This window comes from Pinus tabuliformis, chromosome 6 (assembly GCF_031772625.1).
Source record: "Pinus tabuliformis cultivar Carrire ecotype Pingquan chromosome 6, CPIR1, whole genome shotgun sequence".
NCBI classification, from domain to species: domain Eukaryota; kingdom Viridiplantae; phylum Streptophyta; class Pinopsida; order Pinales; family Pinaceae; genus Pinus; species Pinus tabuliformis.
This window is the reverse complement of record NC_142292.1, coordinates 166,853,248-166,925,336: the sequence shown is the minus strand read 5'-3', so window position 1 is coordinate 166,925,336 and position 72,089 is coordinate 166,853,248.

The window sequence follows — 72,089 nt, the reverse complement described above, 5'->3', positions numbered from 1 at the left end:
AAAATATCCTTCTAGCATATTTAACCATTTATATACAATGTCTACATCTATCTGACCTTCAAATATGGGAATGTCAAAGTTAACTTGTACCTTAAAGGGTGTGGTGCTTCCAAAGTAGCTGCTGGAAGTAGATGCATTGCCCTTGGGTAGCCGCTGAAGGATCTGGGAAAAGCTATCCATCATCGCGTTCCTTTGTCGCTCGAGGGCTTCTTTGAGCAAGATTTTGATAGTATCTCCTGCCCCCTCATCTTTATTTTCATCCACCATGGGATATCGTCGGGATTTGCGAGGTTGGTCTTGCAAAGGTTCGACCAATTCAAGCCCTAACTCCTTATATCCCAACCTTGTTGGGGACATGCAAAGAAAAATAGAGAAAGAGTAGACCACTATGATACCACTAGTCTGGATTTAAATAGGAATGAAACAAATTATAGATATAACCATAAATACAAATATGTAGTATAAATAACACTTCATTTCATTAATATCAAATACTAAAATATGCTTACAAACAGAATGGAAATAGGACTAGCTCGAGCGATGGTAGCTTATCTCTGAGAAGAGATGTGGCAGCTACATGCCTATGAACTATGTTACAATGAGGCTTGAAGGCCTATTTATTGTTGAGAAACAATGGAAAACCCTAAACATCCAAAAACCTAACCCTAGGAGATGAAGTGCCAAACTATGGGCCCCGTTTGGGTAAATTGGTACATCAACTTCCCGGGGTCATAACTTTGGCATACGATGTTTGTTTGACGCGCACAATACCTCATTAGAAAGATCTATCTGAGGAATACAACTTTTGAGAGAGAAACATTGGTTTTTCCCAAAAAATGTCATTTAGGGCCTCAAAATGGCTCCAAGAGTTCAAGACCCGAAAATTTGCAAAAAATAGTAAATTGTGCTACAAATAAAGAAACTGAAAAACTGAAAGAAACAATGGTGGGGGTCCAAGTGGAATAGGTGGGTGGCCACCAATATCTACTTGGCTCATATGTATGGCCAAGAAAGCAAAAAAACCTTCTCAAAGAGTTGGGTGACCGTGTTGGACCAACTGGCAAGAGAAGGCAAAGCATGCAACTGGTCTGACATGTTGGCTCACTAGCTGAAGGAATAGGTAGCAAGGGCTTCACAACCGCCCAAAGGTATGCAAGGAAAAATCTACATGTCCGCCTCCATCTTGGATGAAATCTGTTCCCGGTAGGAGTTCCCAGGCTTGAAGTGTGCATGGACATCAATGGATACCTTTGTGAACACTTATTGTAAGATGTTGTTTGAATGCAACTTTAGAGGAGTTATCACACAACTATCTGATCATTTTGTCACCCCGGTTTACAAGATGATATTCGAACAAGATTCACCCTGCATGTCGAAGGTAGAAATGTAGGAATTGATCTACATAAACAATTGGTATGCCTCACCGTCCAACACATTCATTCGGATTTATAGTGCGGAGAAGCCTCCACATGTTCTAACGAAGTTTGTCATGGACAAATGCATCGTGTAGGAAGTATCATATCACATCTCAGTAGTATTGTCAGCTAGGCTGCACCAAAAGAAGAAGGCACCTTGGCACGCTCTTCCATTGCGGATCGGGTTACACGAGGTACATAATTTCAATCATGCAGATGTCGAAGTAGAGGAGATGAAGAAATATCCATTCGATGCCTGAAGTTACAATCTGTATGACCAACATTGTCTTGTGAAAGACCACTGCACGAGAGTACATTTTAGTTGGATCCACAGGGCATGTCATTGGGAGGAGGAATACCCATGGAGATATTGTTACAACTTCTCTAGACCCAATGAACCAGTCGGCCTCGCTGTGGAATGGGTAGTGAAGCAGCATCCCGGAGAGCACCAGAAGTAGCAGTAATAGAGGTAAACATTCCAATGCGCGACAAGGTCAAGAGGAAGATTGTCGACAACATGAAGGAAGAGCAAATATACAAGTTCCTAGCAGACTCACTTGCGCAAAATTCAGCTTTGGCAATAGAGGCAAAGAGGCAACAAGACGACAAGAGGAATGTGCAAAGATAGAGGGAAAAACAAAGAATGGAGGAAACAGAGAACGAGTTACATGAGTTGAAGGAGAAAATCTAGAAGGTACAGGATATACGAAGACAGGAGAAGGAAGCGCAACAGGAACATGTACAATAGGGGGCACAACTTGTACATATATGAAACCGTGCTTGTACAAGTAGTAGACTCATTAGAACAACTAGCATCAGGCAGATATGGTGAACCATCATAGGAGCAGGACTTCACTCAGGAGATAGAGAAAGCACTTGAATAGATGGATACAGATATGGATCAACAGGAGTTAGAGCAAGACATCGACCTCATGCATCATCACCAAGAGGTCGACCCACCAGCTTCACTGCATCCAGAAGAGGAGCAAGTCCCAAGCAACCAAGGAGAAATTGAGATCCTTGGAGACAATCCAGAGAAGGAGAGGCACAAAATCTCATTCGATAAGTCTCAACATCGAGTTGTGAAATCTCGCAGAGTGTCGAATCTAGATGATCATATATCTCCTGCGCAATTTGAGGAACGAGTGATCATGTCTGATGTGCACAAACATCTAGCAGCATTGCCCAATGCTACCAGAGCATATGCCGAAGCCACTAGCTCGAGTGTTCGCTTCTTGATAGTTGAGAACGAGAAAATGGCTAAGGCGCTACACATGGCCAAGTAAGGAGTGAATTTAATGAAGTATTGTCCCTTGACACAGTCATGTGGGCATTGTATTCCAATTTTGGTATCGTGCATAAGGCAGTTGTCCATCTCAACTGTTGGCAACAACAATGTGCTAGGAGATCACGTATCTTGTCGAACGTGCATACTGATGTTGATTACATGCAAACACGTACAATGAGATACAAGGGAGCCCTGCTACATTTTGCTAAGATGATGAAGCCCAGAGTGGTCGAGTTGAAGGCACACATCCGGAGTCAGATCCAAAACTATGAAAATCTTCCACAGCTCATCACTAGTCTACAGGCTTCTTGTGCATGGGTATTAAGGAGTATGGATGTTGTTGTGCACACACATGTGATCCCAGCTATTGGGACACTCTCCCTGGCGAAGACAAAGGCATAGGTCTGACTAGATCTTGACTCGTACTTTGACGAGTTGATGCGCATAGCCACTAGCGCAGAATTGGTGATCAGTGCAGTCACCATGAAGAAGTATGTTGCTGGTCCTGCTGCACTCAAGACAATGATGCACATATTATCAGATGAGTTGGAGAGAGGAGCTCGAGCAATGTATCCAGATGCTATGAAGGCAAGAGTTTGTTTCCAGAAAGATGTCACCTTAGAGTACACGGACACCATCGCAAACTACTGAGCTTGGCATCAGTTCAGTACTATTGACCACCATGAGGATGTCGAAGAGCTGGTATTCTCATAGTTTTCTGAGTCATAGTGATGTCTTGCATGGTTTTCTTAGGCCTATTTTGTCTCACATGGTTACATGTATAGATTATATGTAATGTCTTGTCAAGTGTAAGTTCAAGTGTTGATAGTTGGATGTAAGAGTCATAAAGTAGATGAAGAGTCATGAGGGTAGGTGAACTGTCACAAAGGGGAATGTCAAGGGTCACCCCAACCTTTGCTATATATAGTCCCTCATAACTCATTGTATAGGCTTTTGGTCAGCCAAGCTTCCGATAGGACTATCTTAGAGAGAGCTTGGACAATTTTGTAACAAGCCTTGGCTTCTCCACTAAACAAAGCTAGTATACCTCTTTGGAGGAGTAGGTGACAGTGGCTGTAATGTTCTGTTGTCAGAACTAGTGGTTGGACATGGATGTATTGTATGACTGGAACTTACACTTCTTAATATAATAGAGGCAACACATTTCATGCATATGTCATATTGTATTTCAGCGATCTTGTTTACTATAAATGATATATGTATATGTTTTCTTATGCATTCATGTGTAGCTATTTTCTTCATATGCATGTATGAATATTTCTGAAATGTCTATTGGTTTAACCATCACTTTGGATTGCTAGCTTACTTGTCTTCCATGTTGTGATGCATCTTTGCTCGTGTGTTCCCTTCTTAACTCTGCGTTGTCACATGTTTCCAAGGGGCGCACTCACTTCACCCTCCATGTGTTAGAACCTCTCATGCACCTTCCAATTGACTTACTGCAAATGTCACACTCTTGCTACCAACAAGGACATCTTACTTGCCTTTGTGCGAAACCGCGGTCAAGGTGATATCGTACGACCTACTGCTCGGACTCCTACACCAAATGGTCTGAGTTCTAACTGGGACTTCTTACCGAGGAGATCCCCTAACATGTTGGCGGGTCCATCATGTCAACAACTGCATAAGGGTCCTCCTATAGTTGTTGAATGATCTTTCACACCTTCTCATCTTTCTTTCATTCTATCGTTACTTCTTCTGTCCAATCAGATTTTGGAATGGAAATAACACATAATAAATGCTATGTGCCTTCCTTTTTCCTTGAGAGTGCATTTTCCACAATACTTTCCTATCACTTTTTGTAGATAATTTCAAATTCATAACCCAAAATATTTGTAACCCATTTTTATTTCTCTTTTAAAGATATTATTTGTTCCAAGAATTACTTCAAACTATCATGATCTATTTTCACTTTGAAGTATCTTCCTATTAGACATGGACTCCATTTATTAATTACACGTAACATGACCAACATTTATTTCATATAGGGGCTTTGAGTAAGTTCTTTCTTTTAAGTTTGCTACTTTCAAAGGCAACGAGCCTTCCTTCTTGCCTCAAAATTGCACCAATACCATGGCCTGAGACATCCATGTTGGAAGAATAATTTGTTATTGATGTAAAATGATGACTTGATGAAGATAATGATACCATATGCTCAAATATAACATTAATGCCTTTCCAATGAGCTATATCATACCTCCTTAATCCTCTCGAATGAGGATAAATGATTTCTTTTAAGTGGAGAAACTAGTTTTGGTCCCCCTCTTCAAGTTCGCCTATCTTCAGATCAAGTTGGCGCCCCTATAAACATGATGGTTCAGTGTGGGATTAAATGTTTTTAAATTAGAGCGATGCTACTCATTTCATCATCCAACTCGACTAAGGAGACAAGAAGAATTCGGATATATGGAGAAGAAGTATAAGGGTTCATATCTCATGAACATAGGAGTTGGTTGCAGGAACAAGATGTCGATTCTATCTTTGTTTTTGGTTAACGTTTCTTAGAGGTGTTTCTATTGGAATTTGTTGATGAAGAAGGCATCTTCTAGGTAGAATAGGAATTGTTTTTGGAGTATTACTTTGGCCTCCTTGTGCCACTAAATTTGGCCTAAAACTCAACCTATTTCAGACCTGTGGTAAAGACTAGATTCAACCTCTTGAAAATATGAGATTGGTCCTATAGCTAAGCCCTATTATAGACCTCACACCTATGACTCAACCTACGAATTTTGATCATATGGAGAAGCAAATCTTGGCCCTAAAGTAGAAGTATATCTCGGCCTTGTGGAAAGACCAGAAGCGACCCCTCTCTGCAGATTTTGGTCCTGTGATAGTTGAAAATTTGAAACTTGTTCTAAGTCTACCTTTTTGAAGCAATCCATAAGCCATTTTGAAGTATAATTTGAGAATATACTTTTAAGATGCCTTTGAAATGACCTTTTTGTATATTTTGGAGCAATCCTTAAAGACCTTATTTAGCATACTTATGGAGCAATTTTGGAACAAACCTAGGAGACTTTTTCTAGCAACCTTTAAAGTACCATTTGAGGTGATTTTTGAAGAATCCATAGAGTAGTATTTGAAGAGGTTTGGAGAATAATTTGGTGGATCCTTGATCAACATTTTGAAGTGAATTTGAAGCAATTTTGAAGACATGTTTGGAATTCATCCATGGAGTTGTTTTTTAAGACTTTTAAAGGAGATACCTTGAAACCTTTTTGATAAAAGTTCTAGAGTAAATTGAAAGTTTTTGTAAAACGTCATAGATTGATTAAGGATTGAATTCCTCATATAATGTTGGAGCCTACAAGGATTGGAGTCCTCATTTTAACCAAGTTGGTGCTTGGATTTGTTGAGAGGGTTGGAGTCCTCATTTTGACCAAGTTGGTGATTGGATCTATTGTGAGGATTGGAGTCCGAACCCTTAAAGGAGTCATCGATTTGTTTTACAAGTTAGAGCTTGATTTTTTGTAAAAGAGGATTGGAGTCCTCACTAAATTCATTAATAAAATTATTTTTTGTTCTATTTATTGTGTTCTAGTTTAACTTATGATAAAAAATCTTAATTGACATAATATAATAATTGAAAGAAATATTGATTCATTGTCCCCTGCCCCACCAATATTTCCAATAATTGGTATTAGATCCAACTTCTTCAAGATCAACCTAACAACTGGAAGAAGGATTTTTGAATCACAATGCACAGTAAAGATGCTAAGGTCCCCCAATTTCATGGTACAAATTTTGTCTTTTGGAAGGTGTTGAAGGCTCGAAAATCTCTACCTACAACATTATAAGGGAGACCACCCGGCCGGGAACTTAGAGCAACTCCTTTTCCATTGAAATGGTGGTTCTGACTCGTTAAACTAGGTCTAGTTACCTTCTCTCTATATCCACTAGCTTAAAATATGACTTTCACTTACCAATAGAGAAGATACATCAGATCAGCCCTCTTGCTGATCAGGCAAAAAAGTGATCCTTAAGCTGATTTGGGGCTCATCCAAGCCAAAACTAAATTTTGCCTCTTTGATAAGAGGAATTTTAGGAATGTATAATTAAATATAAATGCAAATTAATCCTAGAATGCAAGAAAAGAGTAAAACGATCCTAAGCCTATCTTGATTAGGAAGATGTAGATCTAACCCAATCGAGAGAAAAATATTTAAATGATTGAGATTTAAATATGTCTGGCTTATAATGAATATCAAGCTAACAAAGTAGTTCAATTAACTAATATTTTGGATACATAATGTTTTTTTGGTATTCAATGATATGCTTATGCATATGCTTATGGAATCTACTTTGAAAAATTGTAATCTTTCATTAATTTGAAAAATTACATGTAGTAGATTCCATAAGCATATGCATAACTGCTGGTCGAAACCAGGTTCATAGTTTAAAAAAAATATTATGTGCTGAAGCCATAAAACATAAGAGTGTTGTACATATTCACCACACAGGGTGATTCAGAGTTTCATGAAAAAGGATAGATTTTCAACATAAATATATACATATATAAAAACTGTGCCATTATGTCCATCAAAATTTTTGTGCCTGATCCCTCCGAGGATAAAATCTGTCAATGTAAGGCCGGTGGTAAAATTGATATTGTTCTGCTCCATGCTGTTCTGTTATCATCCACAGTCCTCTGGGTTGTGTCGTGGCCTCCTTGGATAGCTTGTCAGCAGCCTCGTTATATTCCCTGTAAATGTGTTGGCAGATGATAGAGTTAAATTGGGCCTTATAAACCATAATCTCATCCAGAATGTTTCTGAGGGAATGTGCATGACATGTATTTTTGTTGTTGAACCAGTTTATGATGATTTGTGAGTCCCCAAAGATTTGTATGTTATTGCATGAGTGTGCAAGTGCAAAATGCAATAAATGTCTGAGAGTAATCAGTTCCGCATAATTGTTTGTACCCTCCCCCAATCCCATTTTTATTTTGTAATAGTGTTGGTCAGACAGGTATAGAAGAGATCCTCCCCCACATCCATGAGATTGGGCTGCTCCATCGAAGTATGCCCATGGGGTAGTTCGATCAATAATTCCAGGGGCATGAGGGCGAGCTGTAGAGGGTTGTGTCTCTTCAGGTATTTCATGATAAGCAGCAATAACATTTGCAGTGATGAGAGGCCATCGAGCCGGAGAACCTTGGAAGATGATTTTGTTTCTAGTCAACCAGATCTTCCAGCATACGAGGAGGGGTATGCAACGGGTCTTGCTATCTATATGTATTCTATTCCAATTTTTCCAAGCCTCAGTGATCGACAGACCATGCCAGCTGCCTTGTTTTTGGAGGAGGTGAATTATTTGTTGCCATAGCTGCACAGTGAGAGGGCAGGTTAAAAAAAGGTGCTCATTTGTCTCTGTTGCCTGTGTACAGAGGACACACCTGTGCGGCCCAAAATGTGATCTGCGCATGAGGTTTTCTCCAGTTGGTGTCTTGTTGCGTAGCACATTCCACATGAAAAGTCTGGCTCGAGGGGGGGCTTTCAGTTTCCAGATTTTTGACCACCATTCAAGGAGAGTTGGTGGTTGACGATCCAATATCAGGTGTTGATATCCTATTTTTGGAGAGTATTTCCCATTCTCTGCTGGGGACTAGATTAGTTCGTCAGATCCCTCTATTATGTGGACATGTGCTTCATTGAGAGCATGTATATATCCCTCCCAGAAATGATGCCAGGGTTTGGGTATGCCCAAGTGTCATGCAGAGTACCAGACTTGTTCGAATATGGAGCTGCTTCCCCTGTCTGCGATCTGTCCGATCGATTTAATCTGCCTCTAATTTAGGAATAGTATAAGTTTAGTAGGTAAGCAATGCATATTTCCCCCATCGGACCATGGATCCAGACCTATGCGTGCCAAGTTGCCTTCTTTGATTTTCCAGGCAAGTCCCTCTCAGATGCTAGGCATGGTATGGAGAATGGATTTCTAGACAATTGATATCCCAGCTCGAGGCCAGGTTGGGTTACGGATCCAGTCCATGAGGTGTTGAGGCCAGATGTATTTATGATAAGTGACCTTGGTCCAGAGATTCTGAGTAGTGAGTAAGGACCATCCCATTTTAGCTGCAAGTGCATGTGCAAAGGCATGGAGGTCTTTTAATCCCCACCCACCCCATTTTTTTGGTAGGGTGATTTGATTCCATCCCACCCATGCATAGGGCTTGCCTTCTTTGTATCCATTCCAAAGGAATCTGCAACAGATCTTTTGGATGCGAGTGAGTATCCCTCTAGGAATCCATGCCAAAGTCATCCAGTACATGGGTGTGGCTTCCAAAATAGATTTTATGAGCACTAACCAGCCTGCTCTTGAAAGGAAGTGATGGTTCCAGTTTTTTAGCCTTTTCTCAACTTTTGTAACGAGCCAGATCCAATCTGCAATATGATAGCTGTGAGGTTTAAGCCTGAAGCCCAGGTATTTTAGCCCATCCTCCATAAGATGTTGCTGGAAAGGAAAAAGATGGGATACAGATCTGGCTTCCAAGGGAGAAGTGTAGGAGAGAGTGATGGTAGACTTTGAGTGGTTTGCTTCCATGCCAGTGGATTTTGCAAAGAGTTTGAGGATGTCATGGAAGGTTGATGAGTCCCTCTAACTGCCATCGAGGAAGATGAGGACATCATCGACAAAAAGAAGGTGGGTGAGGTGGCAGAGAGCATTCAAATGTAATCCATGTAGTCGACCTTCCCTTTTGGCTGCTGAGAGGAGCTTGCTCAGGGCCTCCATAACAATGAGAAAGAGGAGAGGGGAAAGTGGGCATTCTTGCCAAAGGCCTCTCTCGGCATGAAAGAAATGTGAAGCAGAGCCATTTATGAGGACACTGAAAGTGGTAGAGGTTATGCAACACATGATCCAGTTGATGAAAGGAGGGGGAAACCCAAGGTGGGTGAGGATCATTTTGATGTATAGCCAGCTAACCTTGTCGAAAGCTTTGGCTAGATCAATTTTAAGAATGACACCTTTGATATTTTTATGATTGATAGAGTGAAGTGCTACTTGTGCAGTGCTGATGGCTTCGTGAATTTGTCTATTTTGTAGGAAGGCAAATTGTTCAGAGGATATATGTCTAGACAACATAGGACGGAGCCAGTTTGCTATGATCTTGGCCATGATTTTATACAAGATATTGCAGAGAGAGATGGGTCGAAAGTCATTGAAAGAAGTTGGGGAGTCAGATTTTGGGATTAAGGAAATGAATGTAGTGTTGATGGCATCATACATACCCCCTATTGACCTACATTCTTCCACCACCTTAAGTAGGTCAGTGCTGATAAGGTCACAGAAAGCAGGGAAGAATTTTATGGGCCAACCATCCAGACCAGGGCTCTTATCTTTCTTGAACCATTTTAGCATTCCTTCCAGTTCCCCTAGAGTGATCGGGGAATTTAGTTCTTCATAAGAGTCCTCATCAACGAAGCTGGGAAATTTTCCAGCTATTTGGAAAATTTTGGCGATGGAAGCCTCACAGGGAGACTTGAAGAGATTCCTAAAATGTGTGACCCTAACTAAGAGAGTTGACTGAAAGTGGATGCCATGCTTCCATCTTCCCGAGGCATATGCCAGATGGTGTTAGAGATTTTCCTTCCTTTAGCATAGTTTGGAAGAACTTTGTGTTTTCATCCCCTGCTTGTAGCCAGATTGCTCGGCTTCAGAGTCGCCAAGTTTCTTCTCTCTCTTTTAGGATTTTGATCGTAGTCCAAATAGGTACCCAGGGTATTCCCGATATGGACGAAAACATCCTTAAACCCATATTTTAATGGGAGCCCTGGTAGTCTCACCCATAGTGGTCTGACCTCGATCTGCTCTCGTTCAGGGTCAAAAAGCAGACTCCATCGTTCGAGTAATACCGGGGCCATTTCAATGTGCTAATAGTGAGATAATACCAAAGAGGTTTATTCTTCCAGTGAAAAATGCAGGGCAAACCAGCCTCAGGGTAGAATATATAACTCAGGGAGATCTTTGAAAGTGTTTCACCATATTTCCTTTACCCAGTGATTCAGTCGCTCTGTAGAGTAAGCTCGGCCTCTGACCCTATCCACCAGGACCTTCGCAGCCATGTTGACCACTTCACCCATGGTGAGACCATCATTGAATGTGAGGGTGAAGTCCTTCTGTGAAGCCCTCACACACTTTGATTTCCTTTTTCCAGTTCTCGGGGTGGTGGGATGATCCAAAAGTGGGTCAGTAGAATCCAGAGTCGTGTGCTGTGGTCCTTAAACAGATGGACGAACTTTGAAAGCTGGGGTTTCAAAACACTTAGAAGGCAGGACATTATCTATGACCTCTGTAGTGGAGGATGGGATATCCAGTGGGGGGTGCTACATTGAATCTCCTGGGAGGGTAAGTCTAGATGAGGAGAGAATGTGGGGAGCGTGGAGGTGATCACTGGGAGGGGAGGGTTCGAAAGGTGGAGAGGAGGGTGAGAAAGCAACCAGGAGATGGAGGGTTGCCGAAGAGAGAGGCGGGCAGTCTAGATCCAGTGAGGCTATGGAGAGGCAGTCAAAATGAAGGCTAGAGGTAGATGTTCCAGGTAAGGTAACCATAGGTGGAGGGTCGTTGCGTAGAGAGGCGGAGGGGTTGCGGGGGACGGTTAGGGCCGGTAGAGGGTTAGGTCACCTGAGAATTTGTTGATTAGGGTTAGGGTTAGCTTTGTAATCGACTTCATCGAGGTCCATAGTATCCATGCTGCAGTGGGACCAAAGCTTCCATAATAGTCAGCGGGAGTAGTAGTGAAAGAGCTAGGGCAACAGCTAGCAGTCAGTGGTAGCATGCCCTAGGAAAGGACAATCAATGATGAAAAATTACAGGAGGTAAGAAAGACAGTTACCATATGATCCGAATTGGATCCATAAAAGACTTTCAAAGAACTGTGATTGTATCAGGTCGAGACAAATCTCTAAAGAATTCCAAAACAATGATAAAAAACACCCTGAACCAGTGGCAATGGCATCTAGTGTTGAACGACGAGGACCTTGGTCAAAGCGCATTGACCGAGGTCCATGGAGACTGCGCAGGAGGTCAAAGTAGCCCCTGGGAGCCCCGGATTGGGAAAAGGAGGTGATTTTTGATGCACGATTAGCAGTTAGCACTGGGCAAGCAGGCCCATAATGGAGGAAGCCTAAGCATACAGATGCATGGGGAGCCGGAGAACCATGGGTGAAAAGGCAAAAGCCCTAAAAGGACAAAGGCAGGACCTATGCTCTGGAAACCGACGGTATTGATTGGGGCGCCCTCAAACGGTAAGCGGTTTTGGATGGAAATGGAGCGATCCCACTCAATGATCGATGCGTGGAAAGCGAAGGTGAGAGAAAACCACCATTGATTGCACGCTAAAGGTCAAGCAAGTCAAGCGCACAAAACGTGCGTATGGCGGCAGATCTGGAGGCCCCAGATCGGATGACTGAGATCGTGCCCGATGAAGGAAGCGAAATCGACGAGGGATTTAGCCGCATTTTAGAAATATTTGGAATCCATTTGACTGCCACGGTGGAGGAAGACTTCATCCATGACATAAATGAAGAAACAAATCGACGAAGCAAGTTGGCACCATTTAGAGGAGGACATGTGGCCACTCCCTGAGCGCTGATGATGACGCCAAGTTAGGGAACTCCAAGCGCAGCTGCAGAAGGTGAATCGACAGAGGTGGAAGAGGAACCGAACAGTCTTGGAATGGATGGCCTAAAAGCCATGAACAGAGACAAAATACACAGTTGAGTTAATTAGTCAGAGAACCCCGAGAGGAGGACTGAACCCAGAGAGATAGAGAACAGAAGAAGACAGTAAAGCAAGGCAGAAGAAGACAGAGGTCCGAGCTGACCAAAAGAAACATTGAGCACCAGAGAGCTTGAAGATTCAAGCCATCCCATAGAGGATCTGTCCGGATTGAGCACCACATTTGGCTCTTTCCACTGTAGACCAAAAGGTCACAGAGCTGGTAGGAATAAGAAGTCTGTGTACTCAAGTGGCTTGGGGAATCCAAGAACCACCCTGCCAAGCAAACCTGCTTAAGGAGAACTCACATTGAGTCCCTGCATTCTAATTCTCTACTTAAAGACACAATAAAACAAGGCCACCACTGAAAGCTAGACCGGAGATGTAGCCCTGGAGAATAAGGTGAACTCCTTATTAAATTTCTTTTGTTCTTGTATTTTCATACTGTATTTCTCTGCTATCTTTCCATTTAATTGTCTGTGTATTAGTAATCTGATCGATTCGTTGCTTCAATAACACATAATACACACTACCACATGAGTCTGTAATACCTTTAAACAATAAATCTTTAACTGATGTCACTCTTAGGGTGAATATCAGATCAAGTGGTATCAGAGCTCTAGGCAGTAAGGTTAGACAAGCTTGTGTTGGTTTAGCTGTGAATGCTCACTAGATGAAAGCTCAAATTAGGAGAAGGAGAGTTGGTGGAAACTAATCCTGAAATTGGGAGAGTCTATCCTCAGAAGACAATGTTAGAGGAAGGTTCTAGAGGGCCAGACCCTCAATTCATAGAGAGTTTCCTAGTTATAAAGTCTATGGTAGAAGAAATGTACGAGGACTTTAGAAAGCATAGGAATGAAGACTCCTCAGGTTCTAAACAAGATAAATAAGAAGATGAGTCTCACTTCCATGACCACTCCAAAGGAAAGGGGAAAGCTTTCTCACACCTCCTAATAGCGCTGTGCATAATAAGAAAGCATCTTTTATTAAGCTAGATGTTAAGTTTGATTTGCCTATATATGATGGAGAGCTAAATGCTGAAAAGTTGGACAATTGGATTAGATAAATTGATGTGTATTGCAGGGTATAGAACATAGACTCAGACAAGAGTAAGATTTAGCTGGAAAGCATACACTTAGGAGGCACTGCCTTGGTTTGGTGGGAAGGCAAAACCCAAGCTTATATGAAAAGACATGGTAAGACCATATCTGTCTAGAGTGAATTTGTTGCTGCAATCAAAAAGTAGTTCTATCCATTGGCCTACATGCAACAAGCCATGATGAGTTGGCAAACTCTTCGACAGTTGAAAGGGCAAAGTGTGCAAGGGTATACTCAAGAATTTAGAAAGAGAGAATTGATGTTGGGTATCTCATTAGACTCACCAGAGACTCTTTTGAAGTAAATTGGTGGTCTACACAGTTATATGAGACATACCATCCTCATGTTTAATCCCACTAGTATAGATGAGGTATCTGTACAAGCTACTCATCTAGAAGCTAGAGGAAAGAATGGAAATCCAGAAGTTGGGAGACCATCCCAACCCACTCTAAGCAAGAGAAAGGAGAAAAGAAATCAGAAGTGGAAAGAAAGGAAGTCTAACACTGCACAAAAAGGCAAAGCTTCATGCACGCACTGTAAAAAGGATGGGCATGATGATGAGCATTGTTGGATTCTACATCCAAAGTTGAGACCTAAGAAGTCTGAGGGAAAGAAGAAGAAGACTGCAGCAGCTATTAAGAAAGATTTTGGATCAGACTCAGGAGATGAAACAACTATAGCATCCACAGGTATAAAAGGTAAGAATTCTAAAGCATCTACTAGTAATTCTTCTCAATCTGTTATTGATGAAGAAAATGAGAGAAAAATACATGAGCTTTTCCATATTCGAGTTATTTCAAAAAATAAAAAGATTGATACTTTGTTTGATAGTGGCTCACAAGTGAATCTAGTTTCTGAAGCAATTGTGAAGAAATTGGGATTATCAACTACACCTCACAAGAAACCATACCCATTAGGATGGCTGAATGATAAAGCACAACTACAAGTGACTAGACAGTGCAAACTCAAGTTTTCTTTTGGGTCAGCATTTGTCGATGAGGTTGAGTTAGACATAATTCCTTTGGATATATGTGGAATTGTTTTAGGAAGCCCTTGCTTGTATGATAGAAAGGCTATTTTCTATAGAGCTGAGAACAAGTATCTACTTGTTAAAGATGGAATCAAATACTTTGTAAGAGCTCATAAGCTCAAGAATACTTATACTCTCATAAACTCAGGGAAGATGAAAATAATGATAAATTCATGCAAACAATTCTTACTGATGGTTGTAAAGGAAAAGAAACCTGATAAAACCTATGTATTTGAGGGCTATAATGTTGAACAACAAGTTGATATAGAAAAGGTTGTTTCAGAGTATGATGTCTTATTTCAAGAACCTAAAGGTCTGCCACCCAAAAAGGGAATAGTACATGATATTAATTTTTAGCAAGATGTTCCATTGCCTAACATTGGGATGTATAGGTTGTCTGCTTTAGAGAATGCTGAAATCAAGAAGTAGGTGTAGGAGTTGCTCGAGAAAGGGTTCATCAAGCCTAGCACATCACCATGTGGGTCACCAATCATTTTGGTGAGAAAGAAAGATGGCTCATGGAGAATGTGCATTGACTATCGAGCACTGAATAAGATAACAATTAAAAATCGTTATCCCCTTCCTCGCGTAGATGATCTTCTAGATCAATTAAAAGAAGTTGTTTATTTCACCAAGCCATATTTGCACAGTGGATACCATCAGGTCAGAGTTGCAGAGCAAGATGCATGGAACACTGCTTTAAAAAAAAAGCAGGGATTGTATGAATGGTTGGTTATGCCTTTTGGCTTAACTAATGCTCCTGCTACTATCATGAGATTAATGAATGATGTACTTAGACCTTTTCTTGATGATTTTGTTATTGCGTACCTGGATGACATTTTGATTTTTAGCAAAACATGGCAATAAAATTTAAAGCATGTTAAGCAGACATTAGATGTTTTGAAAAGAGAAAAACTTTATGTTAAACTGTCAAAATGTGAATTTGGCAAAACATATCTAAACTACTTGGGTCATATAGTAGGGGGAGGTGAATTGAAAATAGATGCCTCTAAAGTGGCAGTCATTGTGAACTGGCCTAAACCTAGGTTTGCTACAAAAGTGAGAAGCTTCCTAGGAGCAGTACAGTATTGGAGGAAGTTCATTTCTAACTTTTCCTCAATTGCAACTCCCTTACATGCTTTAACAGGATTGAATAAGGTGTTTCAGTGGGGAGGCAAACATCAGAAAGCCTTCGACAACTTGAAAGAAAAGATTAGTACAACACTTGTACTAGCACTGCCAGATCTACAAAGACCATTTGAGATCCAAAATGATGCCAGTGACTATGCCATGGGAGCAGTGTTGACACAGCACGATAGACCCATATGTTATCATTCTGAGACTTTTAATCCTGCAGTAGTTAACTATCCTACCTATGATAAAGAATTGTATGCATTAGTTCAGAGTGTGAAAAAGTGGAAACATTACCTAATGGGCAAAGAGACAGTAATCCATACTGATCATCAAACACTTCAATATCTAGACCCATTATAAATGCATCTACCATACTTAAGAATAATTCTATGCTACATGAAAGATACATAGAACAATATGCTTAGGATATGGACTTTAAAGATGTATATGCAACTTTGAGTCAAGGCAAAAGAGTAGAAGAATTGGACTATCATGTAAAGTACCGACTCTTATATCATTGTGGGAAACTCTCCATTCCACAAACTGAAAGGATAAAGATAATTAGGGAAGCACACACTTCTCTTATATCAGGTCACTTTGGAGTAAGTAAAACAGTTGCACAGCTGCAAAGGTTCTGCCATTGGCCGAAAATGAATGAGACAATTTCTAGATATGTAAGAGGGTGTGATATGTGTGCTAAAATGAAGCCCAGTAACATAAAACTATGATTGTACACTCGATTGCTAGTTCCTTCTCACCCTTGGGAAAGTGTTTCCATGGATTTTGTTGGAGGACTGCCTAAATCTAGGAAAGGTCATGATTATCTATATGTTGTTGTGGATAGGTTCAGCAAAATGTGTATTTTGATACCTTGTAATAAACAGATTACAGCTGAACAGACTGCAAAATTGTTCTTTGAACATGTAGGGGTTCATTTTGGATTACCCACTTCCATTGTATCTGATCGAGACACCCGATCTATGGGGAAGTTTTGGTCGAGTTTGTGGGAACTGATGGACACCAAACTAAAGAAAAGCACAACTTTTCATCCACAAACAGATGGCCAGACAAAAGTGGTTAATAGGACAATGATCCAGTTATTGAGAGGTTATTGCAGCAAACATCCTAAGATTTGGGATGAACATTTGTGTTATGTGCAGCATGCTTACAACGGAGCAAAACACTCTTCTACACAGAGATCTCCTTTTGAGACCTGTTTTGGTTTCACACCAAGGTCTCCTTTGGATTTTGTCTTTGGTAAGGATACCATGGTTGATAGACACAATGATGTGGACAAGGCAAATAGGTTCATTGAACAGATCTAGGAGATCCACCAGGCAGTACAGGAACAACTGGAAAAGAGCCAGGCCATGTACAAGGCTAGGCATGACAAGCATTGGATAGAGCATAGTTTTCAAGTTGGAGACCAAGTCTGGCTGTATATTAGCAAGGACAGGATACAAGGTGAAGGTAAAAAGATAAAGCCTATCAGGTATGGACCCTTTAGGATATTTGAGAAGATTGGTGAAAATGCTTTTCACCTTGATCTACCAGCTTACATGCACATCTACTCAGTCGTAAATGCAGATTGTTTGAACCTTCAATGATTGAGGACCTTGAAGAGCAGAGTCAGTTGCCTTCTATTAATGACCTACTACTTGAATATCTTAATGAGTTGCAGGAAGACACAGTGTTGGACAGGAAGGTGAGGACGACGTGTAGGGGAGATGTTGAGTACCTCAGGATTGGGCTCAAAGGTTCAAAACCGAGCAGTGCAAAGTGGATTGAGATTGGACAAGTGAGAAAGAAATACCCTCACTTAGTCGATGCTTTAAAACCAACTTTTGGTGGTCCAAAAGCTTTTTCAATGGGAAGGCCATGATCCGAATTGGATCCATAAAAGACTGTCAAAGAACCATGACTGTATCAGGTCAGGACAAATCTCTAAAGAATTCCAAAACAATGATCAAAAACACCCTGAACCAGTGGCAATGGTAGCCAGCATGGAACGACGAGGACCTCGGTCAAAGTGCGCTAACTGAGGCCCATGGAGACTGCGCAGGAGGTCAAAGTAGCCCCTGGGAGCCTCGGATCAGGAAAAGGAGGTGATTTTTGATGCGCGATTAGCACTAATCGCGCATCGCTAGGCGAACAGGGCCATAATGGAGGAAGCCCCAGCATACAGACGCATGGGGAGCAAGAGAACCGCGGGCGAAAAGGAAAAAGCACTAAAAGGACAAAGGCGGGACCTGCGCTCTGGAAATTGACGGTATTGTTCGGGGTGCCCTCAAATGGTAAGCGGTTTTGGATGGAAGTGGAGTAATCCCACTCAATGATCGATGTGTGGCAAGCATAGGTGAGAGAAAACTATCGTTGATCGTGCGCTAAATGTCGAGAAAGTCAACTGCGCAAAACATGCGTATGACATCAGATCTGGAGTCCCTAGATTGGACGGCTGAGATCGCACCCGATGGAGGAAGCAGAATCGACGAGGGATTTAGCCGCGTTTTAGAAATATTTGGAATCTGTTTGATCACCACGGTGGAGGAAGACTTCATCCACGATGTAACTGAAGAAACGAATTGACAAAGCAGGCTGGCACCATTTAGAGGAGGACATGTGGCAACTCCCTGAGCGCTGATGATGATGCCAAGTCAGGGAACTCCAAGCGCAGCTACAGAAGGCGAATCAACAAAGGCGAAATAGGAATCGAACAGTCTTGGAATGGATAGCCTAAAAGCCATGAACAGAGACAGAATACACAATTGAGTTAATCAGTCAGAGAACCTCGAGAGGAGGACTGAACCCAGAGAGACAGAGAACAGAAGAAGACAGTAAAGCAAGGTAGAAGAACACAGAGGGCCGTGCTGACCAAAGGTAGCATCGAGCACTAGAGATCTTGAAGATTCAAGCCATCCCATAAAGGATCTGTCCAGACTGAGCACCACATTTGGCTCTTTCCACTGTAGACCAGAAGGTCACAGAGCTGGTAGGAAGGAGAAGTCTATGTACTCAAGTGGCTTGGGGAATCCAAGAACCACCCTGCCAAGCAAACCTGCTTCAGGAGAAATCAAATTGAGTCCCTGCATTGTAATTCTCTGCTTAAAGACACAGTAAAACAAGGCCACCACTGAAAGCTAGACCAGAGATGTAGCCCTGGAGAATAGGGTGAACTCCTTATTAAATTTCTTGTGTTCTTGTATTTTCTTATTGTATTTCTTTGTTGTCTTTCCATTTAATTGTCTGTGTATTGGCAATCTAATTGATTCGTTGCTTCAATAACGCAGAACACACACCAACACATGAGTCTGTAATACCTTTAAACAATAAATCTTTAATTGATGTCACTCATAGGGTGAATATCAGATCACCATAGCCGCTAATGATGATAGACCTCCGTTTCCTCATAGCAGTGAGCCTCGTAACCTCATCGTCTGAGCATTGTTTATGTGACTTCCATGTTCCGTTGCAGAGCCATCCTTCCGTTTCAAATGCTGTCGAGGATTGTATGGTGCAGATCCCTCTATCCATCATCAAATGATGATGATAGTTAAATCAGTAACTCGAATGATTAAAAAATAATATAAATAGTTCACAAAATATTATTGTTTGTTAAACCAAAATTAAAAGACTGATTTTTTAGTAAATAGTTACTTAGAAATCATAGTTCAACACATAAGAGTAGAGATAAATAACACAAGATTATTGAGGCAAACTACTCACATTGACAATAGTGCACAAACATGAATGAAAATGACACATTTTTGTTATTATAAAATGAAACCAGTATTAAAACAATAGTATTTAAAATACCAATTTATTGAAATTGTTTCTCTGGCTCTGATCACCAACAGTCCTCTATAACTCGTAAACTTTGTTGTTAAAACAAGATCTACAATAGTAAAAGCTATGCTCTCCATACATAGTTCACAATGCAAAAGAAAAATCCCAATAATGCCCATATATGAGATTGATCATCTCTCTACCTACAGCCTGAAATCCCTATTACAATAGTGCTTTAAGCATTACAAAATTGCAGAAGAGAGAAGACTTTTTTTCATTCTACAAACCACTACTTATAATTTACAAAAAGAATTCCAAATAGGAGAGATGTTGAAGAGTAATTATGCTCCAACAATTTTCATTGGTCCAAATTCCTTTTCTTCTATTGCTGGAGCAATCCCATTGATTGAAATTTTCTTTCCCTCATCTCTTCAACTGTTTTCTTGTCAAAAATAAGAAAAATTTAATTAAAATACAAATTAAAGTCAAAATACCAAATCTCAAGTACAAAATATCTTCAATCAAAACATAATTAAATAAATAAATAAAAGGAAATCTGAGATTTTCATTGATCCCTGTAAAGATCTAATTGGTCAAGGAGAACATGTAGAAAATCTGCTATAGGTTAACCCGATAATGCAATATAAATCAAAGAATAATACTATAACTTACTTCTACTATCAATTTGCGGAAGCTTAAATATCGAGCTAAACAATATAACCAGAAGAAGAAAAATCAATGCACAATACACATGAAAATACTTTGGGGAAAGCATCATCTAAAAACCCCACACTATTGTATTATCATACAGGTGGAAATACATATGAATTATACAAAGCCTTAGCTCTCACAACTAGCCATCTCTCAGTACAATCCTCACAGATGCTCACAGGAAATCTTGGCTTCTCTACAACCTTCCTCTCTGCCCTCCAAGCTCCTATTTCCTTGCGATGTTCCTCTGGGATGATTCTCCTATCACCAAGTGGATGATCTCCTACCCAGTGGATGATAATCCCTTCCAAAATTGCGCAATCCTCAAGGCTTAAATCCTTGACTGCATGCATGAGTTTTCTATTTGAGAAAACACATGCAACTGATAGTATATTGTCCTTGACATTAATCTCAACTAGGTCTTTCTCAGAATAGACATGCACGAGTTTCTCATGAGGGAATCTTCAGTTAATTGGAGTAGCACTAGTTGGATGCATGTATGCATCAACTGAATCTTAACTCACCATTAGTTCCTCAAACAGTTTGGAACTAATTTAACTGGACTTAACTCGGTAAACCGAGTTAATTAATTACAACTCAAATATAAGTCAATCTTATCTCCTTAATTTAAGGGATGACTCTTGCATGACTTTAGAAATACTTCTAACTTGAATTTCTCCAACTAATTAATTAATTATTTCCAAGTAGCTGTTAAGACTAAATTCGATTTTAATTCACAATTTAATTCAAGGACAAATTAAATTGGAATATTCTTATTTCCATATTTCAACACTCCCTCTCAACAAGAAAGGGATTATCTTCCACCCTGATCCTGTCTCTATGGAACTCGAATTTACACTTTGACAATGCCTTTGTCAAAATGTCAGCATCTTGCTCCTCTATCAAAATATACTGCAACAACATGATCCTCCTTACTACCTGTGAAAAGCCACAAGCAACAAATCTTGCCTTATGCTTCTCCACACTACCATCAATAGCTTGCTTTACCTTGTAAAGCCAACAAAACTCACAATTGACTTGTTCTCCGGTCTCGGAACCACGTCCCAGACACTGTTACGAACTATGGAGTCATACTCCTCCACCATAGCATCGACCCAAATCGGCTGCTGCACTGCTTCCTCAAAGTAAGATGGCTTGGTCTCAACACATTCCCCAGTAAGGACCATGTATCTAGTGTACCTCTCAGGTGACCTCCTCTGTCTGCACTGAGAAGATGGTGCTCCCACATTCTCTCTCGCATCCTCCAACAATCTGTTAGCTTCTCTTGTGCGTTTTCTTCCATCTCTGGAAGACTCTGCTTGAGTAGATGTCTCCACTCTTGGAACCTCTGCATGCATCTACTCCACATCAGTCTGAGGCTCCTCCTCCTTAAGAACCAATAGTTCCTCCATAGCCTATAGTTGGAGCTCCCTCTAAAGGGAAACTTGCATGGCCTTCTGCTCATCAAACTTGAGATCTCTGCGAACCACTGTCCTTCGACTGGTAGGAAAGTACACCTGATAGTTGTGAGGTGTATCAGTGTAACCCACAAATATCCCCAACTCTGCTATCAGCTCAAGCTTCTTCCGTGCATCCTTTGTCATATGGAAATATACCGATGAGCCAAAGATCCTGAAGTGACCCACATCTGGTCTCTTACCAGAGAAAGCTTCCTCTGGTGTCTTCATCCCAAGTATGCGATGCAGGCTTCTATTCTACAAATAGACCATTGTGTTGCATGCCTCAGCCCACAAGTGAAGTGGTAGGCCTTGGTCATGCAGCATTGCCCGTGCTGCCCCTACAATAGTTCTGTTCTTCCTCTCAGCCACCCATTTTGTTGTGGGTTATGAGGTGTCGTCAACTCTCATTTAATTCCTTCCACTGCACAGAAGTCCTTAAACTCTTGAGAGACATATTCTCCACCGTTGTCACTTCTCAAGGTCTTGATTTTCTTCCCTGACTCTTTCTCGACCAAAGCTTTGAAATCACAAAACTTTGTGAAAGTTTGGTCCTCCTTCTGCATGAAATAAATCCAGCATTTACAAGAATAATCATCAATGAAAATCAAATAGTACCTTTGCATCGCTGTGGATGCCGTCGAGAATGGTCCACAAAAATCAGTATGAAATTGCTCTAAGATAGCCTCTGCTTGACTGTCTCGATCATGAAAGGAAGACTTGGTGTACTTTCCAAAGGTACATACTTTTCATGTGTCAACTTGCTCAAGTTTACTTTTGGGAAGTCCTGTAGATATCTGCTGCATTATCTTCAAAGCCCCATGATGCAAATGGCCTAACCTCCTGTGCCACAACTCGCCAATGTCTTGGCTTTACACCAATTCTGCTTTCGTACTCAATGTTGCCCAATAATCTACCTCTAGCTTATAGCGATTCTTCACCCCGAATCCCTATCCTCTTGGTATGACCCATGGCTATGTGTCTCAGGAATGCCTTTCCTTTACTAAAGACAACATCGTAGCCTTTGTCCTCCAACATCGTGACTGATACCATGTTCTTCTTCAGTCCAGGCACATACTTCACATCTATCAAGGTGATAGGAGCTCCATTCTCCCTCTAAAATCAACCGTGCCCACTCCTAAAACACTATACCTTCTGTCGTCACCCATCCCTATGTGCATATTGAGTTCTTTCTCCTCCAAGGCACTGAATAAACTTTTATCATAGGTCATGTGGAATGAGGCTCCACTATCAAGATACTAGACACAACCCATCATCGATGACACCATGCATGTGATGAGGGTAAAGTCCATTTCGAACTGAGAGGCTAATGCCTCACCTTCTGATCCTTCCGAGGATCCCTTCTTGGACTACTTCGATGGGAAATTAGTCGCATAATGTCCCATCTTGTGACAATTAAAGCATATTACTTTAGACATGTCACCCTTCTTCCCTCCATGAGAAGAATTCAATGGGAAGCCTTCCCCTTCCCTTTCCTTTCCTTACTTGCTAAGGCCATATTTTCTTCGTCATCATTCTTGGATGAAAAACCATCTCGTGTGCTCCTCCTGATCTCCTCCTGCATAAGATCCGACCACATTCATTCCCAATCCGGCACTTTCTCCCTTCCATTCACAGAGTCCTGGTAGCTATTCCAACTCTTTGGAAGGCCAAGGAGAGTGAGGCTCACCATATCATCATAGGAAGTAGTTATTCCCACACTGCTAAGCTCATCTCTGCAGGTGGTGAGCTTGTTCAGTTATGTGGAAATAGCATTGCCCTTCTCCATCTTGATTCTTCGAAGAATATCCTTGAGCACCAATTTCCTCTAGTCGCTACTATTCTGGTAGAGGTCCTTCAATTTTTTCCACATTGAAAATGGAGTATCCTTCCCATGGAAACTTGAGACAATATGGTTTTGAACTCCCTCAAGGATGATCCGTCTCGCCTTTGCCACACACTTCTTCCACTCATCCAACTCTTGTTCATTAGTTGAAGCTGAATTTCAGATTTCTTGATCAATGAATTCCTTCAAGCCATTGTCTTCTAATACAACCTCCATTCTATCTTTCCATGCTATGTAATTCGAGCTACCTTCCAAGGCATACTTGAGTCTCAAGCCATAGAATGTCATTGGCCAACCTTGAAGTATGATATGAATTCGATTTTCACCTGCAACCCCGAACTTCAAACTTCAAATTCTCTTCTCAGTATACTGTTTACAGCTTTGATACCATGTAGAAATTTTCTACAAATCCAGCTCTGATACCATGTAGAAAAGATATTGTAGGTTAAACCGATAATGCAATATAAATCAGTGCAGAATATTATAACCTACTTCTACTATCAATTTGCAGAAGCTTAAAGATCGAGCTGAACATTATAACCAGAAGAAGAAGAATCAATGCACAATACACATGAAAATACTTAGGGGAAAGCCTCCGCTAAAAACTCCACACTATTGTATTATCATACAGGTGGAAATATATAGGAATTATACAAAGCCTTAGCTCTCACAACTAGCCATCTCTCAGTACAATCTTCCTAGATGCTCACAGGTAATCTTGGCTTCTCTACAACCTTCCTCTCTGCCCTCCAAGCTCCTATTTCCTTGCGTTGTTCTTTGGGATGATTTTCCTGTCACCAGGTGGATGATTTCCTACCCAGTGGATGATAATCCCTTCCAAAACTGCGCAATCATCAAGGCTTAAATCCTTGACTGCATGCATGAGTTTTCTCTCTAAGAAAACACATGCAACTGATAGTACACTATCCTTGACATTAATCTCAATTAGGTCTTTCTCAGAATAGACATGCATGAGTTTCCGACGAGAGAATCTTCAATTAACTGGAGTGGCACTAGTTGGATGCATGCATGCATCAACTGACTCTTAACTCACCATTAGTTCCTCAAACAGTTTGGAACTAATTTAACTGGACTTAACTCAGTAAACTGAGTTAACTAATTAAAACTCAAATATAACTCAATTTTATTTCCTTAATTTAAGGGATAACTCTTGCATGACTTCAAAAATACTTCTAACTTGAATTTCTCCAACTAATTAATTTGAAATAATTAATTAATTATTTCCAAGTCGCTGTTAAGACTAAATTCGATTTTAATTCAAGGAAAAATTAAATTGGAATATTCTTGTTGCCATATTTCAACAGAACGTAGAAGAATGGATCTGTATTCCACAGAGGCTATGAGAAAATGAAAATGAAAAAAATTAAACTCAGAAAATTAATTTTGTTTAAATATTTAGAGCTTCATATTCTGCTAAATTTGATACCCATTAAATGATCAAATCAGATTATGAAACCACTTAAGAAGTATTCTCCATGATTTTATCTATCCAACGAGCCATCATGTCACTCATTTGTCCAAATAAAACTCAACTAATGAGCTTCCAAAGTTGAAGAATCAAAACTGCCAGAATTCTTGAAAATTTATGCTGAGCAAACAATAAAAATGTTTTCATTAAAATCTAATCCTAAATTAAATTATAATCATTTCTTAATTAATATAATTTAATTGTAATTATAAAATTAAATTAATTATACACCAAATCTAATTAATTAATTAAAAATTAAAAATTAAATTAAAAAATTAATTAAATATAATATAATTATATTAATATTATAATTTAATTATATTGAAATTGAAATTAAAATATAATATATTATAATATAAATATAATATATTAATAAAACCTTCAAATAAATAAACCAAAAACCAACCCATATACGTGAGTATGGGAGTTAATGGAGGAGGAAGGCGAGGTGGAGGGATAAGGAGGTGAGGGAGGATGATGGGGTTAGCGTGACACTGGGAGGATAGAGTGGGAGCCATAAGGAGAATGAAAAATTTCAGAATAAAATTTTTAATCACGACATAAAACTTCAAATTGAAGATTGGAGGTTTTTGAAATTGTAATTTTTAAAATGTGAGGAAAATAAAAGTTGATGTTCTGATATTGGAACATTAGAGCTTTTGAAAATTACAGATTTTAAATTGGAGTTTTTAAAAGTCGGAGATTTTAAATCGGAGTTTTTAAAAATCATAGATTTTAAATCGGAAGTTTTATTTCAGAGTTTTCAAAAATCAGAAGTTTTATTTCGGAAGGGAGGGGTGAGAATGGAGTGGAATTAATAATTCTACAAAATGAACTACAACCACTTTGCAATTTTGAGATTTTGGGTTTGATAATTTCTTTTAAAATATAGAAATTGGAATAAATTACCGAGATCCCAAAAACATATTTTTTAACTGTTCTACAATTTGGTTGTGCGATTTGTAGGACTGTTAGTGAAAAATAAAATTAGCAAAAATTAACTAGGAATTAATATTTACTATGAATTACTAATTTAATTACAAAAATTAAATTAATATACATTTTGTACATTTTTTAACCTAAGCGGTAAAAATTATCAAACTTCGGATAAGCACCATTTGTAAACCGTGTAATCAAATGAGACGAAACAAGTACTGATGGAAGGTAGTGAAAAGTCGAACTCAATGAAGCAACCAAAATAGAAATCTGACAAAAATGAAAAAATGGCAAAATTGTAAGACACTTAACCAAAAGATAATATTAAAAGGTGATTTATCCAAAAAAATTATGGAATGGGTCCCCATAATTTGAAGTAAATAAGTAAAAAATGAGCAGTGTTGGATTTTCCCTACAACATTGGTGACACACTGGGAAGAACCAGTTATCTCTGATTAAAAATAATGAGCTTTAATTTATCCAAAGGTAAACAATGGAGTTCACGAAATCGTCCAACAGTAAAACATGTCCATGGGTCCCATATAAATAGATTAAGCGATATGAGTTTGAAAAGATAAGTACTCAAAAGCATACTTGATTAAAAATCATGAATCCAAATTTGGGGAAAATTTTATTTTAATATTCCCTGGTATGAGAAATAGAAGAAGGTACAGATATGAGTTTTTTTGATAAAGCATATATTCATTGTTATGAATGGTCTCTGACATCGCTTCACTACTAGTGAGCCTGAATAGTACCCCGACGAAGTTGTCTTTTATGTCATACAACCCTAGCTCCTCTATCAAAGAGTGTCCATAGCTCTGATGGGTTTACTTGTATTTCCCATGCTTCCTCTTTTAATCACCCTTTTGATAAGAGCATTTTTTTAGATTTTTGTTTATGATGTAGCTTAGTGAAAAAGGTGGGATGGTAATAGAGACTTATGTTAATGGATACAATACTTTCATAATGTTGATTCCAAATTCTTTTCCCACGACTATCAATCAAAGGCTTTTATAAAGTGGATGTGTGGGAGGGATCCAATGAGTTAAACTCAAATCAATTATTTTCTTGAAAAGCTAAACCCTATCAATTAGAAAGGATATGTGTTCCTCCATGAAAAAGATTTAAAGCAAGAGGATTTCTATTCCACAGAGGCTATGAGCAAATGAAAATGCAGAAAATTAAACTCAGAAAATTAATTTTGTTAGAAAATTTGGATCTTAAGCTTATGCTAAATTTTGGACCCATTAAATGATCAAATCGGATTATGAAACCACCTCAGAAATATTCTCCATGATTTTATCTATCCAACAAGTCATTTCGGGGCTCATTTGTTCAAATAAAACTCAACTTATGAGATTCGAAAGTTGAAGAATTAAAACTACGAGAATTTTAGAAAATTTGTTGCCTAGGCAAAAAAATAAGAATGTTTTAATTAAAATCTAATCCGAAATTAAATTATAATCATTTCTTAATTAATACTAATTTAATTATAATTATAAAATTAAATTAATTATAAACAAAATCTAATTAATTAAAAATTAAAATTAAATTAAAAGTTTAATTAAAATATAATTATATTCAAATTCAAATTAAAATATAATATAAATATAATATATTAATTAAAAACCATATTAATGAAACCCTCAAACAAATAAACCAAAATCCAGCACATATATGTGAGTAGGAAAGTTAATGGAAGAGGAAGGAAAGGTATGTGAGGTGGAGGGACAAGGAGGTGAGGGAGGATGACAAAGGTCAGTGTGATGCAGGGAGGACGGAGCGGGAGTCATAAGGAGAATGAAAAACTTTAGAATAATTTTTTTAGTGATGACATAAAACTTAAAACCAGATCATAGATCAGAGGTTTTTGAAATCACAATTTTTAAAATGTGCGCCACATAAAAATGTCGATACGTCGATGTTATGATATTGGAACATCGGAGGTTTTGAAAATAAGAGATTTTAAATTGGAATTTTAAAAATCGGAGTTTTAAAAATCAAAGATTTTAAATCGGAGGTTTCAAATATCAGAAGTTTTATTTCAGAGTTTTCAAAAATCAAGAGTTTTATTTTAGAAGGGAGGAGGTGAGGTTGGAGCAAAGTCCACTTGGAGTGGAATTAACAATTCTACAAAATGGACTACAGTCACTTTGCAATTTTGAGATTTCGGGTTTGGTAATTTATTTTAAAATTATAAATTGGAATAAATTACCGAGATCCCAAAAATGCATTTTTTAACTGTTCTACAATTTGGCTGTGCGATTTTGTAGGACTAGTAGTGAAAAATGAAAAAAATAGTAAAAATTAACTAGGAATTAATATTTAGAATGAATTACTAATTTAATTATAAAAATTAAAATAATATACATTTTGTACATTTTTTAACCTAGGCGGTAAAAATTATCGAACTTTCGATAAGCACCATTTGTAAATCATGTAACCAAATGAGACAAAACAAGTATCGATGGAAGGTAGTGAAAAGTCGAACTCAATGAAGCAATCAAAATAGAAATTTGAAAAAAATGAAAAAATGGTAAAATTGTAGGACACTTAATCAAAAGATAATAGTAAAAGGTGATTTATCCAAAAATTTATGGAAAGAGTCAGCGTCATTTGAAGTAAATAAGTAAAAAATGAGGGGTGTTGGGTTTTCTCTGCCACACTGGTGACACACTGGGAAGAACTAGTTATCTCTGATTAAGATAATGAACTTTAATTTACCCAAAGGTTAAAAATAATGGAGTTCACGAAATCATCTAACAGTAAAACATGTCCATGGGTCCCATATAAATAGATTAAGCAATAGGAGTTTGAAAAGATAAGTATTCAAAAGCATACTTGGGTAAAAATCATGAATCCAAATTTGGGGAAAAATTATTTTAATATTACCTGATATGAGAAATAGAAGAAGGTATAGATAGGAGTTTTTTTATAAAGCGTATATCCATTGTTATGAATGGTCTCTGACATCGCTTCACTGACAGCGAGCTTGAATAGTACCCCAACGAAGTTGTCTTTTATGCCATACAAGCCTAGCCACGCTGCCAGTGAGCGTCCATAGCCCCGACAAGTTTACTTGTATTTCCCATGCTTCCTCTTTTAATCACCCTTTTGATAAGAGCATTTTTGAGCTTTTGGTTTATGATGTCGCTGAGTGAAAGAGGTGGGATGGTAATAAAGACTTATGTTAATGGATACAATACTTTCATAATGTTGACTGCAAATTATTTTCCCACGACTATCAATCAAAGACTTTTATTAAGTGGAGGGGTGGAAGGGATCCATTGAGTTAAACTCAAATCATTTATTTCATTGAAAAGCTAAATCCTATCACTTAGAAAGGATGTGTGTTTCTCCATGAAAAAGATTTAAAGAAAGAGGATCTGTATTCCACAGAGGCTATGAGCAATTGAAAATGTAGAAAATTAAACTTAGAAAATTAATTTTGTTTAAAAATTTGGAGCTCGATCTTATGCTAAAATTTAGGCCCATTAAATGATCAAATCGGATTATGAAACCACTTCAGAAATATTCTCCATGATTTTATCTATCCAACGAGCCGTCCTGTGCCTCATTTAGCCAAAAAAAACTCAACGTATGAGCTTTCAAAGTTGAAGGATCAAAATTGTCAGAATTCTGGAAAATTTATTGCGTGTCAAAAAATAAGAATGTTTTAATTAAAATCTAATCCGAAATTAAATTATAATCATTTATTAATTAACACTAATTTGATTGTAATTATAAAATTAAATTGATTATAAACAAAATCTAATTAATTAAAAATTAAAATTAAATTAAAAGTTTAATTAAAATATAATATAATTATATTAATATTATAATTTAATTATATTGAAATTGAAATTAAAATATAATATATTAATTAAAAACCATATTAATAAAACCTTCAAACAAATAAACCAAAAGCCAACCCATATACGTGAGTATGGGAGTTAATGGAGGAGGAAGGAGAGGTATGTGAGGTGGAGGAATAAAGAGGTGAGGGAGGATGATGGAGGTCAGCGTGACGCAGGGAGGATGGAGCAGAAGTCATAAGGATAATGAAAATTTTAGAATAAAATTTTTAGTGACGACATAAAACTTCAAATCGGAGATTGGAGGTTTTTGAAATCACAATTTTTAAAATGTGCACCACATAAAAATGTCGATATGCCAATGTTCCATTATCGGAACATCAGAGCTTTTGAAAACCAGGGATTTTAAATTAGAGTTATTAAAAATCAAAGATTTTAAATCGGAGGTTTAAAAAATTGAGAGTTTTATTTCAGAGTTTTAAAAAATCGGAAGTTTTATTTCGGAAGGGAGGAGGTGAAGATGGAAGAGTGGGGTCCACTTGGAGTGGAATTAACAATTCTACAAAATGAACTACAATCACTTTGAGATTTTGAGATTTCAGGTTTGGTAATTTCTTTTAAAATTAGAAACTGGAATAAATTATTGAGATCCCAAAAACACATTTTTAAACTTTTTTTACAATCTGACTATGCGATTTTGTAGGACCATTAGTGAAAAATGAAGAAATTAATAAAAATTAATTAGAAATTAATATTTACAATGAATTACTAATTTAATTACAAAAATTAAAATAATATACATTTTGTACATTTTTTAACCCAGGCGGTAAAAATTATCGAACTTTGGATAAGCACCATTTGTAAACCATAGGGCATCCCACCTGTGCCCATGCATCCACCACTCTGTTAGTACACCCACCACGAAGTGATCTACACCCCCTCATTTTCTCAAGTACACCTATGTGGCCCAACTCCTCACATGCAATCAGGCATAATGCTACCATGCCAAACCTCAGTAGCTCCAATGCCAAATATATCAATGGGAGAGCATTATTCCCATATGATGCCCTATCCAGTGGCTTACTGATGCCACTTCCTCCTACCAACACCTACTAGAGTAGGACAATCACTTTGTGATCCCACGCTCGATCAATATGACAATATGACTTGTGAAATTTGCCTTCTCTCCTCTCAAACCATCCTGTCACTAGTGCTGATGTAGATATGAAAATGGGGGTGTTTCCAATCATCGGATCCATCACGCAGCTACTACTATCATCCACCATCTCTATGATGTGATGGGAAACCCCACCTGGATCCCAACAATAGTCTGGCCCTCGAGCCCCTCTAATAATCCATAACCTTTGTTGAAATGAGGTCATGGATGTACCCAACCACCTAACCTGCTCCATCGGATACCATCTTAGCACCTCTCACAATCTAACCCCAAAGGAGGGATCGAATGTACACTCTCCTGTGTATGAGACAGGCCCTCCATGCAGAAGTTGTGCCCCACTCAACTCAAGTTGTTGACCCCTACTGACATGGTCATCCCTTATGATTTGTCTAGACAACTCCAACTCTCTGAGTTCAATGCATAAGGGTGAGATATAATGTTGTAGGCCTCGTCAGTGTGCCTCTCAAGCGAACTGTGCTGAAATACCAACATGTGCTCTCCACACTGCCCCTTGTCAATGTCTAGCCTAAAGGACGACTACACATCCTCCTCCATCACGACCTCAAATTGAGCATCTAACTACTCCTCTATCGACAACCCATCATATAAAACATCCTCACTAGTCTGTTGTAGGTGACTGTCTTCCGACAACTCTATCATAGATCTGGGCACCTCTGTACCTATTGGCTCCTTATCAACAGCGGTGATGTCTCCTGACAACTCATCAACTTGTTGTGCATTGCTATCACCTAAAAACTTAGGCATGACCCCAGATACCTCATCATTGGATACCTCAACAACAGATGGAATTTCCTCAACAGTGGACAACTCTGTGTCTCCTGGAACCTCATCAATGGATGGCCCTATGGGTGTATGCTCTAATTACTCCCCCAAGGTCTCAACTGGTGTTATTAAGGAGGTCTCCAACAATGGTGACTCTCATGCCACATTAGGTATATCAATGTGCTCCTCACCATCCAGTGTGTCCACATGCTCAACCTCCTCCTCAAGCTCCTAACATCTAAGGCCGGGTCTCCACTAGCAGAAACACCCCCTAGTCTCACCCTCTAACTGCCCTCCTCTACATGATGATCCAACCTCTGACCTATACTTCTCCTTCTTCAACTCATCCAGAAAATGAGGCATGGTAGGATGACCATACTGTTCATACGTATGGGTGTTGTATTGCTAGGTTATGCATTCACATGCTTGGCTTCTCTGTTAGTTATTTTTCATTTGTTGCATCGCATCTAAAATCTGTTGGTTCTACCTCATCAACTCCTCCATGATTCCCTGTACACTTTTCCTTTTTTGTGTAATTAGAGTGTCCATAAGTTCACCGACCACTGTGCATGTGGGTCTAGTACCTCCATGATCTTGCTAGATTCCCCCACAACTGGCCAAGATCATGCTCTTATACCAATGTAATGTTCCAAATTGAAATTTACAGCTAATAATAGACACATGAACTAGGCTATAGCAAATAAATTTTACTGCACATGCACTAGTCAATAAAACACAAGAAATAGGGTAAATAACTAATCCATTTTATTAATGTGGAGAAATGAGTAAATCAGATGATAAGAAAGATAAAACCTAGGCTTGCTACAACAAGAAATGCAAGATACCAGGTGAATATGATGGTACCCAAATGCTAGAAATGGATCTACTACCAAATCTGCGTCCACCCAAAAAAACTGATTCTGTCGCTGAGAAGAAACTGCCGATTTATCCCTCGAAACTGCTCCAAAATTCTGAGAAATTAGCCACAATAACTACTCCACCAGCTCAACCAATCCAAAAAATATCTCACTGATCCAAGTGGTGGAAATGGTCCAGGGATAAACTGTGCCCTCCTGCCAACAATTTATACTGTTGGCTATTGAATGGAACTAGGAATTATACCCTCAGGAATGCTCAAAAAATTCTATTAAAATAATCCTAGCCTCCTCTCACCAAACCCACAAAAACCGAGAAAGGGTTTGGGCTGCACCCACTAACCCCTGGTTACCCCCAACAAGTGAAAATTGCTTAATTTGGCCAAAAAATGCCCCACTATTAAGATACTATTGAATTAGGTGCAAATATCCCTCCAAGAAATCCTCCCTAACTCCTGCGAATTTATCCCCTCAATCGCCAAACATATCCCAACTCGAATGGTGCCCAAATTCTGAATCTCTTTAAGTGCATAGAAGGTTCCAGTAAGCCCCTAAACAGGCTCTAGAATAAGTAAAATTTCCCATCTAAAATGCAACACTCTCACCCCTACAAATCACTAAAGAAAAACTCATTTCCCGTAGGATAATTCTTTGTGAATTCTCTTGCTAATACTCCATTTATTGCTAGCTTCTCTTAGCCCCCACAAAATTATTCTATGCCCTTGGAGTAGCCAACACCAACTGAAATAAACTTAGAAATAACTCCTCAATTATTCATAATCAACTCCCCAAATACTCTCCTAGGGTGACATTTGACGTTCACTGAAGGAAGAGTTGGAATTTTTGCATGGAAATTCCTTGTGCTAAACAACATAGTTGTCTTGGCTAAATAGCTCGAGACTCAACTAAGGTTTGAATTGTAAAATGACCAAAGATGCCAAAAGTGAGGCCCTCCAGCTCTATTTATAATTTGCTGGTCTCTTCTCCTCTTGTGGTCCCTTATTTCTCTCTTTCCTAATTTTCACTTCCTTTTCTTTTCTCTCTCCTCCAAGAGTGCGAGTTCCCTTCTTGGGTCAAATTTCTCTTTCTTGTGCCCCCCACATTCCACTAGAGCTCATTTTTTCTCATAAGTCTCAAAACCAGAAATGTCCCCTCTTTCCAAAATTACCTGTAATGTGGAAAATGAAAATTGGGGACATCACAGTTTATGTTGTAGTGAAGAAATTCAATTGTTTGTGACAAAGTTGCAAAAGTTGTTGCAAAAGATATTCAATATGCATGGAGTAATTTGATTAGTGATTGATGGTAGGAAAGGAGAGCATAGTGCAACTCCTTAGTTATGTGACTAATATTTTTGTTTGCATGAGTTTGAGTATGCAGCTGATTGTGTTATGCAATATTTCTTTTTAGCAGTGAGGGTTTGATGTTATGATTGTGTGAGAGTTTTGTTTTGCTGTTGGATAGTTTTGTTGCTTGCAAATTTTATGCACTTATTGGAGCCACTATTTTTCTTTTGCAAAGAGCATATTTTTGTGGTGTTTTTGTTGGATTTATTGTTGGTCACTTGTTGTTGAATAATGGATTGCAAAGCTTAGTCTCATTGAGATAGTGTCTTGGATACAGTGTGAAAATGTATGAAATGAGGTCCACATAGTGTGGAGGAGTAGTGAATTCATGAGAGTGGTGCAGTGACTCTCTAGCATTGGAAAAAAGAATAGTTTCTCCATCCAATGGTAGTTGGATAGTCCAATCGGAGTTGGGCAAGGATCATTGATCGTGGTGGCTTTCAATGGATGGTTATCCATAGACCTGTGTGAGAACATAGCCTTATGATCTGATTAGTAGAATCAAGTCTCTTGGCTTATGGGTGTTGGCAAATAGTATATGAGGTCAGGTTTCCTGGCTAATGGGAGTTAACTATATATGTAAATGACCAATTTCTTGACGTAATAGTGTTGGGTTGTGTTATGTTCTTTCCATGACTAGCCCACGTAGTTAATAGGGGGGTTAGAGGGGGGGAAAAGCCCCCCCTTCGTTGCACTGATTGCATAGCGAGAGGGTCACCAGAGTTTGAGGGGTGCAGGTAACCCCTCTCTATGGGGTTCGGGGTAGCACCCTGGAAAATTTTGTTTTTTGGACCCTATATTAGGTTGAGCGGACCTACCTATGGTTTTGTGCATGATTTTCACACATGGTTTTGGACGTGATGGTTTTCAGTCCATGGTTTTGGACGCGATGGTTTTTTATCAATGGTATTGGATGCTTTGGCATGTATAAATATGTATTATGACATTGAAAGGAACATAATGGAAAATCAAGCTAGTAGTCCCGGTTTTGGGATCCAGGGGAAAATCTCTATGTATATGTGTTTTATGTGTTATGCTCTCACATTGTTTATTTTATGTGTTTTAAAATTCATATGCAGGTAATTTATATATGGGGTTAAAACCTACGTTTGGTATCAGAGGTGTTTTGGCTTCAAGGGGACGCCTTTGTTGCTGAGGGGTTTCGCTCGGGCCTTGTTTCTGGGAAAGCTAGTGTCTTTTCGAGCAAATAGCCCTCTAGGTTTGGCAGCTACCCTAGAAACAACAATTTAAAGCAATTCATGATTTCTTCTATGTATAATAGATAAGAGAAAGACAATGGAACCAACCTGGAACTTCTGCTTAATCCCTTGCTTGATCTCTCTCCCCCTTGACAGAGCTTGCAACTCCTCCTTGTACTTATCCCGCTTGGAGAGTACCTGTAGAAACACAGTAGCAAAGAACCATCAAAGCATCTTGATCTATTATATCATAAGCATTACAGAATCAGATATATAATAAACATACAATAACATTCACAAATGATAACATTCACAATTGCACAATCATATGGAAGAAAACTCGAAGAAATTTATTAAATAGAAGGGAGAATTACAACCCAGTTGTTTGATCCAGCATCATCCTCCTAGCCTCAAGACTTCTTCACCTCATGAAATAGCAAGATAACACCAACAATACAATGCTCTTTCTCAAGTACAAACTATCAGCACTTCCTTGCAATTCACAAAATTCCAGCATCCAGATCTCCTAGATGAGGGATCCATTTATAGATGTGTGCAAGGGTGTGAGTCATCTCTGGGTTTTGATTAGTGTCATTCCACTTGTTACATTTGGTTCCACAAGAGAAGAGATAACTGAAGTTTAGATCTCTTGCTCATGTTTGGGCGAATTCAGAGAGGCAAGTGTCATAGGAGAAGTTTCTAGAAGATTCCTTGAGCCTCCACTTAGCAAACTGTCTCGGACGTTTGTCCATCCTTTCCCATCACACTCTATAGAAGGCCTAATTAGTATGCATTGCACCTGAGCAGTGTACCACTCAATATGCATCGCACCTGGCTAGTGTACCACTCAGTATGGTTCAGTTTAGGCCATTTCTGGATGGCTTTTCAGGTGGAACTTTTGGGGAATGATGTAATCAGATGACCATGTTATTTTAGGGGCTTATGAGCCCTAGTTTATGGAAATATAAGATTGGGGTTGAAGTGCCAAAACATGTCTATAACAGTTTCCCCCTAAAGCATGAAGTCGTAAATCTTGATGTTGGGTGAAATGCTTTATCATGAGGATCTGAGGTTTCGAAATTGGAAGGTGACCTATATAAGATACAATACAATACATCATCATAATATAATTTTCATGATCTAGCTGAGTCGGGCATTCCCATGCTTAGCTTTATAAATTCATTTCATGTACATAGATTAGATAGTCGCCCGCAGGTGCAGACTGGTGATTCTTCAGATGTAGAGTCATCATCCTTGGTTTAGATGACCATCTTTGCAGCGTCTTTGTACATTTGATGTTTTTATATCCCTGAATATATGGCAGCCCAGATGGATGACACTAGATCCGGGGTCTTCAAACTCGTTCAATCTTCGCCCGATGTACAAGTCAATCCATGTGAAGAGATGTTTTGAAGTCAAACATGGAAAGACATTGCCTGATTACCAGCTAGTAATGTGAGTTGTTAATAGACGCAAGAGGAATCACCGATAATTATAATGACCCTCAAGGTACTACAGTACAATTTACGTGGTGTGAATATATGATCCGATGTCGAACACCACACAAAATCTTTCGATCGAAGGCCATTGATGTCAACCTGTCACTGGAAGTGAGAAACTTGCCATTGAGGCATGCAAGCTTCAAAGCACTGAAAGGGTTGTTTCTAAGTCAACTTCTTGGATAATGAGTTGACGTCGACAAGAAGTGACCCATCGTAGGAGGGACTTAATGTATCCCACATCTATGACATGAAATGAAGCAAATGATTTCTTGGCAGTGAAAACAATCGATGACACAAGGTTCAGGAATGGGGTCATGAAAATGGAGGTTGAAGGTATTGCAGTGGATGAGGCATTAATTGGATGGTGAATTCTCGACTGAATGACTTATCTTGAACATATCAACAACACTAAGATGAATTGGTAGCGTTAACCCCAAAAGATGGATGGTGTGAAAGACCAATGGTGAGACGACCGGTGAACGGAATAACCCAACCCAACTCAATCACGGAGATGAAGTGAAAGTGTCATGTTCAAGAGTGACCTGCTACCATAAAGTTTTCAAGTTTTCTTCCCTTTTTCCCCAGTCATTGCTGACCAGTACCTCTTTATTTTTGTCAAGCTTGAGGAGGATAACATATGCTTGTTCTATAATTTTCCCTTCGGGCAAACCTGTCGATATGTATTATTGAGTCTAGCGATAGTGAAACTTGTTTTTGTCTAGGTGGACAAGTTTGTCACTATTTTTTTAATGAGTTTAACGAAAAGGATAACTCGTTCCTTTTCATGTTTAGAGAGTTTGAAAAGGGATGAAAAGGAAACTCCAGAAGTTCTTTTTCGTAGCATAATCCCTTCGGCCCGAAAAAGATTAAAATAATACAAAAGGGATGACTTTTCGATCACTTTAACGAGCCGAGAAAGACAAGCGCTCGAACTTTTTCGTGAGATAATCCCTCAGGTCTAAAAAAGGGATTAAAATATACAGGAGGGATGACACTTTCAATCACTTTAAAAAACTGGAAATGACAATTTCTCGACAATATTTTCATATTTAACGAGTCTGAAAAGGGTTTAAAGAAGGCTCGTTTTTGGGGAACGAGTGGTGTCTAGGGTAGCAACTAGTTCCAGGTAATCTTGGAAATACTTAAAACGTGGTCATTTCTGGGAAGAGGTTGGCTAACAAGACCACTCATCACGACTGTTCCTCAAAATGGAAAACAACCAGGTGGAAGCATATGATTGGCCAAAAGAATGGAGGTGATGGGAGGTACACAACCAAGGCTCAAAAGGCTGATAGAACGGTAATCACAAAGGGTATTTACTCGAAGGTTCATTTTTTAATGAGCTTGAATCCTAGGGGAACTATGCTCGGTTTCAGTTTCATTATTTTTACAAGCTTAAAATAGAAAGATATGCTTGAATAAGGGGTCAAAGATGTTCAATTCACTGTTTAGCACATGAAATTCTTTTGACGGTCGTTTTAACCAGCTCAATCACTCCATCAAATTGACTAGAAATACACATATATGTAGGAAAAATGAACTAAAACTAACATTTTACTTGAAGTACGTGAATAGTAAATACAAAAAGTAGTTTCACCTTTCATTTTCATCATTTCATTTCAAATTTGGGATTTTGGAGCTCTGGAGTGGTTTTCCCCCTCAAATTTCATTAGTTGATTTCGGGAGATCCTGTGGACCATTCTATGCGCCATCAGGACCAGGTAGGAGCTAACCTTGAGCTCTTCATTTTCATTCCATATTTTCTTGATTTTGAGCTAGTTTTTCCACTTTTTTGGGCCCTTGGGGTTTGAAGATCTCATTCCCCAATCATCACACCTAGCCATTATCGAAAGGTGCGATTCATACTAAGCTGCCAACATGCTAGTCAGTATGCATCCCACCTTGCTCAAAGGCACGGTGTGATGGGCGCAAAAAAGCAACTTTACATAGTGATTTTTTATCAAATTTTTGCCTGTTTTTGCTCAAATTTGGTTCCTAACTTATTTTTTATCTTCATTTCAGACATTTGTTGGATCAAGATGGTCATCACATGGCGTGAACGAGAACATGAAGAGGAGGACGTGATTGCTCTACACGACTAGGGCACAGTTGCTGCATTACGAAACTGTGGCTTGTTGAAGTTCTTCCGCATATCCAGCATGAGGCAACAGATTAGTTTGTTGTAGTATTTTCTCGATGCTTGGGATCCGATTGACTAGGTATTCTAGATCAGAGGTAAATCTATTCCATTGATAGTCAAGGACATTTACTTTCTGACAGGTTTGTCAAGGCGTGGTGCCCCTCTTTCACTATTAGGATTCGCCCGTGGAGGTGAATCCGTGAAAGACTATATTCGTCAGTTCCATAGAGATGGATCACAGCCCAGTAGAGATGGAAAGATCAATATCCGGGATGTCATTGATCGGCCCTTGAGGACCATTTATTTACTTTTGCTAGATTGGCTGGCAGCGTGGCTTTATACTTGGAAAACAGATCTTACATGCAGTATGCCCTGGAATGCCTGGAACCGAAGGTGTTCAATTGGTGCGAGGTGGTACTTCCTATCATAAAAGAGCAACTCTCTAAAGTAAAGAATGGAAGAACCAAGAATTTTGTCTGCGGTTCCATATTGACTGCTTTTGCTTTGGAGAGGATTCCACCGATGCAACCTCAGAACATTTCACTGGGATTGCCAGCACCGAGGGAACCATGGATACAGAGATGGGTTGATCTTATGGCTAGACATGCCGGTCAGTCACATATTTCCTTCTCTGATGCCATTTTCTAGTGGTTCGACCGTCAAGAGATGGTATTTGCGGAGTATCCATACGTCGGGATGGATTTCCGAGGCAACCCAAATTTGGTGTTACCAGCTGGCGAGCAGTGGAGTGCTATAGGTAAAATGATTCAACCACATATTTGTTTACCAGTTTATAATGTTTTTTTGTTTTTAAATGTTAACAAGACTAATCAAACTTATATGTGTGTGCAGATATTGGACCAGTATGACCAATGGCATGCCCGCGGGCAGTAGATGATGCTCCAGCAGGAGAGGTTGTAGGGAGGGCCGTCCTTCGGGATCTGGACATATTAGAGACCTTGGTAGTGCTACAAGATCAGATCGAGGGCCTCACTCTCGGTATTCAGGATGTCAAGACTGATGAGTTACCTTTGAGGTTACAGTGCCATACTGCAAGTGTGCCGAGTCGATGGACCAGGCTCTTGTGCATGATCACACAGGCGGTGACATGTTATCACCAGCATCATTAGTCTAGGATGCTTTTCTGCATTCATTTTGAGTTTCTAGGTCAGATGACCGATTTTGTCTTGGACACAAAACATTTTGTAAAAACTATAAACAACTATATTTTTTATTTTCGAAGTTTTATTTTGGTTAAGTTATGCAATCCTAATGCAAATGTTGATGTAAAATTCTTTCTTTATAAATGCTGCAAATGTCTATCTAACACACAGTTTGCTAATGAATCAGTCAATGTGTTTAAGTTTATGGAAATGTGTTGATATTGAATGGAATCAAAATGTCTTTCCAAAATCCTGACTCTTAGGGACATGCGATAAATAGCTGGGTTCTGAATAGAATAAACACTAGTAAGCTGTAGAATGACGAGTTATGAATCTAGCCTGACAACGAGTCTGCGTATGCCATGTGAAATGGCATCATAAGAAGTTCAATCAACGCGCTATACTCAGCGATGTTGTTCATCAATCGGCCAATACATATCTCCCTGAAACTCACTAACTCGGTGCTTGGAGCAAAAATGGCCCAGGATGCAGAATATAGATTTTGCGTAATATGAGTAGCTCCATCAGTGTACCCAAAAAATGGTTCTAAAAAGTTTGACATCTGCAACAAATGCGAATTGGATTACCTAACCAAAATGACAACTCTAAAAGAAAGCACAAAAATGCAATAAAAGCATATGTACAATGAGTTTACTACACTTAATCAAACATAGTAACGTTTAAGATACAACCCGTTTCGAGGCTGCGATAGTGGAATCCCATCATAATCGACCAGCTCGTAGGCTCCTTTTGTCAATACTCATTTAACAATGTAGGGGCCCATCCATAATGTTTCGAATTTACTTGCTCCTAATTTGTCCGAGTCCTGATCATAAAGTAAGACTAGGTCACCTTCTGAGAAGACACGAGGCTTGACATTTTTTTCATATTGTGCCTTGACACGTTTCTTATGTGATTCGTTAGCCAGCGCGAAATCATGATAGGTTTCATCCAGGTGGATTAGTTCTATGAAACGAGCCTCTTCTTTAGAAGTTTCAGGAAGCAGATTAATTGCAAGCTTGAGGGACGAGATTTCGCACTGAATTGGTAAGACAACTTCTAGACCATACACCAAATGAAAAGGCGTAAATCCAGTCGCATTTCTCATCAAAGTCCTATATTCCCATAGAGTTGAGTACAGGATTAAATGCCAATTCCATTTGTGGACTCTAATCATTCTATGCAACATGCACTTAAGGACTTTGTTGATTTCCTCAACTTGTCTGTTAGCCTGCGGATAATATGGAGTAGAACTGTCATGGGACAGTCCTAATTTGGCAGTCAGTTCAATCATCATGTGATTGTGAAAATGCGACCCATGATCTATGACTATAGCCTGTGGAACACCAAATCTAGAAACTACATGATTAAAAAAGAAAAGAGCAGCCGTTTCACTGCTGTTGTTTAATGTAGGCATCGCCTCAGCCCATTTTGTAAAATAGTCGACAACGACTATAATATACCCATGCCCCCCGACCGAGGTGGGGTTACATCCAATTTTTTTCTGGGAAAACTAGTGTCTTTTCGAGCGACTAGCCCTCTAGGTTTGTTAGATACCCTAGAAACAACAGTGTAAAGCAATTCACGATTTCTTCTATGTAAAATAGATAAGAGAAAGACAATGGAACCAACCTGGCACTTCCACTTAATCCCTTGATTGATCCAATACTCTTTTGGCTTCATCCAAAAAAGGACAACGGTGAAGGGAATGATTACCTTCACATAACCTACATGGAACTTTGACCTTTCCTTTCTGTCCATTAACTTCACTATCACTAGTTGATGGTGTATTACCAACATGATCACCAGAGGTTGATGACACCAATTGGCGCGAATGGGGGGACCATTCTCTCAAGATCTGAGGAAAGCAAGGATAGTCTCGATGAAAATGGTCTCCTCTACAAATTATGCATGGAAATTTGGGTTTAGGAGCTTTAATGTGCGGATTTTCACCAGATGAAGCATGGTTTCCCCCTTGATTGCTTGCTTCTTCTTCTCCTTCCCTTTCTTCTTATTCTCAGCCACTTGGTTACTAGCATCACTACTTTCACCAAGTGAAGAGGAAGAAGGGGAGGGAGAAACAAATGAAGAAGAAGGTGAAGGGTCAACTTCAATATCAACTGGATGCTGATTTGATTGCTAAGGAATCATGGTAATTTGAACCACAGAGGTTGAGAACAACCATACTAGCAGGCCAATGGTAAGTCTCAGAAGGGACAATGTGGCCATATGAGGAGCACCAATATTTCCCCAAGAAGTAAAAGGACTAGGATTCCCCTTGGGAGGGATTCCTTGATTGGTGAACTCCATATATCTCAACCTAAGATCAACTAAGGAATAGGGATGTTATTCGGTATTTAATTAATTTTAATGACACTTTGACACAACTTTTCATTTTTAGTTTTTAAGAGTCGAGAAAAAGCTAAAGATGACTCTAGTCCCCTTTGATTTTTAATGAGCCTGAAGTGACAAGTGCTCATATGGACCTTTTCTTTTAAAGAGTCGAAAAGGAACGAAAGTGACTACTCTGGAAAATCTAGACAAAGGGATTACCAAACCAATTGCAAAACTGCAAAATACACCTTGGTGATAAATTAAAGAGAAATTACCAAGGACTTATGTACGGCAGTCAATCTTCCCGAATACTGTGTTCAATGTATTGCGATCAATAGGGCGGCAAACTCAACTTCCTATGGATAAAGGATATAAGCCTATTTTGGTCTCCCAATATATACGCGACGGTATGGGGAGCACAAGTCCATGCTATCACTTGTCATATCAAGGAGGAGGAATCGCCCAACCTTCAATGAAAATGATAGTTACTAGATTTTATGACGCCAGAACACATCTCTAGCCTAGACCGCTAGATATGTTGTGTTAATTTCCAAAGCATTGTTAAGTTCATTGAGATTTATTTTAAAGTCGATCTTGTTTAAAGTTTGCCTTTCAATGGTTCACCACGTGATGATGATTTTGAAATTCCTAAAATGCAATCTATAATGATAAATAATCTTTGTTTACTTTGATCAATGAAAATCTTAGCTACTAGGGAAAGAAGATTACAATTCTTTCAAACAAAGAGCAAAGAGCACATACTAGTGCATTTCCTAAATCATTTTTCACAAACAAACTAAATGGAAATCCAAATGCATGTATTTGTTTTTTTTTTCATTCCCCTTAATGTGAAAAATTCCAAAAAGGAAAACTGAGTGTAACAAAGATCTGAAATATTTTACTCAAAGTGACATTCGACAATTTCTTTTTCAAAATAGAAAGGAAGACTAAATGACACTTTTCAATTTCAAATAGAAAATGCTTTCGACACTTCAAATATCAACAAACCAAATCAAAGACATGACAAAAAGTTCAATCGACTATCCAGGGAAGGAAGACTCCACGGCACTTCTCTTTTTGACACAAAATGACAGTTACGATACTTTTTGTACCAAAACGACAGATCGATTTAAGAAAATTTTTGACAAAGGATTGTAAATGATGAACAAATACAAAAACATTCACTAATCCTAATCAATGGAGGCTGATCTATGTGATGCAAGCAGGTTTCAGTAATGAGGTATTGTTCATAAGCAGCAAAAAACAACTAAACAGAGTTGAAAACAAGGAAAAAAAACCCCAAATTTCAAGAATGGAAATAGGTTCAGTCAGTCATCGCACTTGGGCTTCACATAAATAGGGATGCATTGCACTTTTCAGACTCGTGAGGTGCGATGCATACTAGTTGACAGTGACAGACAGTGCGATGGGCCAGGGAGCGCAATTGAAGTGGGTTTTGGTTCAAATTTGCAGTTGTTTTCAATGAGTAAAGCTGAGCTATGATGGAAAATAAAGAGCAAAGTAGAGAGGAATGCCTTGAGAGGTTACTGAGCTACCAAAAGGGCATCTATAATGCTTGTAAGTCAAATGTTTAATTCATAAACTAAACCAGAGATTGACTTAAACAACATTCATCTACTATGCAATTGCAGAGCAAGAGTAGTTCGAAGGCTACGTGGCTGACTTCAGGCTCTATATATAGTTTATAAAACAAACAATAACAACAAACAAACATTTATTCGATCCCCAGTGGAGTCACCAATTTTTTTCTGGGAAAACTAGTGACTTTTCGAGTGACTAGCCCTCTAGGTTTGGCAGCTACCCTAGAAACAACAGTTTAAATCAATTCAAAAATTCTTCTATGTATAATAGATAAGAGAAAGACAACGGAACCAACCTGGAACTTCCGCTTAATCCCTTGCTTGATCTCTCTCCCCCTTGACAGAGCTTGCAAATCCTCCCCGTACTTATCCCACTTGGGGAGTACCTATAGAAACACAGTAGCAAAGAACCATCAAAGCATATTGATCTATTATATCATAAACATTACAGAATCATATATATAATGATCATACAATAGCATTCACAAATGATAACATTCACAATTGCACAATCATATGGAAGAAAACTCGAAGAACTTTATTAAATAGAAGGGAGAATTACAACCCAGTTGTCTGATCCAGGATCATCCTCCCAGCCTCAAGCCCTCTTCACCTCATGAAATAGCAAGATCACACCAAAAATACAATGCTCTTTCTCAAATACAAACTATCAGCACTTCCTTGCAATTCACATAATTCCAGCATCCAGATCTCCTAGATGAGGGATCCATTTATAGATGTGTACAAGGGTGTGAGTCATCTCTGGGTTTTGATTAGTGTCATTCCACTTGTTACATTTGGTTTCACAAGAGAAGAGATAACTGAAGTTTAGATCTCTTACTCATCTTTGGGCAAATTCAAAGAGGCAAGTGTCATAGGATAAGTTTCTAGAAGATTCCATGAGCCTCCACTTAGCAAACTGTTTCGGACATTTGTCCATCCTCGCCCATCGCACCCTATAGAGGGCCTAATCAATATGCATCACACCTGAGCAGTGTACCATTCAGTATGCATCACACCTGGCCAATGTACCACTCAGTACGGTTCAGTTTAGGCCAATTCTGGATGGTTTTTCAGGTGGAACTTTTGGGGAATGATGTAATTAGATGACCATGTTCTTTTAGGGTATGAAACAACTATTTTAGGGGCTTATGAGCCCTAGTTTATCGACATATAAGATTGGGGTTGAAGTGCCCAAATATGTCTATACAGGCCTATGGTAGACCCTGTTCAGTGGGATTCTGCGAGATCGTTTCTGGTGGTGAAAGAAGATGGCGAGCAGTGGAAAGATAGAGATTGAGAAATTTAATGATCAGAGTTTTGAGTTGTGGAAACTCAAGATGGAGGATCTATTGGTGGATAAAGATTAGTGGATCGTGGTAGATCCGGGTACTAAACCAACAAGAGTGTCCGATGAAGAATGGAAGAAGTTGTATCAGAATGCAAAGAGCACAATACAATTGTGTGTCTTAGATTCAGTATTATTGAATGTATAACGGGAAGCTACGATGAAGGATTTGTGGGACAAGTTAGGGACTTTCTACAATATAAGTCTCTGGTGAATAAACTATTCCTATGGAAAAAGCTGTATAACCTGAGGATGAAAGATGGAGACTCGGTGACAGAGAATTTGAACACATTTAATACTGTGGTAAGTCAATTATTATCTGTTGATATTAAAATTTCAGATGAAAATAAGTGCATCAGTTTGTTGTGTTCTCTACCAAATTCGTGGGATAGTTTGGTTATTGCAATAGGTAATTTCCTTGCAGTTTGATGAAATAGTCTCATCCTTGCTGACAGAGGAGATGAGACGAAAAAATATGGAGAGCTAGAATGGTGATGCCTTCTCTGTACGAGGACTGTCCCAGAAAAAAAACAAAAATAAGCCACTGAGTGGGAGATCTAAATCTCTAGGAAAACCTATAAAGGTGGTTTGCTGGAAATGCGGAAAGGAAGGGCACTACAAAAGGGACTATAGGTCTAAAGCTCCTAACAAAGGAAAGGGATTTGATGATGCTCCTTTTGCAGAGGCGAAAACCACCTCAGATGAAGGTGGGGATGTGTACTTGGATTCTTCAAGTACACATGTAGATCATGAGGCATGGTTGATTGACTCAGGCGCATCCTTTCACTTCACTACCCATAGAGAGTGGTTCTGCGAGTATGAGAAATATAATGGTGGTGATGTCTTCTTGGGGGATGACAGGAAGGCTATAATCATTGGTCGCAGAAAAGTAAAGTTGAAATTGCAAGGTGGAAGGGTTAGAACACTTCCGGGTGTTCTGCATATTCCTACATTGGCTAGAAATATTATTTGCATAAGCAAGCTGGATGATGCAGGTGGAAAAATAGTGTTCGAGAAGGATACTTGCAAGATGGTTCGGGGAGCACTGGTATTGATGCGGGGAGTTCGGATTAGAACTCTATACAAGCTGCAAGGTAGCACTGTTGTTATGGGTGCAATAGTTCTGTGGTTCCTAAAAGAGGAGCAGAAAATCTAGTGGTCTCTAGAGAGAAGACCATGCTATGGCATCAAAGGCTTGCACATATTGGAGAGAAGGGCCTTCAAATACTTCATGGTAAAGGTATGGTAGAAGGTATGAGTAATAGCTCTCTGGATTTTGATTACTATGAAAATTGTGTATATGGGAAGCAGAATTGAGTGAGTTCCCCCTCTGGTGGTAATAGAGTGAAATAGATATTAGAGCTTGTGCAGAATGATGTGTTTGGACCTATGAAGGTTCCATCACTAGGTAAGTCTGTGTACTATGTATCATTTACAGATGACTTCTCAAGGAATACATGGATATATTTCCTTAAGAAGAAATCTGAAGTCTTTGATAGGTTTAAAGAATTTAAGGCTCTGGTGGAAAACCAGATAGAGAAGAAGATAAAGGTGTTGAGGAAAGATAATGGTGGAGAGTTTTGCAGTAAGGAATTTGAAGAATTCTGTAAGAAGTGTGGTATAACATGACATAAGACTACTCCATACACACCTGAGCAAAATGGAGTTGCATAAAGAATGAACAAGACATTGATGGAAAGGGAAAGAAGAATGCTCAGTGGTGTCAGGTTAGGACATGAATTTTGGGTAGAGGCAGTGGAGACAACATGTTACTTGGTCAACAGATCACCTTCATTGGTGTTGGAGGATAAGACTCCACAAGAGGTATGGACTAGTAAGAAACCCTCTCTTTCACATCTGAGGGTATTTGGATGTGATGCATATGTACATGTTCCAAAGGAGAAAAGAACCAAGTTGGAAAGTAAATATGAAAAGTGAATATTTATTGGGTATAAGGATGGTTTAAAGGGTTATAAGCTTTGGAACCCAGTACCAAGGAAGGTTATGTACAGCCGAGATGTGGTGTTCAGAGAGGTGAAAGATGATATTAAACAGGAAGTCTAACCAAAGGAACCTGAGAAGATAGAGTTTGAGCTTAAGGAGGAAGAATCAGACTCTACAACACAGGAGGAATTAGAAGATAAAGAGCCACAAACTCCGGGTGTGAGAAGATCAGTTCGAGAAAGAAGGCAGCTAGAAAGGTATAGTCCATCTGCTTTCTGTTCAAATTCTACTTTATCCGTTACCGATGATGATCCTAGAACTGTGAAGGAAGCAGTAGATTCAGAGGATGGAAAACTCTGGAAAGAGGCCATGGTTGATGAAATGGCATCTTTGCACAAAAATGAGGCTTGGGGTCTAGTGGAGTTGTCGGCTGGAAGGAAACCCATTGGCAGCAAATGGGTGTTCAAGAAGAAGACAAATGTAGAAGGAAAGGTGGAGAAATAGAAAGCTCGGTTGGTAGCAAAATGTTATTCCCAGGTGCCAGAAATTGATTTTGGAGATATTTTTTCTCCTGTTGCCAGGGTAGCTTCTATTAGATTACTTTTATCTGTTGTTGTTACTTTTGATTTTGAGGTAGAACAGATGGATGTGAAGACAAAATTTCTTCACATGGAACTGGAAGAGGATATCTACGTGAAGCAACCTAAAGGTTTTGCAGTGAAGGGTAAGAAAGATATGGTATGCAAGTTAAAGAAGTCTCTGTATGGGTTAAAACAGTCACCAAGGATGTGGTATTAGAAATTTGATACATTTATACGGGGACTTGGCTTCACCAGAAGCAAAGGTGGTCACTGTGTGTATTTTAAATTAATTGGTGACTGTGTTATTTATTTGGTCTTGTATGTCGATGATAAGTTGCTGGTTGGAAATGACAAAGAAATTATCCAGGATTTGAAGACCCAATTGTCCTCCAAATTTGACATGAAAGATCTTGGTGCTGCAAACTATATTTTGGGCATGGAAATTAAAAGAGACTGGGAAAAGAGGAAACTTTGGTTAAACCAGAGGAAGTATGTCAAGACAATATAGTAGAGGTTTAATATGCAGGATAGTAAACCGGTGAAGGTTCCTATTCCTATAGGTGTGAGGTTATCTGTTGAACAGTGTCCCAAGACATAAGAAGAGGAAGAGGACATGTCCCATGTTCCATATGCAAGTGAAATTGGTAGATTGATGTATACAATGGTCTGTACTAGACCAGACATTGCACATGCATTGGGAGTATTGAGCAGGTTTATGTCAAAACCGGGGAAGGAGAACTAGACAACAGTGAAGCAGGTTTTCAGGTATTTGCGTGGCACTAGTGATTATGGTTTGTGCTACCAAGGAAGACCAGGATTGGACAAAGTGTTGGATATTCGTGGCTTTATTGATGCAGACTGGGCTAGAGATCTGGATCAGAGAATATCTACAAGTGGGTATGTGTTTAACCTATTTGGAGGTGCAGTCAGTTGGGTGAGTAAGAAACAATCTATAGTGGCTCTATCAATTATAGAGGCAGAATACATGGCAGCCACTCATACAAGCAAGGAAGTAGTTTGGTTGCAGAGATTTTGTTCAAGTATGGGGTTAGTACAGGGAGCTATAAGGGTAGACTTTGACAGCCAAAGTGCAATTTTCTTCACAAAGAACCCTGCATATCATTCAAAGAAAAAGTACATTGATGTTCAGTATCACTTTGTGAGGGATATGATAGAAGACAAAAAGGTGTTATTGGTAAAGGTGGAGACTTTGAAGAATACTGCAGATGCATTGACAAAATCTGTAAGCTCTGAGAAGTTCTCTTGGTGTAGAGAAACAATGGGTGTTGTAGGGCTGGATAAATGACTAAGCTCTCTTGTGGACCCCTATGGAAAGAAAACAACAAGTGGGATAATGTTGGGTTGTGTTATATTCTTTCCACGACTATCCCACATAGTTAATGGGGGGATTAGAGGGGAGGCGGAGACCCCCCTTCATTGCACCGGTTACATAGCGGTGGGTTCACATGGGGTTTGAGGGGTGCAAGTAACCCCCCTCTATGGGGTTCGGGGTAGCGCCCCAGATTTTTTTTTTTTGGACCCTATATTAGGTTGGGCAGACCTACCTATGGTTTTGTGCATGATTTTCACACATGGTTTAGGGTTTTCAGTCCATGGTTTTGGACATGATGGTTTTCGGTCCATGGTATTGGATCCTTTGGCATGTATAAATACATATTGTAACATTGAAAGGAACATAATGGAAAATCAAGTTGTTAGTCCTGGTTTTGGGATCCAAGGGAAAATATCTGTGTATATGTGTTTTATGTGTTATGCTCTTGCATTGTTTATTTTTTGTGTTTTAGAATTCGTATGTAGGTAATTTCTGTACAGGGTTAAAATCTACAAATAGATATTCAGACAACGCAACAACAACAAGGGTGGTTTTTCTCCCGGAAGGGTTTCCACTAGATATATTGTGTCTTGTGTGATGATGGTTTGTTTTAGCCCATGCTTCTTATATGGTTACATGTTTATCTTTTACATGCTTATGACCTATGTTAGGATGAAAAAAAGCGTGTGATTCCATTAAGTAAATAAAATGAAAAATTGAGGATAAGTCACACTAACGATTCAGCCCCCCTCTCAGTAGTGCTTAAGATTTCCAACAATTGGTATCATAGTGGGGCTCTCGGTTGTAGCTTAATTGCTAGAGAGTAGATCCAGGGTTTGGTTGCATAAATTTTCAATTATATATATATAGAATGATCTCTTAAGGAATACGTGTCCTTAATGCTGCAAGTTTCGAGGCATGGCAAGAAAGTGTGAAGTATAAATTATTTTCTTATGGTTCTAACTTGTGGAGATTTATTTGTGAAGTATATGATAACGATTCACCTTCATTTGAAGAAATGAAGCAAAATTCTCAAGCAAGACATATCATCTTAGAGAATCTCCATAGTGCAGACTTTGAAAAATTTGGAGATTTAAAATTTACCAATTGAGGTTTGGGATAGATTGCATATGTTATATGGATCAAGTTGCAACAAAAATGATTAAGAGTTTGAGAAGAGTATAAAAAATAAGAAGAAGAAGAGATCCATGAAGAAGGAAGTTTCAGTTAAACCAACTATGCAAGAGGACAACAAATTTGGAGGTATAAGCCACAATGATTTACTTATGAGTAATATTTTTGATAGTAGTGGTGATGATAATTCAAATTTGGTTAGTGAGGAAAATGATGATCATAGTTATATGCTCCTTTAGGCTGAATATGAATTTGGATTAGTTATTGTTGAAGAATTTTCTAGTGAAATTGGTAGACTAACTGATTCATATAATGAGCATGATAAGAAATTGCAGATTTGTGATGAAAAGGAGAAAAATCTCTAGGAAGAGATCACTACCTTGAGGACGTAGTTGGAAGAATCTAAAAGGATTGAATAAGTCAATTGCAACAAGAAAAAATATAGGAAGGATTATGTTGAAGCACTTGAAGATGTGATTTCCAAATTGAGAAAGCAGCTTGAGGAAAAAGACCAACAATTGGAGCAAGTGAGAGCACCATAGTAGTGAAAAATATGGTAGTAATCTTCAAAAGGGAGAGACGAGATTTCATGTAGAGAAGAATAATAAAGCATAACCAAAGAAACCCGCAGTAAGAATATGACCAACAATAACATCAAGAAAGGAGAGCGAAAAAAAATCCAACAATAGTAATGAAGACAACCAAAATGAGCTTGCACGTCTTGAAGATCATTTTCTCCTATGGTTGATGGTAGCAATTTTTAGAGGAGTCAAAACTCCCCTACCCCCTTGATGGATGAGATTGAGTGCTTCAATTGCCACAATTTTTGACATGTGGCAGCTGCTTGTAAAAGGAGAATGCACACATCTATGCAACAATATGATCAACCAAGTAGAGGATCCATTTTCAGGTATAAAAGTTAATTTAATGGATAATGTTTTGCATGTAACTTGTTCAGCCACAAGGCCATTGATTACATATCTAACATGAGGAGTTGGAGATCCTACATGAGCAGCAAAAGATCATATCCTTTGGCTTCATATCTTGGCCACATAGAGTGTTATGTGTGTCACAACTTTGGGAATGTGGCCAAATATTGTAAGATGCCTAAATCCTTGAGGCCATTTGTTCAAAAGCAACAAAATGCACCACCAAGGAATCTGCCAAGGAACATTTGGAAGATGAAGGAGCAACAATTAGGAAGATGTGGAATTGCACTTTGTTCACATTGTGAGGATGACATGTGGTACATTAACAATGGATGATGACACCATATGCTAGGAGATAGGAGGAAATTTCACTTCTTCAAGAGAACCAAGACTAAATGTGTTATTGTTTAAAGGAAATTAAACCACAAGAGTATTGGGAAACGATAAAGTCAATCTTGGTGAGAAGAGGACTATTGCAAATGATGTGTGGTTCATTGAAGGCCTAAAGTATACTATCTTGAGTGTGATCCAAATGGTTGATGGAGGTAAGGAAGTGGTTTTCAACTCCAAAGGTTGAATCATCCAGAAAGAAGGATCAAAGAGAGTGATTACTAAGGGAGTCAAGACAACATATAATGTGTATGTGTTTAAGGGAAGAGTGAGTAAACAAAGGGGAACAAAGGAGTACTCTTCCTCATTAGATTTTGAGTATAAGATATCAACCCCTACGACATTCCATTCTTACATGTTAGATCTACTTGACTGCAAAGGTATATGTGAGACTGGTATGGTCTCAAGGGGAGTGTTGGTAGCTGGATAAGTACCTGAAGTAGAGTTGGAAAAATCCATAAGGAAGGAGGCATGAGAAGGAATAATGCAGGTTAGAAGTGAGCCACAAAGTGTTACTAACGTTTCCCATGGCTTGGCAAAGAGCATTCTAACATCGAAAAAAAGAGTAGGGGAAGTGTTACTGTGTTTTTTATGGTCTTCTCCAGATCATGCACACATCTTAGGTGCTAATTCTAGGGTTTCAAGGCTTGTTCTTCATATTTTTATTTATTTTCACTCATATTTTTGCAATTGGTATACTTACTGTTTATGAGTGGAAAAGTATGTTATCTTAACCTTGTTGTATCCTTTGTTGATTAGTTTTAGCTACCCTAGCATGAGATATTGTGGCATGACATGCATAAGGTGACTTGAGACATGGACTAACCATGTATAGGTTGTTATATGCATATTATTACAACCATGTATTTTTTATTGATTCATCTTTCTATCTTGGTTCAAGGTCCAACAATTCGTAGTGTGAGTCATTGGTCCATATGAGATGATAATAACTATCTATTTCACTAATAAAATCATGCAAAATGCTCATGAAGCCATGTGCTTGCATTGTATATATCATTGGGTCTTCTAGTATATTGAAAAGAGAGTCACGAGGTCATGTATGAGGTGTTGAGTCACTACTACAACCATGTATGTACAATGTTATATGTAATATAGTCATGGTCATTTGGAGCCTTGGTCCACCTAGTGCTTGTACTTGTGAAAAGGAAGCAAGGTTTGTAGTGGAAGTAGTTCATTACAGGATAGAGTTAATCTAGGAGATGTCTGCCTTAAGGGGGGACATCTATTTTCTCTTGTTACTTCAGCCATCATTGTTGGAATTATGGTATGCTTGGAGGTATTTATGGTTTGCCTCATGATATGCTATGATTGTTGAGGTTCTTGGCCTCATTGTATGAGTAGATTGATGTTGCTTCTATGTGGATATATGGGTTGTTGCCTCATGTGAATATTGTTGCATATTCCTGCTCTATGATTACATATTAATGCTTGCATGGTTTTTGGCACATAACTTCTAATGCTGCTAGAGGTTTTTTAGTTTTACATGCTGCTCTAAATGTTGATTGTTTCCTTTGTTGCTTGTTGCTGATGTGAGAGAGTATGGATGATAGATGTAGATATTAGTTTCTCCAGTGCTTCAATGCTTGTGTTTTTCCTTCCTTATTAGATGGAGTTGACCCCTTTCTATTGATTTCAGGGGAGGGTGATAGAAGAGGAGATTACATTGGAGGTTGTATGTGGTTTCCATCAATGCTAAAGGGGGAGATTGCTGGAATTATGGCTTATGTAGTTGCATTTGGTTTGTGTTGGCATTGATCTCAAGCTTGTAGCATGTCCTGCACATGTTGAGTCATGCATATGTTTGATCAGTTATAACTAGTTTTGTTAGCATTGAGCTAGTTTGTTGGAATTGATGTCGAACTTATGATGCCTTGTGATGATCTATATGGTGCATTGATGTCAACCTCATGACGGTTTATATGTTGGCATTAATGTAGAATGATGGCATTGACGTTTGGACACATGTTAGAGATGTTTATGCTCCATGTTGATGGGCTTGGAAAGTATATATTTTCGTGTTCATATTTATGCTCATGAGTTTTTATAGAGAAATTTTGCTCTTATGATGAGGTTGCATAAGTGCTACATGTTTGTCCAGAGATATTGGAGGTTGTGTAGATGTCTGAGGAGAGGATATCAACTAGTTTAGAGGCCTTAATATGTTGTTACAGGTAAAGTCACCCTAGGGTCTTTGGTTAAGAACCCCAACAGAGTGAAGGGCTTACATCATAAAGAAGCATGCAAACAAGAAATCCTAATACTTAAACTACTAAAGTAGGAAGAAGAGGTATTACCCGGAGGTCCTACGTTTGAGGTCGTTCCTGTAGGTTCCAAACCCTCAGCTTATACCAATGCTTTAGAACCTGCAACTCATTCAAACAAAGCATATACAACAACAGTAAGAGAAAACTTGTTCATGATATAGGTGTTAGGTCATATAAGCATGTAAACAAATAACCATTAACATAAGATTCATAAGCAAATCATAACATAGATTAATGCATTAAGATCTTAAATATTAGGAACAAAACAACACCTTTTTATTGATGTAAACTAAAAATTATGGAAGAACTACAACCTGAGTCGCCTGTTGGCTCCAAGCAAAACTGTCCTCCAGATCCATTCTGCCCAAGCTTCAACAATTCTCCTCCATCGGTATACACAAAGATGTCATAAGGGGATGAAGGACATCTCGAGAAGGAAACAGAGGTTCCATATGACTTGGGAGTGCAGAAGGCACAATGATTTCTTTAGACTTGATCATGGATGTAATAAAAAATAATATCAATATCCAATATTTTCTCTCCCCTTAGGCCTTCTCATGGAGGTCTGTTTATACTTCTCCAAATTAGTTTTTTTGTTGGGAAACAGTTGGGCCATGGGCTACAGTAGGTGAGTAATAGGTAAAACCCATAAACTCCACCCAAATTTAAGGAGAGTATATATTTTTTAATGTTTTAACACATATACCCGGGTTGGGTATAGAGTGACCCACATTACACACGATTTAAACAGGGAAAAACATTGTATGGGATTTAAAACATTATTTTTTTAAATTTAGACAAAGTCTGGAAGGGAAGGGTTGCCCTAGGCCATAACACAGAGCATCAAATCTACCAAGGGTGGTAAATGGTGCTATAATAGATGCCCCCTAATATATGATGTCAGAAGGGGTACATGATGACCAAAATGTATTAAGTGTATAGAAGGAATCATCCAAGACCTGAGAGGAGTTCACCAGAATTCAGCCTGCCAAGCCACTGGAAGAGATAAAAAAGAAAGTTGTTGTCTGAGGTGGGCATACCCATGCTCAAAGATAATAAATCATGTCGCATATCAAATACAAAAAGAGGATCCAATATGTATACAAGTATAAAAGGATTGAAAATACATAGTGGATCATCCAATCATATCCATAGAAGTACATGTCTCGATATCACATATAAAGAACCGATCAATGATGCTGAAGTGAAAGCTGATCACTGAAGTCATAAATTTGATCCAAAAAGTACCAAGTCAAATGGTGGAACAAATGGTACTACACACAACTCGGGTGCCAACATATAGAATGCCACTGTAATGAACTGCAACATATAAGATGGTATCACTGGCAGAAACAGGAGGGACTGGCAAGTGAACCAACAAATGTTGATGCAAACCCGAGGTCTTCACTGATCACCGCAGTACATTTCTACACAATGGGAATAAATGATCTGAAGTCAACCATGTGAGAAATTGTTTGATTATCGGTCATTGGTGTATACCGTTAACAAACACGGGACTACTCACCGATAATGATGATGAGAGCCATGGTACCTAGTACAATCTAACAAGTGCGAATAAATGGGCTGAAGTTGAACACTTGGAAGAATCTATCAATTAGGAGACAATGATGTTTTCCCACTGTCGATAGCAAAGGAGTCTACCACTGATGATTGCAAACCCTAATGTACTACCAAATGGACTCTAGACCTTGTTCCCAGAGCAATGAGTTGAGGTCGATGGGAAAAGATATGTTGGAATGAAGGCATTAAGGCATCCTTCATCAATCCAACACGAGTGTAACCTAAAAGCCAATAATGTGGAAGGAATCAGATGAAGAAAGATGTAGTAACCCAACCGAAGCACATTTTCAGCATATATAAGATGTAGCTAGTGCATGATAGAAACCCTCTGAACTAACCAATAATGAATGCTGACACAGAGGCGAGGAATCCACCAATAGGGTCAAATGGAAACCAAGGTACTGCACAAATCCCAATGTGTGATAATGAAAGCTGACATTGAACACAAGGAAAACCACTCAGTCAAAAGCCTATGATATTGATCGATGTTGAACACAAGGTGACCTATCACTAATGAAAATAGGGCTAGGGTGTGGCTCTAGGTATACTCTTAGAGAAATTTATCTAGTTGATAAGAGCAAGACCTGCCAGTAAGAAGTAGACCTTCTCAAACCAGCACGAGAAAAGGACCAAACAGCTGATGTGATAATGAACATGACTCTAAAAACCAGGGATAGCCAACTGAAAAATGAGTCAAGAGACACCGCAGAAAGGCCGACTCAGATTTACTTCCTTTGAACAAAAGCATGACTCAAATGTGACAATATGGAAGCATATGATAACTTTGTATAAATTGTCATGCAAGAGGTAGGAACAAACTCTCCATATGATTGGAAGAGATAACCAACTGGAGGATTACTGACTCAATAAAAAGGTTAAGGCTCTCCTAATTCAAAATAAAGCCCATCCCAATGGAAGAAAGACTTAATTTTGAGTGCTTTGTTCAAGGGCGACACAACTGACTCTAGCTGCCATCAATCATGGAAGTAATGTCCCGTTCCCACTCTTTTTGGAATATGTAATTTTTTTTGTCTTTTTCATATTTATATAGCCTGAAAAATAATAAAAGAATGCCTATGATATAGCGGAAATAACTGGTATACAAATACATATGCGCTAGTTCCTGGGAGCGGAACATTCCTATGCTCAATGCAAGGTGACGAAACTGGTCAATGATACTTAAAGGAATGTTCTTTCCATGGGTAAGAGGGTATCAAGTTGTAGAGGCTAAGTGATTTCAAGGTTGATTTCGCAAAAGACATGGTAAAAATGTGGCTTAAACATGAGTCCAAGTGAAGCCGACTTAAGGCCAAAAGGTACAAATGGTCAACATGTAATGCAACAGTACAACTCAACACAAAGGAGCCTCTAGGGTATAAAGCCAGAAAAATAGTGAAGAAGTAAGAGAATGAGTCTTCAACGCACAAGTCATGGCGGGACTAAAGAGGACTCCCGAGCCTATGCAATATAGCAGCATGGGCAACATATGCTAGTGAGGATCTAACTAAGATGCCCATGTAAAGGTTGGCTCTACCATCATATCATGATTTTACAAGTCGGCGAGTGAAAATGGTTTTAGAACCAAGACATGATGGGGTCGACCCTATGGAAAAAATATTGCAGTATGGAGGCTAGTATGAAAAATGCAGCGGAAAATGATATTCCCTAACCTATATGCCAGTGAAAAAATGATACCTGCCATGACGGGTCTGCAGTCATGGAACCAAAGCAGTCTCTCAAAAATCTTCAAAGTATCCTGAAAAAATGACCTATCCCAACACTCCAAGCCAAAAAGGTCATAAAGTCCATAAAAAAGAAAAATAAACTTTAAAAAAATTAATTTTCATATGTCAACTTATATAAGGACTTTTTGACTCACAATTCTTCATTTGTGTTTTGAGAAATTGGGTGAAGGAGTTGTGGAGAAAAAACCAAGCAAGATCAATACATCAAATTCATCTGTTCATTCAACCTCCAATCCTCCAGGTAACCTTCTAACTGATTTTTTGATAAGTTTCAATGCTTTTTAAATGTTTTTGTAAAAAAATTAACTGTGGGAATTTAGTTTAAAAATTTCGCTCTGCGTACACGTGGGTTGGACACATATGAAATGCGTATAGAAAATCCCTATACGCGACTATGTGAATATCGAACCCGCGTGTGTGTGAATTCAAAATTTGGAACACAGTTTTAATGATTCGAAACATCTTTTTTTGCAGAATGTCGATTACTTGGCGTGAAAGAGAGCATAGTGTGATTGATAATGAAGTAATGGAAGATCCAAATGCATTAGATGCCTTACGAGGATGCGGATTATTGAAATTTTTCAAAATGTTGAATATGAAGGAAAATACTAGGTTGCTTGAGATGTTAATCCACTATTGGGATCCAGAAGAAGATTCTTTTGTTATTGATCAGATGCCTATGAGGATTAAAATAGAGGATATATATTTCATCACAGGTCTTTCTCGGAGAGGAGAGAGGGTCAAATCAATAGGAAGAACAAGAGGTAGCCTTAGTGTGGAAGACTACGTACGCATCTACTGTCTAGGAAACACCGAGAAGATTGGAACCCAGATTCCAATCAAACATGTAGAGAGTCTATCACTAAGAATCCTTCTTTTTACCATTTCCAGAGTAAATGGTTCAGCTTCTCTACATCAGGCCTCTCGTGTTTCAATGAGTCTTGCAGTGGAGTGTCTCACGACAGTATTTGATTGGTGCACACCTCTCTTAGCCAATATGAAAAAACAACTTACTTCTATCCAAAAAGGTCAGACAAAGAACTTTGGATATGGAACCATCTTGTGTTCCTTCTTCTTTGAGAGAGTACCAGGGCTTCGACCCAAGGTATTATCCACCATCAGCAGCCCAAGGGATCCACGAATGGGCAGGTGGGCTGATCTAATGAAAAGACTAGGGGGTGGTGAGGTCCCTAGGAATACATTTGATGACGAGTTCTTCCTTTGGTGGGAAAATCAAGTCATTGTGTTTGAGGACTACCCCTATGCTGGCATGGACTTCAGAGGAGATCCAGATCTGGTATTACCACTGAATGTAGTGTGGGGATCCATAGGTACAAATGTTATTTTTTTTCTTTTTTGAATTTTAAGGTTTTTTGTATTTCAAGTATAAATGAACTAAAAAAACTTTTTGATGAGACAAATATTTACAGAATTATTGATCATGACACAAATGTTGGACCAGTAAGACCTGAGGGTCTACCCCGACAAAAGCATCACTGAAGAGATGCAGAAGGAGTCACAACAAACACTAAGAGGACCCTCCATGTTGTCCAAAGAAACCTGGTGAGGTTGACTCACCAGGTACCTATGGTGGGTATAGAAGACCTTCTAGAGGAGATGCAAAGATGTGTGGTAGGAGTACCACGCGATTGGGTGTAGGTATTCCAATGGGTGGCTAATGACATTGTTTTCTTCTATGTTGCTCACCTTGAGCAGGCCCATAGATGGATGACTAGATATTTTTTGATTATACATGATTATGGGCATGAGTCCTTATTTTGTAGGAAATTTTTGTCCCGATTTTGTATGTTATTTTGGACATACAACTCTATTTATGTACAAACAGTTTATCGTGATGATATTATATATACAGATGATACTTTGATTATTTTTTATTTTTTAATGTGATGAATGATTTATGTGCCAATCTAATTCTTGATTAGCGATAGAATCTGCTAATGAATTTTCTGATCGTGGAATATAAATAAATGTGATAGGAATATGAATAGGGAGGCGCTTGAGATTGAAAAGAGGCCGAGTAATCTCAATAGAGATGATGGCTGGAAAATCAGTCGGTGTTGGGTCCCAGCACTCTCGTCCTAGTCTCCTTTTTTTTTTTTAATTACGTATTTATTATTTATTATTATTCTGAATTATTTTATTATTATTATCATTAGTATTATTTTATTTTATTTATTTATTTTTATCTATTTTATTTTTATTTTTATTTATTTATTTAGTTATTTATTTATCTATCTATTTATTTATTTATTTTATTTTATTTTATTATTTTATTATTATTATTATTATTATTATTATTATTATTATTATTATTAATATTATCTTTAAATCAATTTTAGGGGTTGGTCCCCCTAGGATAATATAATTTTAATATAAATATAATTTTAAATATAATTTTAATAATATTTTAATATAACTTTATATAATTTTAATTATATTTAATAATTGAATAGAATTTTAATTTTGAATTAATTTTAGTTACTGATGGGACCTATTTGCTTTTTAATTATTTATTAAAATTTTAATTATTCATTAATATTGGTATTTAACTATTATCATAACATTATTTTTAAGGGACTGGTCCCTCTCTAGATTAATTTTTATTAATTAATTAATTAATTAATTAATTTTTTATTATTATTTATTTATTTATTTATTTATTTTTCCTAGATATAATTTTTATCTTTAACTAACTATTATTAGGAATTATTTTTAGGTACTAATCGTACATAACTGTTTATTATTTTTATTATTTTAATTGTTTATTAATATTTTTTATCATATTATTATTTTATTTAATGGTCTAGCCCCCCTAGGTTAATAATAGGGTTTTTGATCCCTGGACCTAGTCAAATGTAGCTGTTGTCTTTTTAGCCGTTGGAGGCTTTTCTCTGTCTATTTAACCTGCTAAGCTGGATCTGTTTCTTCAACTTGTCCTGAGGATGAACCACATTGGATGGTTCGAAATGCGTCGACAAATGATGTCTCATGTGATATTCGCCGAAAAATCCTTTGTAAACAAATTATCTTTGTAATAAACACACTCTCAGAAATTGGAGATATAAATAAGGATCTCTCACATGATAGATGTTATTTAATTGAGATACCACCAGTTGTGAATCCAAGTAAACTATTAATGAATCAATACCAAGAGATATTGCCTCAAATAGTAAATTAATGACAACAGTATATTTGGTGACATTATTTGAAGCGGGACCGATACATACGCCTCTCAAAACCAACAACTGGCCAAATGGATAATAAATCACCCAAGCCATGGAAGCAAGGTTCCGGGTGTGTCTACTAGCACCATCAACGAACCCTAGATATATCAAATCGTCCATCAATACCTACCAAAGAAGATAAAAAATATCGACATCACTATAAAACTAATAGATAAATATGTACAAAGATACAATATTTACAACCAAGCAAATACTAGGCCGAAGCCTAAGCAAAATATTTTTTAAGATAAAGCCCATTTCTGGGCTTCGCCAACTCGTTTCCCTCAAAATAAATCAACTCATAAGCTCCCTTTTTCAAAACCTTTTTGACAATGAAGGGACCATACCACATAGATTTAAACTTGTATGCCCCCAAGGCATCTTTGTCTTGGTCATAGACCAAGACAAGGTCACCTTCAGAAAAGAATCTAGGATGGACAACCTTAACATATTGAGTTTTTACTCTCTTTTTATGAGCTTCATTGATTATGGCCACATCTTGACGTTGCTCATCGAGATGTTCAAAATGAATGAGGTGTTATTTAGAAGTATCGAGAAGAAGTTCAACAACTAATTTAAGGGAAGGAATTTCACATTCCACAGGAAAAATTGATTTCAACCCATAAACTAGTTGAAAAAGAGTAAAACTAGTGGCAGTTTTGACTGACATTTGGTATGCCCAACGTGACGGATATAACATAATGTGCCAATTGGATCGAGCTTTGTTAATCGTCCTTTTTAGGATGATTTTTAGGGATTTATTCACGGTTTTGTTGATGGTGCTGGACCCGCCAACATGTCAAGGGGATCTCCTTGGTAAGAAATCTGAATTAGAGCTCAAACCGTTTGGTGTAGGAGTCCCAACAGTGGGTCATAAGGTGATGCCTTGACCATGATATCGTACAGAGGCAAGTAAGATAACTCTGTCAGTAGCAAGGGTGTGACTAATTTAGTGAGTCAAGGAAGGTGTATGAGAGGTTCTAACACTTCAAAGGGAGAAGAAGGTGAAGGTGAGTTCTAGGTTGAAAGGGATCAGTCCCAACTCAGCTAGGAACACACAACACAAAAGGACATGCACAACTTCCAGCATAGTAGTCCACTCGGATGTGGCAGTCACATCATACAAGGTAAGATAACATGTACAACACTCATGAATCAATCTAAGACGAGTGCGATAGTTGTTACAACAAGGTTCATGTGAAATGTTTGTTTGATGTTCGACAGAGCAATTGACACAGACGGTAAAAACATTAACAACATATACAACGCGTTTGCAACAAGATTCATATAATTGCATGTGAATTAGTTCATACACAAGTATGTAACTTAAACAACATATATCATTAAGGAAACTGGAGCAGTCCAACTATAATAACAACATATGCATGAAAATGTGTTGGCTCTTATTATATAAATAAGTGTAAGTCTCAGTCATACAATACATCCATGCAAACCTACTAGCCCCAACAGTGGAACGTTATAGCCACATCTACCTGCACCTCCAAAGAGATGTACTAGTGTTGTGCAATGGAGAAGCCAAGGTGCATTACAATACTACCCAAGCCTTCTTCAAGGTAGTTTTAGTAGAAGCTTGGCTGACCAAAAGCCTATACAATGAGTTATGAGGGACTATTTATAGCAAAGGGTGGGGTGACCCTTGACATTCCCGTTTGTGACTATTCAACTATCCTCATGAATCTTCATGTACTCTATGACTGTTACATCCAACCATTGACACTTGACATGACTCAACATTACAATGCACATGTACTCATGTGAGACAACATGGCTTGAGCAAGCCTTGCAAGGCATCACTGACACTCGGTCCGCTGTGATGAGACCAACTCTTTGACATGCTTGTGATGGTGAAGGTGGTGAGTTCATGCCAAGCTTGGTCATTCATGATGGTGTGCATGCACCTCATGGTGACATCTTGCTGATGCAAACTCTTGCCTTCATTACAACATGTGCATTGGTTCGCCCCCTTCATCCAAATCGTCTGCTAACATGTGCATGGTCTTCTTGGGTACGATTGAACTGCCAACACATTGATGTATAGTGTCTCTGCTGATCTTCAAGTGTGTGTTGGTCGCCATGCGCATAAAATTACCAAAGTACATGTTCAGCCCTAATTGGACTTGCTTCTTATCTTCGCCTTGGTGAGTGTGTTGAATGGGTTGGATTGCATGCGTGCATTCAACGACATGCATGCTGCCAAATCCCTTGCATGCGATCAATAATACTACTCACCATGTCTGCTCTGTGTTAGCTACTGGGATGGATCCTTAACTTGTACAGACACAGTTTCATCCGTGAGTGCATGTTACACCCACTATTGTTCCTGTTCCTGCTGCAACTCATTCGTCTATCTGTGCAGCTTCATGTTCTTCCCGAGTTGCTTCTTCAACACATGCAAATCCTTCTTTGTTCCATCTTCTGCCTTGGCATGATCTTTAGGTCACGTCGTCACTTCATAGCCATAGACTCAAAATTTGTTTTCATCATCAATGGACCTGCTTGAGCTTGCAACCTTGTTCCGGCTCTGTGTTGTCAACAACCATCCTCTTGCATTCATTGCATTTGGTATGCTGTCTTTAGCTACTGTTCATGATGCCACTCACTGTGATGTTGCTGATGTCATTTTTTCATGTTGTTGTCTATGAACAACCTGATGTCTTCGTGGGTAGGAAAGTCCATGGACACTTGATCGACTACATCCCCAGGCATGCTCTGAATGGTTTCCTTGACTCTGCTCTCCTGGAAACCAATGTAGCTGTATTGCTGAGAGGCAGATGAGCACCTGCAATACCTAGAGACATGGAAACACTCATGGCAAGAAACCTATCAGTTGGAAACCAAAATGAACATGAGAACTGACTTGTAACATACCTGGGTGAATGATCATGAAGGTTGCGTAATTTCAGTCGGGAGGTCGGGAGACCGACTGCCAATACTGCGTAAGGCATAGTCCAGGATGCTAGGAGACTGAATGACTGCTGGAACTGCGCAATGCATAGTCTAGTCTGGCTACTGACTGTTGGGATTACGCAATGCACGATTCCCGCTGGAAAGGATTGTTGGTCCAGGGACAAATTTGTGCAATTTCTTAGGCCAAGCAGCCAATGTCCTCCAGAAATGCACAAAACAGTCCTGGAGGCCAGTGCTAGGCAGGAATGTGTAAATCTAGAGAGGAAGGTGAACCTTCCTTTCCCAGATTGTGCAATGCAGCCTTGGTGAAGGAGAGCCCAGGCCAAGGTTGGCCTAACTCGTCGTCAGGAAACTTAAAGCAAGTAAGTCAGTGAATGCATGGCGACACTAAGTGATAGTAGAAGTGATTGACAGTGCATGCAAAACATGAATGAAATATTCAGCAAATAGATCAACGTGCACGTGGGTGAGGCAGTTCGTCAGTTGGGCGAACGTCCGTGCAAAACAGTTTCATGCAAGTGACATCCATGAGGTAGCAACAAAAACTGAAACAGAGCTAAGAAAAGCTAATATACATGTAAGTGACAACAAGCATTCGAAGAAATCAAGCAAACAATACTCCCACAAACGAAAACACAAAAAGCGACAGAAATGCAACACAAGGCATGGGAAGCGAGCTTACCTTAAAAAAATTGAGCTAAATGTGCCGACTGCTCCTAGATGTGATGTGGGATGTCATACCGACAAGGTTGATGTGAGGAATGAGCTCTTCAACATTCGATTGATGAGCTTTTATAAAATCGAGGTTGTGACGCATATGCCACAAATATAGGGGAAGCGATACGTGGTGGAAGGTTTTGGAATGGATCCTTGCATGTAACCTCCAACTGCTAAACATAGATCCCTGACATAAGGGATGCCTTTGCATGCTACCTTGGGAGAAACAACCCATGGATGTAAGCCTGTTTTTCTCAATCCTGGGGGGAACTAGTTAACTCAACTACACATGCAAGAGACTAATTGACTGTTGGAGAAAAATGTGAATTTTTGGCTAGGAGCTGGGCTAGCTGCCCAGGAGATTTGCACAATTTCTGGGCAGACCAGCTGACTACTACCTAGATTTGTAGAAATCCTGGGCTAAAAAACCTGCTGCTGGGAAAATTTGTGCAAATCGTGCTTGGAGGGTTGGCTAGAAGGATTGCGTAATCTTGGAGCCCAGCACGCTATCAAAGTGGATTACACAATTTCTGGAGGGCAGGTTGGTTTCCCTCCAAAAATGCTCAATTTTCAAGGGGAAGCTGCTCAGCCTGCAGCTGGACCAAGTTCGGGTGAGCAGCCTGTGAAGAGAAAAGATCAAATTGTGATTGTCAGACTGTCTTTGAGCAAGAAAGACACTAAAACTTGAGGACTTGACGAAGCAAGGCAAGCTGCTATGAAGGTTGGTAGGAAGGCTCCAAAATAGGCTAAGGCAAAATTTTGGAGGGTGGTTGTAGCTGCTACAACACTTGAGCAAGCCTTGCAAGACATCACTGACACTCGGTCCACTATGATGAGACCAACTCTTTGACATGCTTGTGATGGTGAAGGTGGTGAGTTCATGCCAACTTGGTCGTCCGTGATGGTGTGCATTCACCTCATGGTGACATCTCGTTGACACAAGCTCTTGCCTCTGTTGCAACTGGTGCATTGGTTCGGCCCCTTCATCCAACTCGTCTGCTAACATGTGCATGGTCTTCATGGGTATGGTTGAACCACCAACAAACTGATGCATAGTGTCCATGCTAATCTTCAAGTGTGTGCTGGTGGCCATGCACATAAAATTGTTGAAGTACATGTTCAGCCCCAGTTGGACTTGCTTCTTGTATTCGCCTTGGTGAGTGTGTTGAATGGGTTGGATTGAATGCGTGCATTCAACGACATGCATGCTACCAAATCCCTTGCATGCAATCAACAACAATGCTCACCATGTCTGCTCCGTGTCAGCTGTTGGGATGGATCCTTAACTTGTATGGATGCAGTTTCATCTGTGAGTGCATGTTACACCCACTATTGTTCCTATTCCTGCTGCAACTCATTTGTCTGTGTGTGCAGCTTCATGTTCTTCCTAAGTTGCTTCTTCAGCACATGCAACTCCTTCTTTGTTCCATCTTCTGCCTTCACACGATCTTCAGGTCGCATCATCACTTCATAATTGTAGACTCCGAAGTTGCTTTCATCATCAATGGACCTGCTTGAGTTTGCAACCTTGTTCCGACTCCGTGTTGTCAACAACCCTCCTCTTGCATTCGTTACATTTGGTATGCTGTCTACAACTACTGTTCATGATGCTGCTCACTTTTATGTTGTTGTTGTCATATCTTGATGTCCTTGTTTATGAACAACCTGATGTCTTTGTGGGTAGGCATGTCCATGGACACTTGATCGACTGCATCCCCAGGCGTGCTCTGAACGGTGTCTTCGACTCTACTCTCCTGGAAACCATTGTAGTTGTATTACTAAGAGGCAGATGAACACCTGCAATACCTAGAGACATGGAAACACTCATGGCAAGAAATCTATCAGTTGGAAACCAAAATGAACATGAGAACTGACTTGTAACATACCTAGGTGAATGACCATGAAGGTTGCGTAATTTCATCCGGGAGGTCAGGAGATCGACTGCCAAGACTGCATAAGGCACAGTCTGAGCTATTGGGAGACTGACTGACTACTGGAACTACACAATGTATAGTTCAGTCTGGCTATTGACTGCTAGGATTACGCAATGCGTAATTCCAGTTGGAAAGGACTGTTGGCCCAAGGTAGATTTGTGCAATTCCTTGGGCCAAGTAGCCACTATCCTCCAGAAATGCACAAAATAGTCTTGGAGGCTAATGCTAGGCAGGAATGCACAAATCTGTAGAGGAAGGTGAACCTTCCTTTCCCAGATTGTGCAATGCAGCCTTCGTGAAGGAGAGCCCGGGCCAAGGTTGGCTCGACTCGCCGATGGGAAACTGAAAGGAAGTAAGTCAGTAAATGCAGGTGACACTAAGTGATAGCAGAAGTGATCGAAAATGCATGCAAAACATGAATGAAAGATTCAGTAAAGATATCAACATGCATGTGGGTGAGGCAGTTTGCAGGTTGGATGAATGTCCATGCAAAACAGTTTCATGCAAGCGACATTAGTGAGGTAGCAACGAAAACTAAAGCAGAGCTAGGAAAAGCTAGTATACATGTAAATGACATCAAGAGTTCAAAGAAATCAAGCAAATAGTACTCCCATAAACGAAAACAAAAAAAGTGACAGAAATTCCGCATAAGGCATGGGAAGCGAGCTTACCCCAAATTAGTTGAGCTGAATGCGCCGACTGCTCCTAGATGTGTTAGGATATTCCGATACATAGGAAATAGTTAAGTATAACTTGGTCTAGTATAGAGTTAGGTAAAGTGTGTTTCTTTACTATGTACATTTTGTAACTTACAATCCGACGGTCACGATATGTAGTGATCCGACGGTTCATTCTCTCCTCGGTATTATCGACACTTGATCCGTGGCTTAACACCCGATTGGTCCATGATCTCTATTTAAAGAGCATGGAGGGTCATTTGTAGGTTAACTTTCCATGAGAGAAGCTTATGTAAATTTTCATTCTTTTATTAATAAATTGCCTGAAGTGGCCGTGTTGGCTCAGGCCGTGGACTGTTTCCCTCTTTGAGGGTTCTAACCACGTCAAAAGTACTGGTGTATTGATCTGTGATCTGTTTGTGAGTGGTGTCCTTTGGTGTTCTGTCTGAGGAACTTACCCTGTAAATTCCTACATGGTATCAGAGCCAAGTTGAGGGCTGCATCCGTTGGTGATCCAAATCTGAAGCTGGTAGAACTGCATCCGACTACCGTTTCCTAGATCTACTGTTTCTGACTGCTTTCGGGCCGAGAGGACTGCTCTGTTGTGTTAGGAGCATCTATTCCAGTGAGGAACCCCTTCCGTTTCACACAAAAAGGTTTCTGGTAGCCCTAGCTACGTCATTTTTAAGATCTGGAGGTATACAGTGTTTATTTGCAGTTTACAGTTATTTTCTCTCTGTTTATTTCGGTTTCGGTTTATTTAGATTTTTTTTTTTTTTTTTTTTTATTACCAGATCTATACCTTTCATTTATGTGTATGCTCTTTGCCCCGCGACTCTGTGCGATCTGGGCAAATCAGAAACAAAAAGGAAGGATTTTTCTCATGTGTATGCTCTTTTCCGCTGCGCCTTAGTGTGATCTTGGAAAATCAAAAACATTGAGGAAAATATTTGGTTTTCGGCTAAAGCTAACTTCGAGCCGTAAGGTTCGTTTTTTTTTTGTATGTCTGTGTTGGGTTTTGTGTTTTTTGTTTTGTAGGGAAAAAGAGCTTTCTCAAAGCAAGCACGCAACCCAAAGCTTCAACCCCCCCCTCTCTCTCTCTCTCTCAAACTTTTTGTATAGCTCACTTGGTCCAAAGCTAATTTATGAGAGTAGAGGTTTTGAGTTCAAGTCTCCTTTTTGTGGGGGCATATTTTTCATTTCCGCACATTCCCACACTTTGTCGGCATCTTCATCAAAAAGCCATAACTTCTTCATCTGGAAGCTGTTTTCAGAACCGTTTTTTTGAAACAGCCTAATTTTTCGAGATCTTTCCATAGGAACACTTAGTTTCAACATCTATAGCTTTAGTTTCTGTTAAAATGGAAAGTCCATGCCAAGTTATTCTTGACAACACCAACTACTTCCAATGGTGGTCCTACATTGTGGATTTACTTAGAAGTAAAGGTCTCTACAAAATAGCCTCAGGCCAAGAAACCAAACCGAAAGATGAAGATAAGGCAGCTAAATGGGAAAATAGGCAAGATCAAGCACGTGGGTTGATAGGGATGTCTATTTCTCCAGATCTTAGATTCCATATTGCAGAACTTGATACTCCTGAAGAAGCACTGAAACAGATCACTAAAGTTTTTGGAATTAAAAATGAACTAAAAGCCCATCAACTTGAAAATGAGTTGCTTACATTGGACCCCAATAATTTTTCTTGCATTGAAGATTTTTTGTCCAAGTTCAAGACCCTTAGACTTCTCTTGGAAGGTGTTAAGGTTAAGAAATAAGATAGTAGCCTTATCTACTCCATTCTTACTAAGTTGGGACCAGCCTATTCTGTGTTTGTTTCCACCTTCCATTCTAAAAGAGAAGCCTTCATTTCTCAAGGACAAGCCTACAAGTCCCCTTCCTTTGATTCCTTTTTTGATTCTTTAATAAGAGAACAAGAAAAACTCTTACACCTTGGTCTTCTTCATCTTGGAAACTCTTCTAAGAAAGCGTTAGCTGCCCAGCAGCAACCAAATTCAAAGAATCCTAAGAAGTTGTATCCTAAAAGGAATGGTCCTAAACCAAACAAGGGTCCTAAGCAATTTCAGCCTCAAAATGAAAAATCATTTCAACAAAATGATAAGACAGATAAAAACAAAGGGAAGAATACTGATAGACATTGCAACTTTTGTAACCAAGATGGCCACTTAGAATCCAAATGCTTTAATAAGATGGAAGCCTTGGAATCAGCAATGAAGAAGCATAATATCCATTTGGAGCACTCTTCAACTTCAACTTCATCTTCAGTAATGGCACTTTCTGCATGTGGTTGTCAAGCATCTCGGTCTGGCTATGCACTAAATGTATCTTCTTCTTCTCATTCTTATGAGTGGCTCATTGATTCTAGAGCTTCTTATCACATGGCCAAAAACAAAGCCATGTTTTCTTCTTTAAATGATTGTAACACCAAAAATATATATATTGGTGATGATAGATCTCTTAGTGTTGTAGGGACTGGAACTATTCATATAGACAATGGTCAATTTAATGATGTATTATGTGTTCCAACCTTATCCTACAACCTTCTATCTGTATATCAGATAACTCATTCAGGTGAAGGTAAAATCGTTGAATTTTCACCTCATGATGTTGTAATTAAGGACCTAAGAGATCCTAGACAGATTTTAGCTACTTGGCATTGATGATGATTCTACAAGGTTGTATAAGTTTCACAACTTTGGGTCATCAAATCTTCCCTCGGTATTTGTTGCTCATAATGATGAAGTGAGCAAACTTTGGCATGAGAGATTTGGTCACTTAAACTATCGCTCTCTTCAGAATCTATGTAAAGAAAATATGGTGACAAGTCTTCCAATGGTATCTTGCAGAGATGGTGTTTGTTCCAGATGTGTACTCAGAAAACATCATCAGGACAGTTTATAAAAACGTGCCTCTTGGCACGCCTCAGCCCCTTTACAGCTTGTGCATAGTGATTTATGTGGTCCACTTCCAGTTGTATCATTCTCTGGCTACAATTATTTCTTAACTTTCATTGATGATTTCTCTAGACGCACTTGGGTATACTTATTAAAACTCAAGAGTGAAGTATTTAACATGTTCTTGGCCTTTAAGGCCTTTGTTGAAAAACAATCTGGACATAAAATTCTTAAGCTAAGATCTGATAATGGCGGAGAATATGTTAACAACAATTTCATCAACTTTTGCACTGAGAATGGAAATCAAATGCAACATACTGTTCCATATACTCCACAACAAAATGGTGTAGCTAAAAGGAAGAATCAAACCTTAAAGGAAATGGCTAATTGTATGCTTCAATCTAAAGGACTTAGTCTTAATTATTGGGCAGAAGCAATTAACTGTGCAAATTACATAATAAATCACACTCCTACTAAGGTTTTAAAGAATATCACTCCAGAAGAAGCATGGAGCTCAATTAAATCAGATGTAAGTCACTTTCGTGTTTTTGGAAGTGAAGCATGGGCCCATATTCCAGATGAAAAACATAAAGCTTTAGAACCTAAGAGTGAAAAATGTATTTTTGTTGGATATTTTGAAGATGTCAAAGGATATAAACTTATTCCACTTAAGTCCAACAATGTTATCATTAGAAGAGATGTAAAGTTTGCCGAAAATATATTGGCCTACGAGCCTAGTTCGATGGATGTGCCACCTCTCCCTATCTCTTCTACTTTTGAAAATATTTCTTCTTCAAATGATGAAAGCGAGGATGAAAATCCTCCCCCACCTTCTCAGGATCCTCCTTCAGCTCCTCAGCTTCCAAAATGGGTCCGTGCTGCTCGGGATGCAGCAGGTGATCTTGCCTGTGATCCTACAGATCAACGACGTACACATTCTCAGTTTGATAGAGCCTCTTCTTTACTGGCTCAAGCTTCAGTGAATTATGATCCTGACACCTTTGCATAAGCTTCAGGCTATCTAGATTGGGAAGCAGCTATGAATGAAGAATATCATTCATTATTGGCAAATGATACATGGGATCTTGTTCCTCTACCAAAGGGATGAAAACTTGTTAGATGCAAATGGGTTTATAGAACCAAGTATGGACCAGATGGGAAAGTTGATAAACATAAAGCTCGTCTTGTTGCTAAGGGTTTTTCACAAGTTGAAGGCATTGACTATACTGAAACCTTCTCCCCTGTTGCCAAAATGAACTCTATCCACCTTGTTCTTTCCCTTGCTGCCTCTTTCAAATGGGAAGTCCATTAGATGGATGTTAAATCCGCCTTGTTGCATGGGGACTTGCATGAAGAAATCTATATGGAACAACCTATTGGCTTTATACAAACAGACTCCAGCCTTGTATGTCGGCTTAAGAAATCCCTTTATGGTCTCAAGCAAGCTCCTCGAGCTTGGTATGCTAAAATGGATAACTTTCTTTTAGAAAATGGCTTTTCTAGGTGTCATTCTGACAATACTGTCTACACCAAGAAAATGGGCAAGTCTCTTATCATTCTTGTTCTTTATGTTGATGATCTTATCCTGACTGGTAGTGATCCCAACCTTATAAACCATGTGAAGACTAGCCTTAAAAGGAAGTTTGAAATGACAGACTTAGGACACTTACATTATTTTCTTGGTCTTCAAGTCTTGCAATCCAAGGAAGGTATTTCCCTTTCCTAGTCCAAGTATGCCTGTGATATTCTACGCCATTTTCACATGGAAGACTGTAAGCCAGCCCTTCTCCCTTTCAGTCTGGAGTCAAACTTTCAGTCACTTGTACTTCTCCTGAAGTTGATGCTACCTTATACCGTCAACTTGTAGGAAAACTTTTGTATCTAACCCATACTCGTCCTGACCTTTCCTTTGTTGTTGGCCTTGTTGCTCGGTTTATGCAAAACCCACATGAAAGTCATTGGAAAGCAGCTAAAAGAATACTTCATTATGTTCAAGGTACAGTTCAGTTTGGGATTCATTACAGTGTCGAAGCAACTCCTCTATTTGTAGGTTTCACTGATTCTGATTGGGCTGGTGACCCTGATGATCGGAAGTCTACTACAGGTTATGTGTTCACTCTTGGTTCAGGACCTATTACATGGGCTTGCAAGAAACAAAGTGCCATTTCACTTTCTTCAGCAGAAGCAGAGTATCGTGGTGTCGTAGAAGCTAGTAAGGAAGCCTTATGGCTTCGTCAAATCTTGTCAGAGTTTGGCATTCAGCAGCAACATCCGACTACACTTTGGTGTGATAATCAAAGTGCCATTCAACTATGAAAAGATCCAGTCCAACATCAGCGCAGCAAACACATTGAACTACACATGCACTTCATCAGAAAGCTCATTCACGACCATGTTCTTGAAGTGCAATATTGTTCAACAGATGATCAAGTTGCAGACATCTTTACAAAGGCTCTCACAGAGGCGAAGTTCACTAAACTTCGATTTATGGTTGGAGTTCAGGAAGTTGTCACTAAGGGGGGATAGGCTCTAGTGCCTCCTTC